Source organism: Orbicella faveolata, unplaced genomic scaffold (assembly GCF_042242905.1).
Source record: "Orbicella faveolata isolate gen_17 unplaced genomic scaffold, um_ofav_v1 contig_27, whole genome shotgun sequence".
Taxonomy (NCBI): Eukaryota; Metazoa; Cnidaria; class Anthozoa; order Scleractinia; family Merulinidae; genus Orbicella; species Orbicella faveolata.
In genome coordinates this window covers 7,344,709-7,414,239 of record NW_028301555.1, presented here as the reverse complement: position 1 = coordinate 7,414,239, position 69,531 = coordinate 7,344,709, and the positions used below count along the sequence as shown (strand labels likewise).

General features: G+C 39.1%; 6 protein-coding genes and 3 long non-coding RNA genes across 15 annotated transcripts; 3 read left to right on the top strand and 6 right to left on the bottom strand.

The window, feature by feature from the left end:
* Nucleotides 1-1,072: 1,072 nt before the first annotated feature.
* On the bottom strand, nucleotides 1,073-3,903 carry LOC149107423 (uncharacterized). The gene is made up of 3 exons (XR_016209444.1): nucleotides 3,257-3,903; nucleotides 1,785-1,882; nucleotides 1,073-1,175 (listed from the first exon to the last, which is right to left on the bottom strand). It is a non-coding gene; the product is annotated as an uncharacterized LOC149107423 (long non-coding RNA).
* Nucleotides 3,904-5,771: 1,868 nt separating this feature from the next.
* On the bottom strand, nucleotides 5,772-19,014 carry LOC110049482 (uncharacterized). Of its 4 annotated transcripts, XR_016209446.1 has the most exons (7): nucleotides 18,523-19,014; nucleotides 18,366-18,426; nucleotides 17,988-18,058; nucleotides 17,618-17,696; nucleotides 16,218-16,315; nucleotides 11,441-11,512; nucleotides 5,772-8,926 (listed from the first exon to the last, which is right to left on the bottom strand). It is a non-coding gene; the product is annotated as an uncharacterized LOC110049482 (long non-coding RNA). The 4 variants fall into 4 exon arrangements; XR_016209445.1 differs by lacking the exon at nucleotides 5,772-8,926 and having other exon boundaries at nucleotides 10,215-11,512; XR_016209448.1 differs by lacking the exon at nucleotides 5,772-8,926 and having other exon boundaries at nucleotides 10,215-11,512; nucleotides 17,988-18,024.
* Nucleotides 19,015-22,243: 3,229 nt separating this feature from the next.
* On the bottom strand, nucleotides 22,244-33,643 carry LOC110049526 (ubiquitin-like modifier-activating enzyme 5). Of its 2 annotated transcripts, none has more exons than XM_089296696.1 (13): nucleotides 33,383-33,643; nucleotides 30,584-30,629; nucleotides 29,285-29,374; nucleotides 28,864-28,910; nucleotides 27,788-27,850; nucleotides 27,070-27,156; nucleotides 26,611-26,692; nucleotides 26,310-26,414; nucleotides 25,843-25,970; nucleotides 24,978-25,113; nucleotides 24,340-24,427; nucleotides 23,953-24,062; nucleotides 22,244-23,526 (listed from the first exon to the last, which is right to left on the bottom strand). In XM_089296696.1, exons 1-13 carry the CDS (start codon nucleotides 33,520-33,522, stop codon nucleotides 23,434-23,436), a joined length of 1,215 nt encoding a protein of 404 aa, XP_089152822.1. In that variant the 5' UTR covers nucleotides 33,523-33,643; the 3' UTR covers nucleotides 22,244-23,433. The 2 variants fall into 2 exon arrangements, with proteins under 2 accessions (XP_089152822.1, XP_089152823.1); XM_089296697.1 differs by having other exon boundaries at nucleotides 22,244-23,523; nucleotides 33,383-33,642.
* A 77-nt stretch (nucleotides 33,644-33,720) lies between these two features.
* On the top strand, nucleotides 33,721-42,161 carry LOC110049516 (DNA replication factor CDC6-like). 2 transcript variants are annotated; one of them, XM_089296694.1, is made up of 13 exons: nucleotides 33,721-34,007; nucleotides 34,815-34,949; nucleotides 35,866-35,982; nucleotides 36,196-36,395; nucleotides 36,775-36,941; nucleotides 37,818-37,924; nucleotides 38,022-38,084; nucleotides 38,289-38,365; nucleotides 38,711-38,814; nucleotides 39,387-39,451; nucleotides 39,732-39,946; nucleotides 40,543-40,683; nucleotides 40,864-42,161. In XM_089296694.1, the coding sequence occupies exons 1-13, from the start codon at nucleotides 33,848-33,850 to the stop codon at nucleotides 40,966-40,968; spliced, it is 1,656 nt and encodes a 551-aa protein (XP_089152820.1). In that variant the 5' UTR covers nucleotides 33,721-33,847; the 3' UTR covers nucleotides 40,969-42,161. The 2 variants fall into 2 exon arrangements, with proteins under 2 accessions (XP_089152820.1, XP_089152819.1); XM_089296693.1 differs by having other exon boundaries at nucleotides 36,775-36,953.
* On the bottom strand, nucleotides 38,917-40,649 carry LOC149107422 (uncharacterized). The gene is made up of 3 exons (XR_016209356.1): nucleotides 40,558-40,649; nucleotides 39,709-39,898; nucleotides 38,917-39,409 (listed from the first exon to the last, which is right to left on the bottom strand). It is a non-coding gene; the product is annotated as an uncharacterized LOC149107422 (long non-coding RNA).
* A 1,116-nt stretch (nucleotides 42,162-43,277) lies between the features above and the next one.
* Nucleotides 43,278-47,475, top strand: LOC110049475 (haloacid dehalogenase-like hydrolase domain-containing protein 2). The gene is made up of 5 exons (XM_020755268.2): nucleotides 43,278-43,549; nucleotides 43,675-43,968; nucleotides 45,394-45,610; nucleotides 46,043-46,106; nucleotides 46,292-47,475. Exons 1-5 carry the CDS (start codon nucleotides 43,455-43,457, stop codon nucleotides 46,390-46,392), a joined length of 771 nt encoding a protein of 256 aa, XP_020610927.1. The 5' UTR covers nucleotides 43,278-43,454; the 3' UTR covers nucleotides 46,393-47,475.
* Nucleotides 47,356-52,389, bottom strand: LOC110049479 (uncharacterized). The gene is made up of 2 exons (XM_089296695.1): nucleotides 52,059-52,389; nucleotides 47,356-49,879 (listed from the first exon to the last, which is right to left on the bottom strand). The coding sequence occupies exons 1-2, from the start codon at nucleotides 52,087-52,089 to the stop codon at nucleotides 48,621-48,623; spliced, it is 1,290 nt and encodes a 429-aa protein (XP_089152821.1). The 5' UTR covers nucleotides 52,090-52,389; the 3' UTR covers nucleotides 47,356-48,620.
* A 2,253-nt stretch (nucleotides 52,390-54,642) lies between these two features.
* Nucleotides 54,643-56,587, top strand: LOC110049491 (melatonin receptor type 1A-like). The gene has a single exon (XM_020755284.2). It carries the CDS (start codon nucleotides 54,719-54,721, stop codon nucleotides 55,913-55,915), a length of 1,197 nt encoding a protein of 398 aa, XP_020610943.1. The 5' UTR covers nucleotides 54,643-54,718; the 3' UTR covers nucleotides 55,916-56,587.
* Nucleotides 56,413-65,804, bottom strand: LOC110049490 (neuropeptide Y receptor type 6-like). Of its 2 annotated transcripts, none has more exons than XM_089296873.1 (4): nucleotides 65,674-65,804; nucleotides 60,472-60,873; nucleotides 59,819-60,070; nucleotides 56,413-59,290 (listed from the first exon to the last, which is right to left on the bottom strand). In XM_089296873.1, the coding sequence occupies exons 2-4, from the start codon at nucleotides 60,855-60,857 to the stop codon at nucleotides 58,651-58,653; spliced, it is 1,278 nt and encodes a 425-aa protein (XP_089152999.1). In that variant the 5' UTR covers nucleotides 60,858-60,873; nucleotides 65,674-65,804; the 3' UTR covers nucleotides 56,413-58,650. The 2 variants fall into 2 exon arrangements, with proteins under 2 accessions (XP_089152999.1, XP_020610942.2); XM_020755283.2 differs by lacking the exon at nucleotides 65,674-65,804 and adding an exon at nucleotides 61,292-61,887.
* Between the last annotated feature and the right edge of the window lie 3,727 nt (nucleotides 65,805-69,531).

The window sequence follows — 69,531 nt, the reverse complement described above, 5'->3', positions numbered from 1 at the left end:
GTACAAGACAAGAAAATTTTCAATCTTGGAAGGAAGGCAAAAATTGATGTGGAACACCGCCACCTTCCCGACACCACCACTAACTAGCATTTCTTTTATACTTATAGCAAGAGTTTGGTCCACTCATCCTTGTGGTACAGTAGCCTCTAATACGCATGCGTACTAGGTGAGTGTCCCAGTTACAAGAAACCTAATGTATGTACGTCGTGATTGTAAGTAACTTATAAGTTCGTGTCGGTTTGAAACGAAGTTAAAACTTCGGGTTTCCCGACACGGAGGTATCAGTTACTTGTAAGTTGTGACTGTAGGTAACTAATAACTTCGTGTCGGTTAACCCGAAAAAACTTCGGATTCCCCAACACGAAGTTATCGGTTACTTATAGTCACGACTTACAAGTAACTGATACCTCCGTGTCGGGAAACCCGAAGTTTGAACTTCGGCTTAAACCGACACGAAGTTATCAGTTACTTACAGTCACGACGTACAGTACATTAGGTTTCTTGTAACTGGGACACTCCCCTAGTACGCATGCGTATTGGAGGCTACTGTACCACAAGGATGGGTGGACCAAAGTCTTGCTATAAGTATAAAAGAAATGCTAGTTAGTGGTGGTGGCGGGGAGGTGGCGGTGTTCCACATCAATTTTTCCCTTCCTTCCAAGGTTGACAATTTTTCTTTGGCGACTTCTTAAAACTTCTCATTTTCAAAGCATCTGAGAGAAAGAGGTCGCAAGTGAACTTTACATATACAAACGTTTCCCGCCAAAAGACTTAGAAAAAATTTTATTATAAAATATGATATCAAACGCGCATGCGTGCATGCAAAGTTGTACCACAAGGACGAGCTCAAAACTCTCGCTATAAGTATAAAAAAAATGCTTGTTAGTGGTGGTGGTGGCAGGGTGGTGGCAGGGTGGTGGCAGGGTGGTGGCAGGGTGGTGGCAGGGTGGTGGCAGGGTGGTGGCAGGGTGGTGGCAGGGTGGTGGCAGGGTGGTGGCAGGGTGGTGGCAGGGTGGTGGCAGGGTGGTGGCAGGGTGGTGGCAGGGTGGTGGCAGGGTGGTGGCAGGGTGGTGGCAGGGAGGTGGCGTTGTTCCACATCAATTTTTTGCTTTCCGTTGCGGGGCATTTGCAAGATTGTCTTTCGCCTTTCCCCACATTGGTCATTTCAAAGGCATCTGAAATAGAAGAGAATGTGATTTAAAACATACAAGTATTTCCCACCAATTAAGAGACTTCGAATATTATTCCAAAAGAACATACAAATATTTCCCACCAATTAAGAGACTTAGAATATTATTCCAAAAGAACATGATCGTAACAACTTAGTTAGAAGCTACTTAGACTTATACAATACTTTCGATGACTTAACTTAAACAATATCTCCGAATTTTACATGAACTTGTACTTGATGTACCAAAACCGGCACAATCAAAACCAGCTATAGTGAGACACGTTTTCTTCACTTGAATTTCCATACTGTCGTTGCGCGATTTCTCAGAAAGAATATTTTCTTACAAATGTAAATCTGCATGTGGCTGCCCCTGAACCGGCACGATTCAAAATCGATCGTAGCGAAATTTGCTTTTATCTTCACCTTTGAAAAAGTACTGTTGACGTCTAATCAAGTTAACGGCCAAATATGCAACAAAAGGTTTCAACCGTTTAAAATCTGTCTAGTTCTGTACCTAAAATTCCTTACACACTCGTAAACTTGGGTTTGTTGAATGCCTTGATATGAACGAAATAAGATTACGTATAGCAAATATATAAACAATACGACTTACCCGAGTTTGCCCATCGCATTCAGAGGATTCATTCGATAGCGTGCATGATGTCCTTGAAAGCCATCTTCTTAAACTTTGAAGCTGCTCGGTGTTGAAGCCTAAGGGAAACAAAAAGTAATAAAAAGAAGTTAATCTTATCCGACTGTCACTATTAACTTTCCGTATAAATTAAAATATAAGGCAAGAATAAACGCAAATAAGATGCAAATTGTGCCGTTCTTCCGTTCTGCGATAAACACATCACGCTTTTTTTTTCACAACAAGGCAATAAGCTATTTTTTAAAATATATATATACATATATTTTCCAATTCGCAAATAATCAGCTCCCCTCTAACCTTTTTTACGACCAATAGTGATTATTAAAATTAGATTTTATCATCTCAGAATGCTGCGATAACTGTAAACATGACAAATTTATAATTATTTGCTTGTTCAACGTTTTAATACTTGAAAGCTGAAGATCATAAATTTTACGTTTGTATCTTTAGCGAGATAAAATTTCCACCCAAAACAAAAAAAAAAACAATTAAGCACCAAAGTATTACATTATGTGCGCCGTTTAGGTACGTCACGCTGACCATTAGTGCGCGCAACTCGTGTGGTTATGTACTCAAGTTTTCCATGCGAAATTGTATGAAGTCGAGTTGGCGCAGTGGTTTGGTGCGCGCCTCTCGCTCCGGGACTAGATAGAGTGGCAAGTTCGAATCCCGGTCCTGGCGTTCAGCAATACATTTTTTCCTTTTTAAAGCCAGAAATTAATTGACAAAACCATCCTCGTGTACCAATTTTTAAAAAATCAATTTTACAGTGCAAAATCCGATCGCTTACATTGAAGGAAAAACAGCAAAGAATTTATCGTAAAATGTAATTTGCGTTCAACTATTTATAAAACCTATACTTTTTACACGGATGGAAAAGGACGCCAATATGAATTCTCCTGGCCAAACGAACCTGCTTCATGGTTCCAAAACTTTTATAGCTCGATGTATTCGATATTCTTATACTAAATACGCAGCAAAGTTCAGCCAATGTCGCAATGTTGGTCTAATGACCGGTTTCGTTATTCTCAGTAATGAAATTTCTCTGCCGTTTTGCAACTTGAATTATGTAGCGGTAAAGCTAAACAAAAAATCTCAAAAAAGCTCTTAAGGTTGGTTCACGCTTCCTACAAAATCAATAAAATTGGCGGTTCCGCCGCCAAAAATCACTTGCGCGCGAGTCCCGCCAGCCACACGTTACATATGGTTCTGAGATTGTAAAACAGAACATGGCACTCCGGTCCACACGGTAGCACTGATATGTTATTTTGAAAATTCTCAAACTAAATTGCAATTTCAACTAACACTGACCAAATCGGATCCCGATCGCTGTTACAACCAAACCAAACGCCGTTGAAGTATAATGAACGTAGTACCACATGTACGCATATTGGACCTATTCGTAGCCATTTAAGATATCTAAGGGGGCTCACCTGTATTGTAGCGAAACCAATTATTATCACGTTTAACATCTTTGTTAAGTTGAACAACTTTGGTTTTTAAAGCTGTGGAGGGTAAGAACATTATTTGAACAGTGTTTCCTTTTCATTTAGCGGGTTGATACTAACGCTAGCTCAGTTTCAATCAATTTGTACCATGCTGATGCAGACAGTCTAACTTCAAAACCAGGCAAGTTTCTATTTTGAACTGTTTTGATGTGAAAACCACGCTATGTTAAGGACACAGAAACACAGGGGCCGGAGAAAAAATATACTTGGAGAACCCAACTCCGTTGCAGGTCAGTTCGTACACCCATATCTCTGCATTTCTCTCTAACAAAATTTCTCGCCAACAAAAATATCATTCTAACAGCACAAGATTTGTAACAAGACAACGCAAAGACGCCAACCAACCAAACAATTTTCTTACAATCATTGTGCAAGTACTTTAAAGTAATATCTTCTCTCAGATGTGCGTGCAGTTTTGATCATGAAACCTACAGGTAACAACCCGTTTCTGGCATAGGGTTAGGCTTATAAGGGAGAGACCCCTGGGTTTGCCAGCCAGCGCAACTTTGGCTGAGTGACCCATCTTTCAAGGAGCAGGTCTCTTGCTACCCAGATGTGACATCATATCTCGAAATCTGACTCAAAACCTCTATAATATATTGTCTTTGCCATGATTTGCATACATGTACTTCAAAGCTGGGTTCATAAATTTATCATCCCAAGATAGACTTGCGCAAAAAGAAAAAATATATAACATTTGAAATACACAGTATGATGTGTGCTGTGATGGAATAGCTGCATTTTTTAGTTATCTGACTCGATGATTGGCTGTCAGGTATACAATGCATTCTGATTGAATACTGTAGCCAATCGCTTTGCAGATACCACAACTGATTTTATGTTTTTTGTAATGCCTTTTACGAGCATAGTAAAATTTCTTTCAGAGGTGCATCCAAAACAGAACATTGTGTGCAGATCCACAGGACAGATTACACTTTCAATGAATGGTAACCTCAAATTTGGATCTCTAATTACCCCTTATTTTATTCACTTTTTCGTAGCTTTCTATTTTCCTATTTAATAATAATAATAATAATAATAGTAATAATAATAATAATAATAATAATAATAAAACATTTGTAACTATTAATAAACTGGCCCGCCTAGACTAGCGTTAGCTATCCATGGGCCAGTCCAACTGTAAAATGTACATTGCCATGAATATAGTTTATTCACTTGCAGTATTTTCCGGTTTGCAATTAAATAAAAAGGAAACAAAAGCCTTGTGGATTGGTGCTTGGAGCAAAAATAAGATAGAGCCTTTAAAATTCCAGTGTCCAAAAGATCCCATAAAATTCCTTGGAACGTACCTTTCCCACGATGCAGCTGCCAACAACAACAATTTTTATGTCAAAATAAGGAAAATGGAAACGAAGCTTAATATATGGCGGTCGCGGGACTTGACGCTCTTTGGAAGAACTATGCTAGCAAAATCTCTAGGTTTGTCTCAGCTAATCTATACTGCCTCCATGCTTTCTGTCCCAGAAACAGTGATACAACAAACCCAAAGTAAACTGTTTGCTTTTCTATGGAAGAATAAGAGAGATAAGATCAAGCGACAGGTTCTGTTCCGCCCCTTATCTAAGGGTAGGCTAAGCTTTCCCTGCTTCAGGACTGTTATAAAAGCGCTACGTCTCAGTTGGATAAGTGGACTCTCAAATAACACTCATGACACCTGGACGGCAATCCCTAATTACTACTTCGATAAACATGGCGGGCTCCTTTTTCTTTTAAACCGTAATTACAGTGCCGAGAAATTAGACAGAAAAATCCCTCTATTATCCCTCAAGAACTGCGTAGCAATTACGAAGATCCCTTGAAACGCGAATTCATTTTGTGGAACAACAGAGATATAACTATAGAAAACAAATCGGTCTTTTGGAAGGCGTGGCGGGATAGTAATGTTCCTTTTGTGCAAGACTTGCTGAGCAATCAAGGTAATTATCTTTCACCACAAGAATTCAGCGATGAATGTAACATCAAAGTTAACTTTCTGCAATACTACCAAATCACCTCAGCTATTCCCGCTCATCTCAAAAGTTACGTATCAGTTCATATGGACCTTGGGGATCTAAATTCAATTTGCGAAAACTTCAATTTCCAACTATCTAAAGATATCACTCTCAATTTAAAGAAAACTTTCAGCAAGCACTTTTATAAACGTTTTGTAGAAGAAATCAAAACAGAACCTACTGCTATTAAATCATGGCGGAAAAACTGTCCTGAAGTTGCTGACAATTGGGTGAATTGTATCCAAAACAATTATAAAATCACTCGGGATAATAAGTTAAGACAATTCTATTTCAAGTTGTAGCACAGAATACTAGTAACTAATAAAGAACTTAATCGATTTGGAATAACTGACTGTGTCAAATGTGTTCTGTGCGGTGAAAATGACTCTATTGAACATGCATTCTTTGATTGTCAATCTCTCTTGAAATTGTGTGACGAGTCTCTTCAATGGTTCAATAGTTTACACCAAATCAATGTCAGCCTAACCTCGCTACAATGCTTTCTCAATTTACCAACACCAAACACCAATCTTTCTGATAACCAAACAAAGGATTTGTGTCTTCTTCTGTTATATGCAAAGCAATACCACTATGCTTGCAAAACAATGCAAAAGAAACAAGATACTTCTGAATTCACATCCAAATTTATTATCCAGTTTGAAATAGACAAATGACTTGACGTGACTATGTTGCCCTTTCCCCCAGCTATATACATTTGTACAAAGCTAGAGAGACATATTGTTTGTAATATTTACTATCGTATACATTATCGACTATTTTTATCGACTATTTTGTAACAACCCTCTTTTTTGCACTACTTTTGTAATTTGTTGCAATATTGTGATATGTTTGTATCAATAAAACAAACTATAAAAAAGAAAAAAAAAAAATGTACATTAAGGAATACAAAATGATTGACTGAGTTATAACCAAACCGAACGTGGGTAAAGGGTAAGTAATTATGGCTAGTTCCATATGTACACCTAGCAGACCTATTTCAAGACAATCTGAAGTTTCCAAATGAGACTACCTGTATTGTGGTGAAATGGATGAAAGATTGTCATGTTCAACATCCTTGGTCGTAAGGTTGAATACCTTTGGTCTTAAAATCCTGTGGAGGTTAAACATTTTATTTGAAGAATATTAATTAATCAATAAATTGTTAATATTAATGATAATAAATTATCATAAATTCTAATCATTATTTAATTAGTAATTTTCTCCTCAGTTTGCAGGTCAGTACCAGCCATTTATTTGCCAGAAAATAAATAATAAGTAATCAAAACAGTGAATAAAATTGATTTAACACTTGGCAAAATCCTACTCAAGATAGTACATATACTAAGTGAGCTGAGTCATCACATAAATTTTCAAATTTTATCTGGGTTGTAAAACTGAAGTCAGAAAAAAATAAATAGGTAAGTTAATTGAATTTTAAGAAAAGAGAAAACTAAAACTTTCTCAAGATCAGTTTCAATAATGCAAAAAGTTGAAATTCAAATCAGAGCAACAATCTATTAGACATTTTTGAACTGTTCTTTTGTAGTATCAGTTTCTTTTACACACAGGGAAACAAAGGCACCAGACAAAGGCAATATGAAATCAACTCCTGTACAGGTCAGTCCTTACACCAATCTCATGTGGAGTTCAAGATCAATTTTGTCTTGTAATCGCAATTTGAATATAAGACCAGTCTATGCTTCACAGATCAAGAAACTCAGAAAGAGATTTTTTGGTGGAACCAGCTCCCTTGTGGGCCAGTTCTTACACCCAACTCCTGTACAGAGCTCAAGATCCATTCAGTGCATGCAAAAAGTTCAATTGTTCCTAAACATGTTTTTTTTATCTTGCGCTGGCAATCTGGATATGGGACCAGTCTATGCTTCACAGATCAAGAAACTCAGAAAGAGATTTTTGGTGGAACCAGCTCCCTTGTGGACCAGTTCTTACACCCATCTCCTGTACAAAGCTCAAGATCCATTCAGCGCATCCAGACAGTCTAATTGTTCCTAAACAAGTTTTTTTTTTTTATCTTGTGCTGGCAATTTGGAAGCGGGACCAGTCTATGCTTCACAGATCAAGAAACTCAGGAAGAGATTTTTGGTGGAACCAGCTCCCTTGTGGGCCAGTTCTTACACCCATTTCCTGTACAAAGCTCAAGATCCATTCAGCGCACCCAGACAGTCCAATTGTTCCTAAACAAGTTTTTTTTTTTTTTAATCTTGTGCTGGCAATTTGGAAGCGGGACCAGTCTATGCTTCACAGATCAAGAAACTCAGGAAGAGATTTTTGGTGGAACAAATTCCCTTGTTGGCCAGTTCTTACACCCATCTCCTGTACAAAGCTCAAGATCCATTCAGTCATGAAGACAGTGCTGGTTCTGAAACAAGTTCTTATTTTTCACCTTTTTTGTGGGACCAAGTCTATGCTTCACAGATCAAGAAAATCAGGGAGAGATTTTTGGTGGAACCAGCTCCCTTGTGGGCCAGTTCTTACACCCATCTCCTGTACAAAGCTCAAGATCCATTCAGTGCATACAGACAGTCCAATTGTTCCTAAACAACTTTTTTTGTCTTGTGCTGGCAATTTGGATGAGGGACCAGTTTATGCTTCACAGATCAAAAAACTCAGGAAAAGATTTTTGGTGGAACCAGCTCCCTTGTGGTTCAGTTCTTACACCCATCTCCTGTACAAAGCTCACGATCCATTCAGTGCATGAACACAGTCCAATTGTTCCGTAAACAAGGTTTTTTTTTATCTTGTGCTGGGAATTTGGATGAGAGACCCATTGATGCTTCACAGATCAAGAAACTCAGGAAGAGATTTTTGGTGGAACCAGCTCCCTTGTGGGCCAGTTCTTACACCCATCTCCTGTACAAAGTTCAAGATCCATTCAGCCCATGAACACAGTCCAATTGTTCCTAAACAAGTTTCTTTTTTTTTTATCTTCTACCAGCAATTTGGATGTGGGACCAGTCTATGCTTCACAGATCAAGAAACTCAGGAAGAGATTTTTGGTGGAACCAGCTCCCTTGACCTTGTGGACCAGCTGTTCTTACACCCATCTCCTGTACAAAGCTCAAGATCAATTCAGCACTTGCAGACAGTCTAATTGTTCCTGAACAGGTTTTCTTAAAATCTTGCACTGGCAATTTGGATGAGGGACCAGTCTATGCTTCACATATCAAGAAACTGTGGTAGAGTTTTCGGTGGAACTGACCATAACCATATTTGTGTGACCTTACACTCTTTTATAAAATTGTCTTGGATTGATGGATAAATCAAATTTTCCTTGCCCCCTAATTTATTAACTAACTTGAAATAGTAAACAATAATTTATTGAAATAGTCTCTGTCAGAAAAATTGGAAAGAAATTTTCTCAGTCAGTTAAAACAAATTGCAACAGGACCAGGCCATATTTATATTATTCTGGGTTTGACAACTTCACAATAATTTACACATAAAGGCTGCAGCAGTGTAGTGTTTTGTGATATACAGGATGAAGTTGGGCAAATACTTAACTGAACGCAATTGTTTCTTGGTATCTAGTCACAGAGAACATTATCACTTGAGCTCTTTTCTCCTGATGGAGGAAAACAAATGAAAGATATTTATAAACTACACGTAAATAATATTTAATTAACCCAAAGGAATACATGTAATATTGTATACTACACATGCCTTACAGGCTTGGGAAAGGTGCCTTGGGAAAGGTGGAGCCAAGCAAGATATGAGCCTCAAGCAGCCCATACAGGTCTCCATGGCAACACTGCTAGCAGCAACCACCAGGCACTGTAATACTGACAGAATCAGCGGAGATACTTATTACCCACACATGTATATTTACTGTCAGCTGTGAAAGGAAAGGAGGCAGGGTGAAAAAGCATGCTACAAACATGAATGGCACTCAAAGCAAACTGCAAGTTCTTCCACAGCTGAAAAATCCTGTATGAGAGCCCACAGAGCATGCCCCCCCTGAAAGGCTGCTGACCAGCACAAGCTCAAGTCAAACGTTGCCTAAATTACATTTAGCCACATAGTGTATCACTTGACCAATACATTTACAATAAATTATGAAAATATCCTCAAGTGAACTGTGTTTAGTTTAAAAACATTACATGTAACTGCTCAAGTGAAGTCTTAATTCAGAAACAAGTGGCGACGTAGACCTTCTACATGCAAAGTGAGAGCCTTTAACAATGTGTATGAATGCAAAAGAAGTGATTTCACCTAAATTGAAACATTTTAAGACATCACGATTTCTACTGGCTACAAGAGCTTTGTGAGTCTAGGGGAAGAAGTGGTCAATATCCTAAATACATGTGGCCAGTAAATCCATGTGATCTAACTCAACAGTCTGGGCACAGGAAAAAGAACAAATTGAATTCCAGGACGGGTAAATCAAAGTTTTTTCATTCAATTTGTCCTGTGTTACAAACGTGAATCGGTTGAAAAAAGGTTTTTATCCGAGACATCATCTTGTGCAAAAGAGTTTGAAAAACTAAAAGTATTCGGGAAGAGATTTGCTCAGTTCAAAACTTGATTTACACAAGCAACTATGTTAAAATATCTTTTTCGGATTTTTTACGCGTAAGAAATGAATTGGCGTTTTTACTTTCAAGTTTTTTGCACGAGATGATGTTCAAAAAAATTTTGGCGGGAAATTACAAGGGAAGCCATTTTGAATTTTTTGTCCAGAAAGTTGTCAGGGGAAACGCTGTGCAAATTCTTCCAAATTTTCCCGCCAAAAGTCTATATAGGGCACATTTTTTAGTGACACCTTTTTAATAATTTAATTGATTTCTATTAACTAATTAACTTGTAATTAGACAATACTTGAGGCGAATAAAAGTGATTTTCACACTTAACAATTGTGTGTGTTTATTGAAATATTTTATTAAAGATAATAAAGATTACAAAGAAAATTGTTTATTGACTAGTTATTACACTAATAAACAGCATCAAGTAGAGCAAACACAAAGCAAAAATATATTTTATTGTTTATTATTTCTTTAAGTTTAAAATTACTTACTAATAAAGAAAATTTAAAAAAAAAATGGCGCATGCGTATTTTAATGCCCATATTTTTTCTAAGTTTTTTGGCAGGAAAAATAAAAATTTTTAAACAGAACTTACTTACAGCAACTATAGAAATTTAAAAAAAAAAAAAAAACGGCGCATGCATATTTTGGCGGGAAAAATAAAAATTTTTCAACAGAAGTTACTTAAAGCAACAATTGAATTTAAAAAAAAAAAATGGCGCATGTGTATTTTGGCACCCGTATTTTTTCTAAGTTTTTTGGCGGGAAAAATAAACATTTTTCAACAGAAGTTACTTAAAGCAACTATTAAATTTAAAAAAAAAAACGGCACCTGCGTATTTTGGTGCTCGTGTTTTTTCTAAGTCTTTTGGCGGGAAAATTGAACACGGTCAAACCAATGTTATCAAGGAAACAACTTTTACGAAAAAAAAAATGACATAACACTGGCTTAGAAATTGTTTTTTACTCTTACAATAAATTTCTGGCAAAGTTTTTATTTCACAAACTATTTGAGAAACTGATCAACAAAGTTTTGATTTCACAGCATTTTACTTGCATAAGGGATTTGAAAACAAAGATCTCTAAAATTTTTTAATTCCCAGACAATTCAAAAGAGTAAAAAAGATTCTCCATCCTTAAACAGAAGAAAGATCCGTACAGCAGTAAAAAAGAGACAAAAAAGATGAAAGCAAGAAATTGAACTGGTACATGGTAGAAACCATAATTTTGTAACAAACACTTAGTCAAGTTGATAGGAACTTGGTGAGCCTTTGTTACAAAATTATAGCTTCTACTTTGTACGAGCCCAACTTCTTGCCTTAAACCTTTGGGCCTCCTTCTCACTACCGTACGAATCAGTTTTGCCGTCTGCATTTTGTGATACTGATAACAAACTGTTCCTATATTTTTGGCTTCCAAGACAATTCAAAATCATGGTAGTAACGATGGTGCTTGCCTTATGAAACTATTTGAATTTTTAAATGGAAATGAAATTTCGAGCTTCAATTCTTCTCAAATAATCTTGAAGCAAAATCTCATTAAGTTCTCTATTCTACCTCTAACTATATCCTTCTTGGTTGATCCTGACTTGAGGAAGATACATGTTAAGCATCACAGCATCCAGCAACCTGCATGAAAATAAAGCAAAACGACAATCAACAAATGCTTCCTTACAAAAAGAATATCAACTTTTTTCTAAAGGGAAAATGAAACATTTTGATTAACAGGATTGCGTTACGAGATGACCAAAGTAATGTAATGTGACGACCAACGTAACGCAGCGTGACAGTTAAAAGTAAACAAAGTTCCACCTGACAGCCAGCAAACTTAAAGCATGTTTATATAACATTAAGGTTAATTTTCAATCAGCCTGGTGTAACAAACAAGGAAAAGGCTTCGTTACTTAAAACAGTTTAAATCTATTAAATCTAATGGAGCCCTGTAGTACAATACAACACAAAAAGAGATCAACCCATTCAGCATGATTGAATTTAAAAAATGGATTAGATTTTATGTAAAAATCGGATTTTACGTAAAAATCAGTTTTCATGTGGAGAAAAACTGAAAATGTGGGCACTTTTGGTCAATTGAAAACCTAGCGAGCAAATTTTATGCCTGTTTATACCTAACTTTCATAAATTTCCTTCCGGGCTAAAAAGCAACTCGTTTTATGTTTTCTGCTGATTTTACTTCCAGTCCCATGTTCAAAACGTGAAATCTCCTTGCTGATAGCCCTACAGTGTCCTGGAGATGGTACTGTCACTGTTATGACAATGAGGTTGCACTGGTCTCATAGTAATATCCATGCAATCATCTTACGAACAAAAGGAAAGGGATCTTCCGTTTATTGTGATCAGCAGTCCAGGGAGGACTCCCCATATAAATAGGACAGGGGTGCTTGTCATACCTTTTAGGCATTAAAAATTTAAATCAGTCTTGGTACCTCTCGGGGTGAACAGCAGGAGCTTTTGTGGTACCTCTTAGGGTATTGAGCCAAAACAATATGACAGGAGATAATGCGTTGTTTTAGAATTGGTACATGTACCTCCTAGGACTGAAAAATATTTCAAAACACACCCACAAAGCAGGATCTTGGTACATGTACCTCTTAAAGGTTCTTTTCAAAATTTCCGACGAGCACCCCCGTCCTTTTGATACAGGAGTCCCCCCCTGGGGGGAGACGAGACAGGAACATCTGCAGTCAAAAATCTTTACCCTTCTATGTCTACAAATTGCAAATGACTTAGTACCAAATGAAAAATGTTGCAGAGTAATATTGAATTAAAACATATCATGGGCTAAAATTAGCATCCAAAAAATAAAAACCTCTGAATTTGAATAAGTTATCCTCTCAGTACAATGCAATGCCATTTGGTTGGAATTATCATATTTCTGGAAATCACAACTTTCATACTTACTGTACATGTGGTGTTCAGTGAAGTAAAATTCTGGCTGATATGCTGCTTTTGACAGCACACAAAAAATGTTTTATTAACGCATCTTATAGAAACTGCAATCACAATAATTGTCCCTATTTCTGAATACTCAGTGTTGTTTATTACTGACAATTTGTTCTCCATCTGCCTCAAATGTTCAGGATAACCCTAAAATCCACCACAACTTGGCCGCAATTCAATTAGAACAGGGCGCAGTAGGGCCATGGAACTCCCATCTATATGAATTAGCAACTATTTCGCGCATTTTTTTGGTTTGAGCGAATGGGAAAAGGTGAGTTTTTCAAGTTTGAAAATTTGACTTCCATTTTGCACTTTGAATGAGTAAGATCTGCTTACAAGTACTTATTGTTGTGCTATATATCTGTTGGAAAACTCTCTACTCTGGTATCCAGTTTCTAATTCTGAGTTTCTCAGAACATAGTTAGTGGCTACACTGTATGCTCAGAACATTATATACTCAGTCCTAACCAAATCTGTTTTCGATGTTTCCTTTTGTTTCTGCTTGTTTGGTGAATTTTTTGTAGAAGTTTTTGAAAGGAAAATCTGATGGAAAAAAGTAGCTTAATATTTGCATCGTGCAGCCTGTGCACTTTCAGGTTCAATTAATTCAAGTCAGTGTTTTCAATTTTCAACAAATCTTGAAAAAGATTTCTTTCACTATCTTTTGTGCTGATATGCTACAACTTCTTTTCAGACAGACTGCAAAAATGAAACAGTCACGAGGAGTTTTGAGAACTCACACAACAAATTAAAATGAAATTGTTCTATACTCGCGTTGATTAAAAATAGCCCTACCATAACTTTGCTGCTGTCTTCAGATATTTCCGGCTAACATATTAAATATGTTCTCACTCACTTAGGGTAAACGTAAAAAAAAAACTAGAGATATTGTATGGGTTCAATTTACTTTTTTTACATGAAATTGGAGAAGTCCAGTTGGTCATGTTTAGCTACAAAACATGTATCAGTGGGCACTCTTTATATTCATTGACAACAACAATTGGATGCTTAAGCAAACAAAACTCAGCAGTATTTACAGAATGATGTAAACTTATTGTGCCTTGATGAAACATCGAGTGTTGATTCCAATTCAGGTGAAACTCGAACTTGCAAAATTTAACTACTTTTCCATTGTAATAGACTCTAAAGAGAAATCCTCGCAAGCATGTGGCAAGAGGAGGGAAACTTTGATGTTCTGTCAAATGCTAAGCACTATATCCAGATATATTCAGCTATTTTTTGCTATGTTATGGAAAAGCTCTTGATCCTCAACATAATTATTTAAAATCTAAGAGTAGAGTAATGTGAAGCTTTCATTGGTAAAAGCAGCAGCAGATTAAAACTTGGTCATGATAAGCAGGACATAGAGTTGTACACCTGCATTCAACACTATCTTACTTCACTCATTAAAAATACTTAGCAAGATTTCAACAGACACAGATGTATGAATTGTGGGTGAAAAGTATCAAAAAAGCTTTTAAAAATATGCCACTACTGGCCCAAAATAAAGAAAGCCTGATTTCTAGTTCATCAAGAGGAGATTTTTGGCAGCCATTTAAATCGGCTGTGACTAAAAGTGGGACGAGGACTTGGGGACTGGGACGTGAGACGTGGGACACGGGGACACAGGGACGCGGGGACGTGGGGACTTGAGGACGTGGGGACGCGGAGACGTGGGACGCAAGCATGCACGGGGACTTGAGGAAGTGGGGCGTAGGGACTGGAGGACGTGCTAAACAAACAGCAGCTGATTTTTGCGCTGAATTTGTAAAATACAATTTCCGGCGGTCAAGTGAAAAGTAATAGGGACCTTAAGCACTGATGATGAATGAGATGACGATGAGTAAAACTGCTGTAGGACTGGGTCGAGGACATCATTCACGGTGTGAAAACCAAGTGCAAGTACATGTAAATAGAGCCGAGTCCTTGCAAACATTGACCTAAAACTATCGAAAAAATTTTGTCATGTCTTCCTTTCACAAGCTCCACGACCAGTTTCGTTTGAGCTTCGAAAACGGTACTATCGATGACAACGAACTTTCAGTCTTACATGAGGAATGTATGTCGAAAAATCTCGATTTCTCATAGGATGAACATAACAGGTTTTTACATGGAGAGATAAATGATGCCGAAGTTTTGGGCTGATACAATCTAAAACGACCTTCACGGTATAAAATTCTATCCTAAAAACATAAGCAAAAGCCTACATGTAGATAGGAACCAGAAGAAAATAAGAAAGAGTCATTTCTCAATTTCTGAATTCATTTAATTTTCTACTTTCACTGACAAGCAAATTTCACAACGGACAAATCGACAAACCCAAAATAATGTTATTACCAACGATTTCTACATCAAACCTGCCGTAAAATCCAATTAATACAAAGTTAAGAGGTTAAATAAATAACCAAATTTCATTTCAATAGTTTGATATAAATTTTCTGGCTGAAACACTGCGTAAATAGATTAATACATACTCATGTTCGCTCAGGACGGCAAACCTGACGTTTTGACGTCCTGAACTTCACATGGATGACGAGTCGAGCATGCGTAGTAGCACAGTAAGGGGAAATTTTAAATTCCGGTCGTTGTCCTCTGGGCTCGTCGTCGTTGGTGCTGGTCCCTAATATATGCTGGAGATCATCAACTACTGGTCTGCTGACAAACTCTCCAGCATATTAGATTACCTTTCACTTGACCGCTGAAAATTGTATTTTACAAATTCAGCGCAAAAATCAGGTGTTGTTTGTTTATCACATCCTCAAGTCCCTACGTCCCACGTTTTGAGTCCCCGCGAATGCTCGCATCCCACATCCCCGCGTCCCCGATTCCCCACGTCCCCGCATCCCCACATCCCCAAGTCCCCACATCCTCAAGTCCCAAGTCCTCAAGTCCCAAGTCCCCAAGTCCCTGTCCCACATTTAGCCACAGCCATTTAAATCACACCGAAGCACGGAATGAGCACCCGTGCCAGTCCTACTCTGCATCACACATTGCACCTTTTTCTGTTCTGATTAGACTATTTATATTGTGTCATTGCTATAATCAGTTAGCCATGACAAGCAAGAAGTTTCTTTGCAATTTATTTTTGGAAGAGTCATAAACATTGTACAAAAATGGTTATTGTCGTCTATAACAAGAAATAAAGATGTGCTTTTGTAACATATTCTTCCTAAAATTTGATCTACAATTTGAAAAATTGCTGGGTTATTTTCCAAGTAAAAAATGATCTTGAGCCGTACATTAAAAATGTACTCTTGTACCTCTAAAGGATGTTTTTAAAATTTCCAGCAAGCATTAATTTTATAAGGAGGTCCCCCACTCGGTCTTAAAGGCTAGAATGCAGAAACTACAGTACATGTACAAGTAATCAGCTAACCTCATCAATGAACGCCTTCTGAAGCTGCACAGCCTTCTCCCCCCAAAAATGGTCAGTTGACTCTTACTAGCTTTTTTCATTCCATGCTTGACATTTTTCTGAAAGAAAGTAAAATAATAAATATATGCTGGGTAATATCTTAGATAGTATTTGTCCTTCACTACTTCTGACCTCCATGTATAATGATTATACACAGTCTCATAGGGTATAACCCTTACTGCACCTTTCAATAGCATGCGCACTCTAAAATTCAAAGCTCAACCAACAAATGTGTTTTTTGTTACTGTCAATCAAATGTTCAGCGGCTCCTCCCAGCTCCCAACTACTGCCGAGCGCACAGTGATCAAATCGTTGAGCACAGTTCAGACAACGAAACAGTGCTCGGCAGTAGTCAATAGCTTGAAGGAGCTGCTGAACATTTGATTGATGGTAGCAAAAAATGCATCTGTTGGTTGAGCTTTCAATTTTAGAGTCTGCATGTTATTGAAAGGTGCAGTAAACACAATTGTTAACCCTTGGACATGTAAGGGATTGGGGTGAATGTAGCCTCCTAAATTGAGACACTCTTTTGGGCTATCACACACTCCTCCTCAGCAATGGTCTGCTGAAATGAATGGGCTAGTCATATAGACCAATCTCAGTACACATCCAAATCCTGGAAGTGTACTGAAGGTCTGCTTTTTGCAACTTTTAAAACACACCACAAACAAAACATAACTGTGCCTTGCCCTAAGTGTTTGACAGATTTAAAATTATCATTTGAAATCCTTGGACTTGACCTGAAGGACACTGTACACTAGCTACATTGTTAACCTACTTAAAACAAGCAGAAATAACTTTTATTACCTTATTAATATATTTTCTTTTATTTGAATTGTTACAATAATAAGCCACTTGTAACACTTGGTACATACAACACATTTGTAGGCCTTTACTTTGAAACCTCATGATGTATTCAATCAGGTCAGCCAAACACCTACTAAACACTGGAATTCTCATTCATGAGTAAACACTGGAAAATTGTTCCCTCCAAGGACAGGCTGCTCCAGTTATGACTGGAACCAGACTATGACACTGTGAGATACATGTAGCACTGATCTCTCTAGAAATATCCATGCAATCTTCAGCTATCTTTATGTTCAAAAGGCAAGGGATCTTCCATTCATTTCAGCGAACTTTTGTTGGGGAGGAGTGATAAAACAAAAGAAGGTCAACAATGGAGGCTAGGGTAGATGTCATTCCCCTGATGTTTTTCCAAATGTTGAAAAGTGTTTTAAGTCTGGAAGCTAGAGCTTTCTTGAGCTGTGCATTCATCCACTGGGGATATATGACCATAAATGGGTGTGACAACTGTTCGTCAACTGTCAACAAGGAATCTCTTTTAGTAAAATTGAACATACCAGACAACTGCGGCTGAATTGTTTCCATGGGGGAGTAGCCTGCACCAAGTTACAATGACGCACACATCAGTGAAGACATCTGTGGAAAAGCATGACATATACATATTTTAGTAATTAAAAGTAACATTTTTTTGGTTGTCGGGGTGTCTGGAAAACCCAAATAGGGAATAGTTAATAGTCGTGAATAGTGAATAGCGAATAGTCCCAAATAGTGCGAATAGTCTCACATAGTGTGAATAGTAGCGAACAGTCACGAAAAGTGGCGAATAGTGACAAATACAGGTAGTCATCAATAGTCACCGCTTTAGATCTAATATCCTGCATTAATTAATTATCCAAATAAGCAACAGAATTTCAGTGAATTCATTACCTTTTCTTCTCCGGACTCAGGCTAGGGCTGTCCATCACTGACATTAAGAAAACAGAAAACACAAGGATAACCTAATAAAGACGTATTTACGCTTTTTTAGTGGTTAAAACAGAAGAAATTACGTTTAGAAACACCTTTTGTCCTGATAAGCGTCTGTGCTTTTTGGCGGGAAAATCCCATCCTATGTTGGTGCGAGCTAGGTTGACTGCGAGATACTGGGTACCCTATTTGCTACGATTTGCCACTATTCAAGACTGTTGACTACTATTTGCACTATTCGCCTATGACAGCGTGCTTATTAGAAACATAACCAAACGTTGGTTTATAAAATATACCCGAGCTAAAACTAAATCTGCTTGAATCAATGAGACAACCTACCTTATGCATAAACAATATAGCGGCTTCTCAATTCCTATACTCTATTCTCTTTCTGTGATTACTAGAATCGAGAAAAGGTAACCAGATTACAATATGACTTCCATATGTTAATACAGTCTTCATAAAATGAGATAAGAAAGCTCATTTTAAAACTTACCAAGAAGTTAACAACCATTTTCACATAACCTTTTGAATCGAAGCCACCACATGCGAAAATTCTCTCAAGTTGGACGATCGATAGGTATTGTGGGATATTTTTTCTTTGGCTTCCCCTCCCCAGCACTTGTATGAGGTGTATTTGACGGATTGACTTTCGAATTCGCATCAACTTGCGATCCCTTGCTTTTCCCGTTAGTTCTGCTTTGTGATTCCCTTCGTTATAACCTTCAGGAAGTTCTCTTATGCGTTTCAGTGCCGTCTTCCGTTGTTTCGTCTTTATTCCATTGCCCCCCGGGGGGGGGGGGCACTGCCATATATGGGCTATATAGGTATGTGCCGATGTGAAGGGTATGGTTTTCAAGCAGTTTACTCAAGGATGGGGTATATAAATCAGTGCGTTTGGGTCTAGAATAGGGTATCATTTTTCACAAAACTGACTGGTTGGTTGAAGATTTTATCTAGAGTAAGGAAACCAGGAATTGCCACTCAAAAATATTAAAAAATCAACTCGGCAAGTTTAAATTTACGCAAATCAGTCTCGTGTCGATAGATAAGGGGATTTGGGGAGTTTACTCTAGTATAGGTTTGCAAAATTCAGCTGAACTAGCTCTGGTATAGGCTAAGGGTTCCAGAGTCCTCAGCGGCGCATCCCCACCCAGAAATTCCCAAAGTACCTCCCCCCCGGGACCATTGCACAATACTTGTTCGTCTCCGGACCTTCTCAGTGCATTGTCTCCGCGTTCCCTCCCCGGGAGTCTGCCCTTTTTAAAAGGTTGGGGGTGCTCATGATCTCGCTTAGCTTTAGGGGAGTAAATCAAGGATTTTGGTATAGTTTTCACTAGCGATGCAAGCACAAGCGCAAGCACAAGCGCAAGCACAAGCGCAAGCAATAGGGACTCAAGTGAAAACGGAACTCGACGCAAACACGAAAGCATCCGAACATTCCGAACTGTTTAGGCGCGAGGTAATCTGCATCCAGTGTTTTCACTGGCCAAACATAACCACGTGTGGTAATTACCCTTGTGCTTGTGTTATGCCTGAGCGGTATTTCGTATTCACGTGTTGCAGCCCAAACGCAAGCATAAGCGTAAGCACAAGAAAAAGGAAAAATTTTGATCTTTGTGCTTGTGCTTGCGCTTGTGCTTATGCCTGCGTCACGGCCGTTTGTGCTTGCGCTTGTGCTTGCGTCGCTAGTGAAAACCGGGTTTTAGGGTGTTCAAGACGAAACACCACTTTTCAGCAGCCATCTGAATAAAAGAAATAATAGAAAACCCTGTCATTTCTGTTTTCTGCGTTTGCTTGTTTGTTGCATTTCTCGCACGTTGCACTATACCCCTCCCCCTCCCCCCCGTGTGATGCTCGCGCGTTTTATCGTTTTACCTCAGTTCGGGTTTACTTTTCGCCTCGCGTTCTCCCCCGTACTTTCCTCCGTGCATTTGGCTCTACGCTCCCTTTGGTTCCAGTGCGTTATTTCAACGTTCCTTGATCTACCTTAGGCTTTCCCCCTTTCTTTACCTGTTCTGTCCGTGCATTTTGTCGTTCCTCTTAACCCTATGACTCTACCTTTAACAAGAACCTCCGGGTTTTAACCTACAATACAATTAAACTTGGGACGACATCTAACCTTGTCCGACAGCCAGCTTTGGCCAACTTTAGCTTACATGTTCCAGCGACATTTTTCTTTATGTGACATGCCCGTTTTTGCGGAAAAAAAAGACTTGTTGCGGGGACACAATTTTGTCCCTGCAACATGATGCATGAGATTCAGCTGGTTTGAATTTGTGCATCACGAAGCAGGGACAAAATGACCTCAGTTTTCAATATCGCATCGTGTGCGCTGCTCTTGCAAACTGTCCCCGCTACAACATTGAAATGAACCTGCTTCGTGTGCACCAGCTTGCATACTCTCCCTGCAACATGCGTTCTATGCGTACACACAAAGGGACTTGTTCCCGCCTCACGTCACCACCACATGTTCCCTAGTGTGTGAAGACCTTTATCACCCTCAGGGGCGTAGCTAGGGGGTAGGGTCCTGGGGTGTCCGTGCCCCCCCCCCCCATTTATAAGCCTTTTCCAAGCAAACAACCTACAACAGGTGGCGAAAACGATATGACAATCTGGCGAGTACCCACAGTGTGACCTCCCCCCCCCCCTCTCCCCTTTGAAAAATCCTGGCTACGCCCCTGACCCTTTGTAACGTAGAGCCTCTCATCTTTAGATCTGTTTCCTGGTTTGGCCAAAGGTGCAGCATAGAGCTTGGAGTGAGCACTGGCATCTCCACAACTTCCTCTAGGTAAGTTAGGGGGCGACCATTTATGGCAATTTCTACATTAAGTACGACGTCACAGGATGGGCGTCGTCTCGCTCAGGGCCAGTGTAAATCAAGGATTTTAGTCTGACTAAGGGTGTTCAGGAGGCCACGCCCCTATTTTTTGCCGTCAAAGTATCTTTTTTCTTTCAGAGGATGCACTCGAAGAAATAATAAGAACAACGCTGTCATCTCCGTTTTCTACGTATGCTTGTTTGTCACATTCCTCGCGCGTTGCACTATATTCCTCTCTGTACCTCTCCGTTGTAGCCCTCGCGCGTTTTTTCCCAGTTCCTTTATGTTTCGCTTCGCGTTCTCCCCTGTACTTTCCTCCCTGCATTTGGCTATGTTCCCTTTGGTTCCCATGCGTTATTTCAATGTTCCTTGATCTCTACCTTAGGCTGCTTGACTTGTGCAGACCGTGTGCTTTTTCGTTCCTCCGAGTTCCTAACCTTGTAACTCAGAGCTTAAACGTGGAACTGATCTTAAGACATCTAACCTTGTCCGACAGCAACCTTGTTCTGGCAGGCAGTCCGGCCGTGCACATTTATTTATTTATTTATTAAGCTTCGGCCTACTATTACACATAAAGAAAAAAAAAACAAAAAACAAAAAAACAAAAAACAAAATGGCCAGGGGAGCCGCTACAGCTTAGCCAATTACAGCGGCCCCCTGTGCCCCCCCCCCCCCCTGGGCTTCAGACGTGACCCCCACCTCACCCCTACCCTCTTCGTAATCTTTGGGTTCTTTATGTGTTTACCCGTCCGTTAGAACGTCCGACTCTCAATATTGTACCATCCAAATTTGTCCGACATCCATCCGAACACCAAATGTTCTTAGTGGCTTTCATACGCTCTCTCTGCATTTGCCGAGTCCCCAAGAGGTTTTTCTTTTTTAACTCTTTACACCTTGCGTCTTATTTGCGCATTGCGTCCGATCCGTCCGTTCCGTTCTACGTTTCCGTGGGATCCTCGTTTTCCGTGGCACATTTGAGGTGCCTTTCCCGGGTGTTTCTGCTGCGGTTTCGCGAGTATATGGGGCTTTCCATACTTCCTCCTTCACCCTGAACCTAACCCTTGCCTTAAAATTAAACCTGGGCCGACACTTAAATGGGTAACACCCAACTTTGGCTGACACCAAACTCTGGGCTACACCCAACGCTGGCACGAGTTTTCACCCAGGATACCCACGCTTCGCCGTAAGTTCCCGTATGCGTTTTCTTGCCTGTTACCCCGGCGTGTGCTCCCTCGGATATTCCCCACCCGTCAATACTCCCAAAAGAAAGAAACACGAAACTAATTCACGGTAATAAATGAACTTCTTCAGTGCCACGGCTGTGTGGAAAACTTAGTATATAAAAGCAAAAGAAAGATCCAAAACTTGGGTTTGTAATCAAAAAGAGATGGCTCGAGCCGTTGCAAAGACTTCTCTTTATTTGCCATGCCAACTTCTTTACATCTCTTTTAGCCACATGATGCATGGTTAAAAGACATAAAATAATTTATCTAGTTAATAAATAATTATATACTCGGTAAAAAGGAAAATATTCAGCATTTCCAAGACCTAAATGGTTGTTTAATTTCTCCATACTAAGCTCCGTACACTTACTACTAGTATCAGTGGGGAGAACTTGTTGCAGTATCAAGACAACTGGCGATCAGTTTGTTATTCTGCAAAGTTGATTAGATGCTGCATGTAGTTTTCGCTTAAAAGATCACTCGTGTGGCCAAATAAAACATTTGATATATTTTTTAAAATTCTTTTTTGGGAAAAAATAAAACAAATACTAGTATATGAAAGTACCACAGAATAACTTTCATTTGAATGGTCACAGACTCAAAAGTTAGAACCACCCTGTACAGCATAACAAACAGTACCACATGTAAGTACTCTCAGTAGCTTTCATTTGATTGGTCACACACTAGGGTTCATCAACTGACTTAAAAGTTAGAACCACCTTGTACAGCATAATAAACAGTACCACATGAAAGTACTGCTCAATAGCTTTCATTTGAATGGTCACACACTAGGGTTTCATCCACAGACTTGAAACTTAGAACCACCTTGTACAGCATAATAAACAGTACCACATGAAAGTACTGCTCAATAGCTTTCATTTGAATGGTCACACACGAGGGTTTTATCCACAGACTTAAAAAGTTAGAACCACCTTGTACAGCATAATAAACAGTACCACATGAATGTGCTCTTCAGTAGCTTTCATATGAATGGTCACACACTATGGTTTCATCCATAATCGAAAGAGTTAGAATGTTCCCGTTAATAAAGATGAAAGTACACCATGTTTTCAATGAAATGTAGTAGAGAGTGCATGAAATGCTCAGCTTGCAAGCTAAGTATGTTTGCCTCACTGACGCAGAATTCAAAACTGATGCAACTAACATTTCCAGTATGACACTTCTTACTACTGGAAGTCACGCAATACATGTCACGCAATGTCTATCACACAATGTATGTCACGTGATGTCTGTTACATTATGAACATCATGTATATTCTATTGATGTGAATCTTACATCAGTCATGAAATAACATTTTGGATGCTGCTAGTTTTAACTTTATAACTGTTTCACTCTGATAGTCTATATGCTTTTGAGCTTTTTCATCAGATCTTCTACACTTAGTTCATCATCTGCTGATATTTGTCCTTCGCTGCTGATCTCTTGTGAAATCTGCTGACAAATTTGAGCAAAAGAGGTCAAGTCAAACCTTACGGTTCAGACGGAATGGATGATAAAGTGGCTAGTAAGGTCTTCCCGAAAAATCTGTTGAGTACTAAATAAAATTAGTTGTAATGAATTCTTCCAGAAAAGTACACCGATGCAAATGCTGCAGTCTAATTGGTTGTAAGTACAGGTAATTGAAAAACTTGTACGTCTGTAAATTACTGAAAATCTGATGATCACACCAAAAAGACTAGATAGTAATGTATGAATACCCCCAAAAAGTCTGGTCATTGTCTGTCTAAAAATCTGGGGCTGTCCCTTAAACACCTGGCAACACCCCTTAAAAATCTTCAGCGCACACGCCCTCTGATAAAAAAAAATTTTGCGTGTATCTTCTGGTCATTACAGACTACTTTTTACTGTACCAGTATGTACCTTTCTTTGTGGTTTTCTTTTAGAATATGCCAGTTGCACTCCTGCAACGAGCTCTGGTGAAGCTTCATCCTCTTCATCGTCATCTTTGGCTTCATCAACCAGTGTAATTCCTGCAATTGACATAAACAAAGTTGTACTTCATGATTATTGACCCCTTAATTCTCCCTGAGACAGCAGTACAAAGTCAAGCATACATATTACAAGTGAGGAAGTAATCACTACTGGATATTGTTGTGATATCATCGCATAGGCCTGCCAGCCACACTGCTGAAAATAAACCCTTGCCATATACATGTATTTGTTTTAAAACAGAATTTCTCTGACAGGGCTTATTTTTTTAGATCTCTTTATCAAGTACACACAGTTAAACTTATAAATAATATTCACCCCAGTCGTTGTCCTCATGTTTCACTTCTTCTTCTTCTGTTATCACTGCAGCTTTTTCTTCATCTTCCCTTTTAGCCTCATCTGATTCCTAACAATAGAAAAAGCCAGCTGCACTGAGCGTGACTACTAATATTTACTGAGCAGGTAGATCTGGAACTTGTCCAGTTGGCACTCACAGTTTTGCTGGCTGAAAGGGTGGCGAGTGTGCGCAGGGTGGCAAGTGTAGCAAGGGTGGTGAAGGTGTGAAAGGTGGCCAGGGTGACCTGCATGGTCAAAACTCTAAATCTCCACAGAGTACTCTCTCAACTGCAGATCCTAGCAGTACACAGTATGCAGAATGCAGCATGCAGTATGTAGTGTGCAGTATGCTGGGCACTGCGTGTCAGGTTCAGGGTGCAGAATGCAAGGGGCAGGGTGCAGGATACAGTAGGTAGAATGCACGTGGCTGGGTGCAGTAGGCAGTATGCAGTCAGCACTGGGCAGGGGGCAGGATGCATGAACACATGTCGGTGAACCTAGTAAATCACCTAGCTTGCCACAAGTCTATCAGTAGCTCAGTTACTAGTCAAGCATCTAACTGCTTGTCAAAACAGAATTTACTTCTTTCTCAGGAATACAAGCCGTTACAACAACGGTACCTGGTATTCTTTTTGTCTCTGCTGACAAACCATCTCTTCACAAGCAGGATTTGGTTTAAGCATCATGCTGGGAAAGAAGTCTTGCATTGCATTGTACCCAAGGTAGTAAGAAACAGAACCAAACTTAAGCAGATACCTGTCATGAAAAAAAAGTAATTCACAAGTTAGTAAATATGAACACAGGGCAAGCCTTTGAAAAAAAAGGAGACAATAATTTGTTGGCTTGAGTGAACCAGAATAGATGAAATTTTAGGAATGTTTTTTTCTTCTTCTCTCTATTCACAAGAACTCATGAGTAAAACAACAGGAAGTCTTCATTATTTACAAGAAAGCTTCAGAGGTAGGTGTTAACTGATCACAATGAGAGCTATCAGAGAACAGCACTATTGAATGACCTGAAGTAAAATTTTGCAGTCAATCAAAATCAACAAAATATGCTGGAAAAGCATAATTCCAAAGACAAAATCAAAGAGGCTATGCTGAAAAAGTATAATTTTTAAATGGGGCAAAAAATGAATCTTGCAATTTCATGGATCTCATCTCATACATGTAGGACACATGTACAGAAACTCTGACACTGAGACACAAACCAACTGATCTTGTTAACAAGCTTGTGTTCACTTTTTTAATCCACATTGTCTTCAGCATCAGGCCCCTTGATGTTTGTTTGTAGTAATTATATATTAACACTTAACAGCAGCATCCCAATTGAATCTCCCCTGACTTGTTGAACTACCCAATTTTTTAAACCAATTTCTGTTTCCCATGGAGGTTTGAAAAATTGGAATTCCACTGTATAAGGCTTCAGCATTACCAACACATTTAAGGATAAAGTACAGTAACAAGAAACCCTTTATCAACTCACTTCAGAGTATTTTGAACAAGAAATCCTGCCACAATTCCCATTGTTGTGGGAAGAGATGCTGCACACACACCTTCTCTCTTGAGTGTTCTCTCGTCAATATTGGAAGCCACAACCAAAGGTGGGGCACACTACAAACAGGAAAAAGGACATGTTTAAATGCAATTGTTTTGACTGGTCAGAGCAATAAATTTAAATTAGTTCGGGTTTCTGTCATACCCAAGGGTTTCATTATGAACTGGGCACTGGACATATTGACCAGTGAGGAATCCTATTTGTAAACTTCAAGGGTATTTTATTTCTGTCATTGATCAGAGCTCCTTTCAGCCCTTAGAAGAATCTGTTGCTAATATAACAGTTGACCAACTCTCTTTAGTTGGTTAGGTACATTACAAAAAAGACTTATAATGGGTAATGAACTCAGCTTACAAAATTTACTCGTGAATGCTTCAGAGAGGTGACAGACTTACCGCAAAACAGGCTGTTTTTCCTGGAATGACAAACTGAATATGACCAGACACTGCATTCTCACTTACACCAGATTCTATCCAAGGTTGATTCAACTCATTACATGCCTGACAAAAAGCAGAAAATTAAATGAATTTTGTATGTTTTATCAGAAGAGAATTCCTCAGCCCTTGTTGGTTGAGAGTTATGAATGCTCAATAAGAATATAGAGCATATTTAACATGACGAAACGTGCAATATGCAATGCATAATTTCAACTTTCAGGAAACGGAAAAGACAGTCAGTGCAGCATTATTTACTTACTGTATTTATTGCCATTCTTGCTTCAAAGTTATCCACACAACTTAATACCAGGTCAACTGTTTTTTCATCTTTTCCACCATGGCTAAAAGATGGCAAAAAAGTCATTAAGTTATAAATAAATAAATGAATAAATTTTATTCTTTGAAAGGTGAAGCCTCATAGAATCTGTCCCTTATAACTACTGTGTGCACTTTGGTAAAGAAGATCACACTTATACAATCAACTCCAGTTTGTAACAATATTCCATTACAAACATCATCATCGTCATTTTTTTATTTCTAACAATAACAGTTAAGAAGTATATACAAGTACAACAGTTTAGATAGGGTGAAGACACCTCCACAAAACACCAGGGTTAAAGCGAAGGCCACAAAAAATGGCCATACTAATGAGCAGGTTGTTTCAACAGAGTGGTCTTAAGGCAGGGTTCAACTGGATATTATTAATTGCTTTGCTTACCTTATTCTACATAAGAAGTGCTTAAAATTTTCCAGTAATGTAATGTCGTAGTTATAAGCTTCAAATTCTACATCAGGATTAATATCTCTAAAGGAACAATTCCAAAAAAAAAGATATCAACACAACAAACTACCAAGTGACCATCACAACCAAAGCCACATAACAAGACTTGACTATCAAAAAGCACAACAGGTGAAACTCGTTTTGACAATGAAGTTCCAGAAAATATCCATTGATCACTACTCCATGGAAGGTTTATTGGTAATCCCAAGGGGGTGGGGGTCTCAAATGCCAAAATGTTAAAATGAAAGTATGATGCTACATGAGTAACAGGAAATTCTGGAAGGGAGTTGGAAGGGATTCAAGAAAACTTCTATGGGAGGGAGGGGTAAAGCATGGGAGAATTTCCTACACCCCTTACTTGTAAGTGCTGTCAAATAACTGAGTGAGGAGTGTTTTTTAAATAGTTTTACACATAGCAAAGTCAGTAAATGAACTTGCAGTCAGACATGTGATTTACTAGAAGGTACATGCCCATATAGAAGTCAAATGTACGATATAGGCATCTACCAATCCAAGTGATGCAGCAACAGCATTCTCAGTCAATCAGTATATCATTTCTGCGGATTTTTAATTATCTCAAAACAACAAAGCATGAATAATGGTTTAAAGACAATTTTTATGCTATTCTGGGGAGTAAACAATCTCAAGTTCTCACCGTAATGTGTTTACTGCAGCTTCTACTTTACTCATACCAGATTGATCAGGACGAAAGAACAACCTACATGTACATAAAAAGTATCACACAACAGCACTTCAAATTCTTCTTTTAAGGGTTGAGTAATTAAAAAAAAAATGTCATCTATTAGTGGCTAGAACCAACATTGTAAAGTACAAATACAGTGAAACCTGCATTAAGCAGACACTCTCGGGATCCCCAAGTACTTGTGTCCGTTTAATACAGGGTGTCCTCTTTAAACAGGTTCAGATATATTGTGCAACAATAGTTAATTATTGACCCTTTTGAAATCATCACATTTACTGAATGATAACTACATTTCATTGCATACCAATACATAATTTAACCTGCAATCTTTCCCTCTATGCTCTCTTCTTTTATCTTTGGCAGTTAAAATAAAGAAAAAAATGATGTCTGATTGCAGGATATTGATAATCAAATGTCCAATCAGTATTTTTTAACTGTAACAAGTTTATAAAAACAAGGTGCAGAGAAATTCGTAAAAACTGGGGTCATAGAAAGGACACAGAGTAAGATCAAAGACTGCTCATAGTGCAATGTCCAGTCAGTCAATGCATCAATCTAGAATATTCTACTTAGCTTTAAAATGACATTGCTGAACAATGTTTATTTTAAGAATGTCTGAGACTGCTCTTAGAAGTAAAAAGCCCTTGAAGTGTCGGCTTAAAAAATAATGCACTGCAGGTTTTGTGCAACAAAATGGCTTAATATTGGTGTTGCATCCACTTAATAGAGGTGTCTGCTGAACGCAGGTCAGTTTTAAAGTAAATGTGGGAAGAAAATTGAGGGAACGACACTGGTGTCCTCTTAACAGAGGGTCTACTTGATACAGGTTCCACTGTAGCCCGGGCTCAATAGCCTGGGCAGCTACACCACTCATAAATCACTCAAAAATCAGTCTATATGGATTTTACATACAATTATCAAATGAAACCTAATGGTATACATGTATTATTTGTTAGTGCCCTTGCTGTCAGAAATGATCTACATATTATAAGATAAATTTCAATAGATTCAAATGTGCAGCTGTTTACCTGTTCATGTTTGCAAGTTCCACTTTATCATAATCAAAAAGTAACAGCTGTGAAAGAGAAAAAAATTATTAGCCAGGAGCAAAATATATACATATTGCCCTACATGTATGACAGAATATTGCCCTACATATATAACACCAGTAAACAATTTTGTACACCCTAGAAATAAAGAGAGGTAACCAGATGCAATCAAGAGGTGTTATTATTATTTATAGCACATACATGTGAACATTACACATCAAAAACATTTTCAACAGGTTTTGATGTACTATATCATTTGACTGAAACATAATTTGTTGCACTCCAATGACACCACAGGCATATGCTGAGCATCCCTTTATGTTTTTAGTACATGTATATATATGTAAGATTTGAATGGTTCACTACAAATACTTTTTAAAAAATGTTAACGGTGTGTTACCTTTCCTATGCCGCATCTTGTCAACATTTCTGCTGTAACACTACCAACTCCACCTACACCCACAATCACCACTGTGTAGTCACGAATTCTCTAGTATGTAAATTCAAATTTGAGAAAACTATTAAATACTGTATTGCAAACAAAAAGCACCTTGTGGCTACTCAGGCTGGTGCACTTTTAGTGTTGTGAAGAGGCTAACAGTATGTCTACTCCCCACCGGATGGGTTACTGTGCCATCCCAGGATTACCCCCCCCCTGCCCCCCCCCCCAACCCCCTCCCAAGCCCTCTAACATTAAATTCACTGGTACCCATTTCATCTCTACAACTGGGTGGAGAGGGGTACTGAGAGAGTAAAGGGTCTTGCCCAAGAACACAATGCAGTGATCCTGGCCAGGACTCAAACCTGGACCACTTAATCCAGAGTCTGAGCACTAACCATTTTTGGTCAGCAAGCTTGTTCAGCATAACAAATAGAGATATCACATGAAAGCATTGCTGAAGAGCTATGAATCTTTGAATGCATGGTTGCCACAGACATTTTCACAATTCCCTGAATTTTCCCACACAAAAATGAAATTTCCTCAACCAAATAAATACTGTCAACATGTCAGATATATACTTGTGGCTTCTTGCCTCCCTTTACGGTCACCCTTTGATAAGTTTTCGACAAATTTTCCTTCTCCACTAAGGAAAAACATCGTTGAGATCACATTGACCCAACATGTTTCTTCAAGCCTTCAATGGTATTAGACGAGCCATGTTAAATAATTTCAATTTTCTCTGATTTTCATTAAAAAATTATGTCCGTCCTTTTATTCAAAATCAAGTTCCCTGACTTTTCCCAGACCTTGAGGAATTTTTCCCCCTGATAACTACCTGCCCTGTGAATGGCTTCCTCCACAGACTAATGCTTAGTTCCTTGCCCCCGAGTGGGGGATAGGGCCGGATTTTTTTTTTTTTAAAGAAAGAGTGGCCTTGACATCAATTTCTGGTTTCCCTAATCACCTTGCTTTTACGGGATGGGGTGATTGGCCCCATGCTCAACCCCCAACCTGGAGGACCAGGGATTTTCTGTCGGGGTGTCCTTCCCCTAACCACAGGTACCAGATATTTAAAGGCCCTGGAAGCTCGCCTTTCGCCATCGTCACTCAGCTACATCGTATTACCAGGGTCACCAAACGTGAGGGTGTGACATATGACTTGCTGGCAGAGCCTTTTTGAAACGGTAGGCATTTCTCGGCACTTACGAGAGCTACCTAGAAATTAGTCAAAACTAATCACATTGAATAGCACTTCACCTGATAGTTGTCGACTATTCCCATTCTCTTCAGTGCCATCAAACGACTGACAGAAAAAGCAAACAAACAATGATTATTTGGTTCATACCAATGGCTCGTCATATCATTGTTTTTAATTAATATTACTTATCACAGGTTACTGTACATGTCCTATGAAGCACATGGATGGATGCTAACATCACGGACCTACCCACAAAAAGGAGCTACATCATGGTATTGCATCTTAAAAAGTTTAGCCTAAATTTTTAAAGTTTGTCATTTGTAATCTGTGTTACTCTTCTCCATCCTCGACCATCCTTGTTCCTTTATGGTTTACTATCATCTCTTTGGGTTTTTTCTATCTTAATTAACTACTATTTCCAAGTTGCCATAACTGAGCTCCTTTAAATTGGCTGGTACTCATTTATCACCTCCAGGGTGGAGAGAGGCTGGCTGCATAGGAGATTAAGATTTTGAGAAAAACTTCTGCATAGAAATTAATCTAATTGCTCAAAATTCATAACTCACTTTAATGCAACTAGACAACTCTTAGATAATCTACGTCCATAAAATCAAAAAAATTTAAATCTTTGCCAATTCTTAAGTATATTAACCAATTGACTCCCAGAGCTATTTGGCAAAAATTAAAAAAATTAAAAATTAAAACTTTTCAGCCTGGATATGAGTTAAATTAGCAGCAATCTACTCAAAAAGGCATTTACAACATGACAACGTGCCTTCCTTCCAATTAACATCGTGTTTTATGACATCTTTGCTCAGGCAAGCGCAGAAATCAAAATTTTTTTCTTGGATGTGAGAAAGTGACCTACGTCTTAAAGCTTTTGTTTTTTTAATTTTCTTTTTGCCTTTCTTTTGTCTCCTTTTCTTATCTTTTTGCTGCAGTGATTGGCCTTCTACTGGGTTTGCTTCCAGTTCAAAAAGTCCCAAGAAAGCATCATCGAGAAGGGCAATTCTTACCACGGAGTACCTGTAGCCAAGTGTAGTCAAAGGAAATTATGCTCCAAGTTTTTCACTTAAATTTCTGAGCAATTCCAAACATATTTCAAGTCCCATTGACCCAATCACTTTGATCTGGGCATAATTGGAAAGATCTTTTCCTCCTACAGAACTTGAGTATAGATGATGCCAATTTTGGTCAAACCTGATGACATCAGAAGTGGAACAAAGGGCAATGCTCGTCACAGCCAGTTACAGCCGGCACGGGCATCAATGGGTTAAGGTCTGTGTTCAAACACTTCAGAAATCAATCCTCACAGGAACATCTAGATTCAGATTCTAATGCAGATGCTGTATGCTCCGTTTGTACCATTTTCCAGAAAGCAGGAAAACGTTTGAACTAGTATATTCAAAAAATTATAGGATGCTGCCCTCGAGAAATGCTGCAGGCAAGTGCAAGAAGTGGAAAATTTGAAAAGAACACTCAAGCCAAAGTAAACTCATGTTATGACCCCATTACTCAATAGAGAAGATGAAATCAATACATATCTTATTGCATGAAATTTTCACGGCAACTTAATCTCACAATTTTGGAAGTGTAACACTTTGCAGAACTCAATCATCTTCATGAATTAGGAGAACTTGAAAACATTTTTTCAAGCACAGTATAGACTTTCATTTTTGGTAACATACATTTTTTGCAGAAGACACGTTTTGCAAAAATTTTGAAATTCATTTTAGGTATCCCTGACTTTGCATGCAGCTGGTTCATGTTGACAACACGAATAAATATGAAAAGGATGTAATTCTAACAGTGTTTCAGGCAAAATGAAATCATTAAAAAAATATATCAGGCATGTCTACCCTTTTACTTGCCACAAATATGATCGCTGTAGACTGTAAGATTAACAAACATTCGTAAACTGGTATACAGTTTTATATTATGTCAATTAGATGACAAAACACAACATGACTGCTATGAATTCTGAAGTTGTATTGTTTGCCTTAGGAAGGAAAACCATCAACATAAAATTACTAAATCATTGACAAATGAACATAATTTTGAAACTTTGTATAGGTAACATGTTTTATACATAACTTGTAAGCAATTTTAAGAAAATTGTATCAATGGCTTTACATAGAGATAAATTTCTGTGTTCCTTATAAAAATCAGTCAGTGACTGAGTAAGATTCAAAAGATCAGAGAATATTAAGTTATAGGCAATAACAACAACCGTTCAATTTGATCGCAACTACGACTATTTTAAAAACTTTATGAATCGCTAATAATATTTTTATCTCAGGAAAAAACAAATTTACAAGTAACTTCAATATGAAAAATTTTCTGCTTTGAGGATGCCCTGAAGCAAGAAGACAAAGCATTAACAAGAACGCGCTGAAAGCTCGACCAGCCGGCCAAACCCGATCGAGAAAAAAACATATTGATCCTGCGTTACGCCTTCACTTTTAAGCGTTTACTCAAAATCATCAAAATTATTTAAGTTTACTGTCTTGAACACATTGCCAAAAAGGTTACACCGTGTGTTACGCTCTTTATTTAACAATAAATTCACGCTAGCGGTGGGAAGGGCTTTTCTTGACTGATTTGTTTTTAAATACGTGTTCAAGAAGGTAATTCATTACCAAAATGCTGCAACGAATGCATTGTTTTTTTCAAGCTCTCTGAGCTTTACATGATCAAACACAGGGGTCCCGCATATTAAATTCTAAACAACAACATAACGCCATGGATTGAAAGCATTATGACCGCAGTGGTTGCTCCTTTATCACATTTCAATTGCCTTCGAATAGTCTACCCCTACTCCATCGAGAAACCTTTCAACTATCATTTAACTGCCTTACCTATATGGATTGCTATCTACAACCTCCGAACTCATCTCCTGAATTTTTTCCCTCATCGGCCCCTTTCGTTTTCGTTCTGTTTCTAGCGCTGTCTCGAGGTCTTTAATCTTAGCCTTCAGTCCTTCGATCTCGTCCGCCATTGTTTATATCCACCGGTGCAAACTGTGAGTTCACAGATGTTTGATTTCAATTAAAAGCCTTCTTCCTTTCTTCACCTTATGAAGGTTTTTTTCGGAACAAAATGGCGCCCGTCAGCTGCTTTCTAAGAGTACATCGCTGACCAGAGAATATTTTCCCGCGGCGCGTCATCCTATATTGCTCCTTGATTGGCTGAGTGATTTTCGCGCGAATATTCAGGTCCATGATGCTTTCATTCATTTCTTATGCAAAGTTCCCGACCTCATTCATCGTTTGATCGTTCGGATATTATAATCAAGAGTTTTAGCTTCTTATTCCTCTTCCAAGATGCCTCGAGTTACTCGCAGTAGCCAGAAGCAAATCGAATTTCGTTGTCGCAAGACTCGATTGCAGCAAAAGGACACCGAAGGAGCGATCGAGACCAGTCAAAGCAAGCCGACTCGAGCTTGTTCGATCTCGCCTCGAAAGCGACAAGATCCTGTGAAAGGTAAGCTGAAGACATTTTCCTTTCTCTATTCCACTTCAGTTCACCCTCAAATGTAGAAAAAGTTTTGTACGAATGCGGCAATTTTCCACAACTTTACCTTTCAAGAATTTTTTATCATGAAATCTATACATACAGCAGCCTTTTAATCTCACAGGCTACTATAAAGAATAAGTATATTTCCCGCGCAACAATATAGTACATGTTGAACTCGCCAGGAAAAATTGCGAGATCGTTGAAACTGTAGTACTGTAGCAGCTTTTTCTACAATTCACAGTCAAAAAAATCGATTTGGCGGCGAAATTTCTCCATCGACTAGTGTAACTGTGTAATTCGATTAGGTTAATTTGTCGGCTCATTCGTATGCAAACATCGGGTTTGTCGACACAAAAGCTATGACCACTCATAATAACAAAATCTGACATGCATTCCCTTAGCTCTTGTGGCTTCTCATAACTACACGAAGCCTTCTTTGTCGGTATTTTATTCCTTCTATTACTTCCATCGATATCTGGCGTAATTAATCCACAAAGATTGCGTTATACTCGGCTCCTACGAGACTTTGAGTTTGATTGTTAACTTTCACAACCTTTGCTTTATAGCTCTTTATTTGGGACTTCAATTACTCGCGAAGCATAATTTCACTTACTATAGGACACGTATTAAACTGAATTCTGACCACGTTTATGGCAATGTCTTGTCCCGGAGATTGTAGGTCTAGCTAGATCTTTACAGTGATTCAATTGTCCAATTCCAACGGTCGTCCAAATGCCCTGGCGCGCTGAAAACTACTGATCTTTTTGGTTTCAGCTTGTCAAACGCCAGCTACTGTATCTCCAAAGAAGAGAAAGAACAACAGGGGAAAAGCCGAAGATGTGGCCTCCAGTGACACAGAGAACTCCGATCCTAAACAGAGGCTATCATTTGCGGAACAGGATGGTACATGTATGTTACTCCAGACCAATATTGAACTTCTCTTTAATGTTTACCACACAGTTATTGTAATTTTTTTTCGGAGAATTTGGTTTTCAATGATGATGTCTTCTCTGAGGTACCGGATCCTTAAGCTGTCATAATCTACTTAATTGAATCATTGTAAAGCAGTTTATGAAGTTGGTTGTTATAGTTTACAAGCATGGGCACTATGCTAATTGAACACTCAAACTTTTGACTGGTTCTCTACAACAGCTTTCTGATTGCTTCTGTTTAATTGACCAATTGAAATCTTAAGAGGGCGAAGAGGAGTTCATGCACGCAGGTTCTCTCTTCATTTTCAATTTAACAAATAGATTTCATGTTGCCACAGATGACAGATCACAGATGACATTAAAATGTAGTAGGGAACATCAGTGACGCATTCACCTACATCTTGTGTGCCATTTTTTGATCTCACCACATTGTTGTGTCATCTGTGAGCTACTACTGAACAGACGCACAGTAACATGGAAAATTATTTAGAAAACCCTGGGAGAACCAATCAGATTCACAGATTTCCAACAGAACACAGCTGAGTGCCTACTAAAGAATGACAATTGTGTAAGTTCCAGAAAATATCCATACCTCCCACGAGGAAGGCCTCCCCCCAACCCACCCATCTGGAAATTCCAACTAGGCTTGATACATGTCTTTAAGTGTTTTTGTCTTAAACCTTACCCTTCAGCAAAGTCCAATCCCTTCTGTGCAGGAGTATGGATATTTTCTGGAACTTCACATTAGAAAGTTGTCGGAAAGACACCAGAGACAACATCCTAATGAGAATTCCTAATGAGTGGTAATGCAATGACTTGCATTGCAGTTAGCATTTATTGACAATTATTAATATTAATTTCAATTCACACTTTTGATTTCTTTCAAATTCAAGATCGTGAAACACCAAAGGGAAAGACAAGAGAAAAACAAGGAAGATGTAAGGATGTGCCTGCCAGTGATACAAAGACTTCAGAAGCAAAGCAAATGCTTGCACTTGCTCGTCAAGATGGTAAACAACACAGTTTTTATTTCTAGCACAGCCACAAGCCTACTGGTATAATAGTAAATGATAAAATGTCAGAAACACCTTTATTTGACTATGGCATTGAATGATAATTAGATTGCTCAGCAATGAAGCAAACCTATCCTTGATTAATTTACCTAGTAAATAATAATCACTTTTAGCCATTCAGAGTGAATATTACTGTTGTTGTCCTTTCAGGCCATCAATACTCCACGGTGAGAAGAGTTCTTCATTCTTCACACCCTGACAACTTGCTGTGTCGTGAGAAAGAGATCACAGAAATCAGAAGTTTTCTGCAGAATCATTTGCCAAAGGGAAAGCCAGGAAGTCTCTACATATCAGGAGCTCCGGGCACAGGAAAAACAGCTTGTTTGACCAAGATAATGCTTGAGATGAAGGTAAAGAGACCTTTGCTTTGCGGTAAAGTTTGCAAAACTTATATTACGTAAATATAATTTTATCATTGCAGATCAGTTCACTCCCTATAACATGGGTTCTTTCTTTTCCAGCTATGCATAAATCCCCCTCCATTTACTCTTCTCAAAACCTCCCTGCAAAGGCCACTGTTCCCTAGTCTAGAGAAGAAGTTTCATTGTAATATTCTGAAAGTTTGAAGGAACACTACATCAACCAATATCCCCTACATGTAGTTGATGATTTCCTATCTTCTCATCGCCTGTCTGCATTACAATGCATTAAAATTGTAAGGAGAAACTAGATGTTCATAACCTCATCAAGGACTGGATTTTATATTATGTTACGTCTAATTTTCTTTAGACTGAGATCAGGAAGAGCCAAGTTATCTTCGTAAACTGTATGGCACTGAAACAACCGCAAGATATTTTCAAAAAAATAGCTGTTGAGTTAGTGGGTGAAGACAAGTGTCCAGCAAAGGCCACTCAGAAGTTTTTGGAAGAGGAATTTTCTTCATCAAATCTCACAAGGTACTTTAAATGGTAATTAATGTGCACAAAAGGCATCTGCAGTTGAGACATCTCAATCAATACTCGGTTGATACTAAATTGACACTCGATTGACATCTCGATTGACACTTGATCAACACTTAATTGTCAGTTGGTCGATTGGCAGAGTGTCGACTGACTCATACAGACATAGGTATGGATCGACACTCGATGGCGTGTCTGTGAAAATTAGGTGACTGTCAACCGATTGTTGACCGAGATGTAGAGCAACTGTTGACCAAGTATTGATGGGGATGTTGATTGAGATGTCGATGGTGTGTCAATAAGGGTATCAATCGGCACTCGACTGCCAATGCCTTTAGTACACATGATCCTGTTAACAAATCCTAAATCTGTAACCATTCTCAAGTAATAAAAAATACCAGTGTACTATGGAATAGATTATTGTTGCTTTAATATCTTGAGTGCCTATCATGATTTTTGCCCCACAGGTGCCTAGCAAGTATGCGACATACTGGGTACGTCAAAGTTTTAACTGGAAACAGCTTTAATTGGCACCTGAGATTTGTAGGAGGTTTATTGAGAGACTGCTAACTTTCCTCATATGGGTATCAAATTATGTCAGCCTCAGTGAAAATTAACCACACTGAAAATTTTTACATTTCTCAACAGTTAAGTGAAAAAGCCTATCGCATTTGAAGTTTTTTACCAGACACCTAGTTTCAGTGAAAATGGTTTGGCACATATAATGTAGCATACACAATGGTGTGGCATGCAATTAAGTTGATCTCTGAAATGTAAAAGAAATGTCATAAATTAAATCAGCTGTACCAAGCGACATTAAAGTAGATTAAATGTTATGCCTGACAATTAATCTCGCAATTTATTTCATTATAGGATCCTTATATTGGATGAAATGGATCAACTTGAATCAAAACACCAGGAAATTCTCTACACCATGTTTGAATGGCCATCTTTGCCAAAATCCAAACTTATTCTCATTGGTAAGTAGGAGTCATCATTACCATTCGTCTAATAATTTTCTTCATACTTTTATTCAAATTGAGCCACAAAAATTCTTAATTCTGAACTTTTTTCAAGGGATTGCAAATGCCTTGGATTTAACAGATAGAATTCTTCCCCGACTACAAGCCAGACCTAAATGTAAGTAATTCAAGTATTTTTATTTAGTCATGTAAATCAATTTTAACTGGTTTTTGTTTTGATTTCAATTAGGTTTCGACCTCATTTGATGGTGTAGCATTTAATGACAGAACTAATTAATAAAATAAGAAATTATGGGTATAAATATCTTTAGTTAACAACAATTGCCTTGACTATAACAACATTTCATATTTGAATCACAAGGTAAACCAGAACTGCTTCACTTTGCGCCTTACACAAGAGAGCAGATTGTGAAAATTATACAGGACAGACTTTCCTTGGTAAGTTAAAAGCCATCTACATGTAAAGCTCTTAGCTGTAGGGTGGGATTCTGTCACCCATAGCCATGATTGAATGGTCATTACCAGATAGCTGCAAGTTGTATTATAATTGTATTTATTTATAAGATGGGGGGGGGGGGTAAAAATATCACTGGGTAGATGAGCACTGGGCCATCCTTTTCATATGGGGGACCCCCACCCCCAGGAGAAATACTACAGACTATTCCAAGCTTTCACCCAACCCATTCTCTTGGTGAACGTCTTAGAAACCAACAGCTCTATGATTTGTAAATTGTAGGCTTCGTGCAAAAAGGTAAACAGAATATTCTTAAATTTCGTTTCAAGGTTGAAGCAGGAAGTAGCGTTCTTGACGCAGCAGCTGTCCAGTTCTGTGCAAGAAAGGTGTCTGCCATGGCTGGCGACATGAGGAAAGCTTTAGACATCTGCAGGTAACCAAATGAAAACAACTGTGCCCAACATTCTTGCATTTCTTAATCTGATAGTTCTGACTAGTTTTATGATCTAAGTCTTTCAGACAAAATGTTCTGTTGAGATTAGGTGAATGAGAGAAACACAGATAAGAAATTATCTAACAGAGTTTCAAATTTTACCACCTAACTACATTAATGTAGACACAGATTCTGACAGATATACATGTAATAGAGACCTACTACTGTAAGTGGTGGTTTGCGTATTTGAGTCAAGATCGTGTGGTCTACGTTCAAGCACTGGTTGGTGCATTTATTGGGTTCTTAGGCAAGACACTTTTCTCTCAGTGTCTCTCTCCACTCAGGTGCATAAATGGGTTCTGGCAAACTGTTAACACCACAATAGCAGGGGTTAACTAAATGATTACAAATTTAGGATTCCTAGAATTGAGTAATTACATCAGCACTGTTTTAGACCCATGATATATATTGAAATTAATTATTAAGGTTTTCATTATTTGGGTTAAAAAGTTTTCCTGAGATTATATTTCTGATGATGATGATGATGACAAATCTTTAAAATTTGCTTTCAGGAGAGCAGTAGAGGTATTAGAATCTGGAGAAAGAAAACAACAGGTTTTGCAACCAGTCAAAAAAGGTAATTTCATTGATCCAAATGATTTGGATACTTAACGCTAGAGTTTGGCTTACAATAGTTTGTATAGTGTGATTGTCTGGGTGAGGGCAGTTCTGAAAAGAACTGTTGTTGGTGACTGATGTTTTGACAACCTGAGCAGCAGTCATCTTCAGAGTCAAGTGAACAGTGTTTGTCAGGCGATGGTGTTATTGGTCTGGTCTGTTGAAAGTGATTGGTCAGTTTAAAAAATGAACTGTCAACATTACTTTTTTACTTACCGTTAATATTTTTTCCCAATCAGCTGAATCTCCATGCAAAAGAATGGAAACTCCACAAAAGCCTAAAAAGGTTGGAATCTCCCAAATTGCCAGTGTCGTAGCAGAGGTTTATGGATCTCGTCTGGTGGCAGGTCCTGGCGTGGAACAGCCAACGATCCCATTACAACAGAAGCTTCTTATTTGCACCTTCCTGTTGATGACAAAAGAACGGAACACTAAAGAGGTTGTGTTAGGAAAGGTAAACAAATTGAGGAAAAACACTTTTACTTTGGGGTTGGCAGACAATAATTTATTATCTCTCTGTTTTTATGCATTATGGAGCTATGCTAGTTACTCTGTGTTCATTGTAGACTGGCATATAATCCTTGACTAGAAAATTATATAATAATAATAATAATAATAATAATAATAATAAAAAGGTTCTGATTGTGCATTTAGAATTCTCAATGCGCTTACAATTGCATAAGATTAAAAAGAATAAAAACCTAACTAAAAGATGCAATTATTAAAATCTATGACTAGGTTAAAATTCTGCAAGCATTGCAGAACTATGATGCTGACTACAATATTTAATGATTCCAGAAAATCTCCATACCCACCCCTGGGAGGGTTCTTGGAAATTCCAATGGGGAGGGGGAGGGGGGTCTCAAAAGCCAAAAAAAAAATAACAAAATAAAGAAAAGTATTGAACAAAAAACTGGAATTTCCAGAGAGATGAAAAGGGGGGGGGGGGGGGGTTGCAAGCCATAAAGCCCTGAGAAGTATGGATGTTTTCTGTCACAACATATAATCGTGTAGATGTTAACCTCGTGTAAATGATTTCTTTCTTTACAGTTTCATGACACCTACTGTAAAATATGTATCAGACGAAAGGTTTCACAGCTTGGCCAGGAAGATTTTCTTGGACTCTGTAACATCCTGGAAACCAGAGGACTTCTCGGCATAAAGAGAGCTAAGGATACAAGATCAATGAAGGTAAGTTAGCAACTCAATGATTTGCTTTCAGTCAACTGTCATATTTTGATCTATTAAATAAGTTTTTAAGCTGATGGAGTTATTAAGAGTTTGAAGACAAAAGTGACTACTGGGCAAGGACCTACCTCAAGGTAATCAGGAAAATAACTAATATTTAAAAATTTGTCTTTTTGCATCCAGGTGACACTTAAAATAGATGAAAGAGAGGTGGACTATGCCCTACAAGACAAAACTTTGTTGTCCAGTATTCTTCAAGAAGGAATGCCAACTGCTTCAAAGAACTAAATATTAAATAAGTGTTGTAGAACGTTTGTCAAAAAGAAATTTTCTGTGTGTGCAAAAGTGGTCTGATCACAGAACTTAAACACGAAGAGACCAATCAACTTTACAGAACTTTAAACCAAGGTTAAATGTGACAATTTGATCATTCTCATTAGCAGTTTGCTGAAACAACTTCTAACAGACAGAAATTTTATCTTTAATATTTAGGCTTTTCTTGTCTCAGTAGTCATGCACATTAAACTGTAAAGTTGATGTGCATGTGAACTTATCCTCTTATATATACTAAGTTAAGACATAAACATGTTAAAAGCTAAAGACAAGAAAACTGCAGAAGCGTTAAAGTATTATCAATAACATAAGCACGCAATGCGTGCAAAATGCTGCTACTACAAAGCCTTTGCATGCATTGCATGCCTGTAATTCAACATCAGTTGTAAGATCTAGCATGATAGGCCCGCAATGCATGCGTGGAGAGAGCTAAAGATACATATCTACCAGTGGCCCTTTGCACACACTGTCAAGTGTATATGTGCCCATGATTCTAGCTACATAATATATTATCATAGTAAATGGTCATAATATATTATGAAGTATCCCTTAAGACATAACTTAGAAAACTGTTGTCTAACCTAGCTTGGATGCTGGTATATGATAATTTAAACACCACTTTTTTTGGTGTACTTCTGAGCTTTTTGATCTGAATGACTGCCAGTTAAGTTTCTTTAAAATAATTATGGCTCAATTATTTTTGTAGATTTGTACATATTTTATACCACACACTAAATACTTACTTACTATTTTTAGTAACAACTTAATTTGGGAAGTTTGGTAGTACCATTAAAATTTACTAATTTTAAACATCGCTAGAAGGAAAACTGCTAAGTAGTTTTAGCTGGGGTCAGCAAAATCAGTCTAAAAATCAAACAAGCTGTAAAAGTAAACAACAAAATTTGGTTGTCACCACAAATAGTAACTTTATGGTATGTGAAAGCTAAGCTTTCTTAACATTGTTTGATAAAATGCTTCAGTTATCAGTCTTAATGATATGTACATGAGCCTTGCAGAACATTTAGGATTCAAATTTTGAAAGCTGCTTTATTACAACATTGTATTTTGTAAAATATTATTTTTATTGAGGATTTAATTTATTGATGTAGATAAGTTTGCAACGTTCACAATAAAGGTTTTTAAAGCCATTTGATTTTATCATCAACTATTGTTTCCTGGGAAGGGATTCCAAGGGGCAGACTATCATGTTAAGGATAGTTGGATGTTTGTTGGAGAATTGAAAACTCCTAAGGCAGGCCAATCTCTGTACATTGCCACAAAATTTATTCGAACTTTAAAAGATGCCATTCTATTAAGCTACAGACAATTACCAGATCAGTCAGTGTAAAACACAGACTGTGGACTGCATACTACAGACTGCAGACCAGGTACAATGTAGACTGAGGGTAACATGCAGGCTGCATGCCAGGGGGGTAAAATGCAGACTGCAGACTAGACTGTACAACTGAATTGTGTTACTCAGTAGCAGGTCCAGGTCTTGAGCTAAGGGGGGGGGGGGGGGTTGTTTTGCTTGCACTGCCAGCTTTTCTTCCCCCAGCAATTTTCTTTTTTTTCCAAAGTAAGGAAGGGGGTGACAGGCCCCTCAGGCCCCTCCCCTAGATCCGCACTGTTACCATTTCTATCATTGAGAGCTAACTGTAAACAGGCGAACAGGAACGTGTTTAAGTGAGTGAAATTCAGGCTAACCAAAGAGATTAATTCAGCCTAGCCGCAGTGATATTCAGGCTGAACAACCCTCTATGGTTAGCCCTTGATAATTATAATGGAAATAACTTGATAAATACTTCAAACTCTGTAGTCTGCAGTCTGCAGTCTGCATTTTATCCCTGGTCTACAGTCTACCTTTTACCTTCAGTCTGCATTTTACCCTCAGTCTGCAGGCTACAGTCTGCAGTTCCACAGTCTATATTTTCCACTGACCAATTACCAGATTTACTCTGGTTTGAATAGAAAAAGCTTTCACCTATGAAGAACTGTTTAAAGATAACATTTACATACCTGACTACTGAGGCCATATTAGGGGTTTTTGGGATTCAGGATTTTAGGTAAAAGTAATGAGATACAGGATAATTGTGGGAATATTAAATGGAATATTTAGAACAGATTTTCCAGGACATCTTGTTTTTGAAGTTGAAATTTACAGAGTACGGGATATTTACCGCAAAAATGAATTGAATGTTGGACATTACTTTACTTCTCCAAGTGGCCCTAAATGACACCTTTTTTAACACTGCACTAAATTCGATAACTGCTGAGTTCGGCCTGACAGGCATATCTAGAAATGAGAAGGTTGAAAAGACTTCCACTTTCACGGCAAATAGAATGGAGGGAAACAGTACTCTGGGACCGACTCAGAGACTGGGCACAAGAGTTCTTCAATCAGCGCCCACGAATGGTCAGCGATCACGTCCAAATACAAAATGGCGGCTAAAATTCGCGGAGTTCTTGTTGATCTTAGCGGCACAATTCACGTTGAAAATACGGTAATTCCTGGTTCTATCGAAGCTCTTAAAAGGTATATAGGGTCCATTCGTTTATTTTATCATTTCTAAATTTTAATATTGAAATCTAACGAGAGATTACAATGACGATATTCTTTGAATTTTACGCGATTTTGTCAGTGTTTTGTGTTTTTCGCAGACTTCGTGAAACAGGAGTTTCTGTGCGATTTGTGACTAACACCACAAAAGAGTCAAAAGAGACGTTACTGAGGCGTTTAACTGGCATAGGATTCGATATAAAAGCAGAAGAAGTATTCACCTCGCTTACTGCGGCTCGTCGATTAGTTGATCAGAGAAAGTTACGTCCAATGTTGTTGTTGCAGCAAGATGCGCTCGAGGACTTCAAAGGTGTTGATGTCAACGATCCTAACGCGGTTGTTGTAGGACTTGCTCCCGATTGCTTTAATTATGAATTACTCAACAAAGCCTTCAGGTATAGGACCTTTCTACCCATGGCCTCCTATATCCTGTTACTGTATCGTTGATATAAGATTATATGAATCATGTGTACTAAGGGCATTTGCAGTTGAGTATCGATCGATCCCTCCATCGACCCTTGATCTACCCTTGATTGACACTCAATCAACATCTTGATTGATACTCGGTTGACACTCGACTGATAATCGATTAACATCTTGATCAACACAGTTGGCCAAATATTGACTGACTCATATGTATCGATCAATGCTCCATGACATGTCTGCGAAAATTAGTTGACTGTCAACCAACTGTTAACTGAGATGTCAATCAGGTGTTGACTGGATGTTGATCAAGATGTCAGTCAAGTGTTAATTGAGATGCTGATCAAGTTTTGATCAACAGTCAATCAAGGGTATCGATCAAGACTCAACTGCAGATGCCTAAGTACACATGATCCGATCATATATGCTTAATTATAGTATCATATTATATGCTTATTATAGTAGATACAAGCTGTAATTTCAGTTATTATCGAAGTTATTAATACACTGCCACAATGATTTGACATTTCCCAAAGTACCCACAGGGTACCCCTGTAACATTAATATTTGCTGGGTTATGAATGTTGTAGATAAAGACAGAGTAAGATGAATACTAACACACCCAGACGGAGGGGGTACTCAAGAACGGTTAATATAAAGAGGCTCCACCCCAAGGTGCAAACCCTTAACCTTTTAAATGCCATTTTTGACAGAAAAGGTAGCCCTGTACCATCTATAGAAAATGTTATCCCTTTCAGATACCTACAGTACGTTTTCACCGACCCTGCAAAGAGACCTGCAGAAATCTTTCTACCCAAAAAGGGACCACCAGAAAATTTGTACTCTAAAGAGTCCCCAAAGCATTATTTTGAGTTCTAATAGGCCCCAGAAAGGTCTTTGCACCTCCTCATCACAGAGTGAACGATATATCTTGAAAGGCCCTTTTTAAAACCTAACCGACAGTTTTAGACCTCGGAGGGGACTCCCTTATAAAAGGACAGGTGTGCTTGTCGTACCTTTTAGGGGTTAAAAAAGCAGGTAACTCTTAAAGTATTAAGCCTGAAAAGGTCCACAACAGGAGCTTCTGTGGTACCTTTTAAGGGTATTGAGGCAAAATAAATACGACAGGACATAATGTAACACTTGTTGTTTTAGAATTGGTGCCTCTTAATGGTGAAAAACATTTCAAGCCACGCCCACAAAACAGCATCTTGGTACCTCTTGGGAGTGCGTTTCAAAATTTCCAACGAGCACTCCGTTCCTTTTTATAGGGGAATTCCACTCCCTGGGTTTTTGATACCCTATTTCTACACATATCTCGTGAATAAACCTACCCCTCTTTCTACACTATCTGGAATGGTGCCAGTGAAAATGATAATTTTTCATGTGCTTTCCAGACTTTTGCTTGAAGGTTGTCCTCTAATTGCAATTCACAAAGTACGTTACTACAAAAGAGGAGATGGACTGGCACTAGGCCCAGGTCCCTTTGTAACTGCTCTTGAATTTGCATCAGATGTCAAAGCTGAAGTTGTTGGCAAGCCACAGCCCTCATTTTTCCAGCAGGCACTGAAAGAGATAGGATGTGATCCACAATCTGCAGTTATGATCGGGGATGTAAGTCAAGCCTGAAAGCTGGTGTTGTGAGATATGTTTCTTTAGCTGTCTTGATCCAAGTGTTTGAATATCGATTTTCCTTTTGTCACTTTTATTATAGATGGACAGGGAGACGTAATGAAGAAGAAGGGTAATTGTACTTATGAGCGTATAAGTTGTTACCCCTACGAGAGAGGGGCATGCCCCTTCAGGAAAATACCAAAAACCCCCCAAAAAAAAAATGTTAGAAGGGGATACAACCCCCTTAACACCACCCCTCACTTCCAGATCTAGCCACAGACATTCTCTTTAAATGTCTTGATGTTTATGCTTTGAATGCTTTTTTCACTGCATGTGACGTTAAGTAAATTTTAAAAACCATTTAATGATGGTACAGTATTGTCACACCTTTCAATATCAGTATAGAGTAATAAACCATTTTCTTATCAACAGGATGCAAGGGATGACATTGGAGGAGCAGAGGCCACAGGGATCAAAGGATTTCTTGTCCAAACAGGCAAGTTGAAATTTCTAAATTACATGTATTTGCTGGTACCATTGGCCCACAAGGTTTGCAAAACAAAGTACAGATACATATCCTGCACACATTGCATGCCTATAATGTGTGCCTATGATGTTAGAAACAGAATATGCATGTATTATGTGAGCTTGGATTACTGAATTGAAATATTAACCTTGTAGGTAAATACCGCGATGGGGATGAACATCGCCTTGAGAGAGCCCCATTTGCTGTCTGTAAAGATTTCTCAGCTGCTGTTGATCAGATACTCACAATGCTATGACGACACCACAGGAGAGTGTGGTCACTGTCATTCATCTCGAGTTCATTTCCACCTAAGATCGATCAGGGTTCCAGATAAGTTTTCAAGGTATGGTGCCAATCAAGAATTCCAACGGGTCAATTTCCAATGCTCCAACCAAATCATCATAAATTTTCTATTAATTTGCTGGATCATGTCGCTGACCTTGTCGGGTTTTTGACCTGAGACCCCTTGCTTATCTGGAACACTGATCGATACTCAAGAGATACAAGTGTTGTTCAATGCAAGATCTGGTAGAGATGGCTAGTTTTCCAAAGATGCTTGTTTACAGACCTCAACAATTGACTTCAAAACGTATAATGTAGCTGTCTTGGTGATGACAATAATAAGTTTAGATATCTGCCAGTTGTTTCATACGCAGGAAGCATAAGCATAAGCAGCAATTAACTAGAGCAGAAACTAATTAACTAGAGCATCAAACTACTATTTTAATAAATTACAATACAGTATTTACTGGATTGTGGGAGGTGCGGTGGCCTCATGATTAGTGTGTTTGACTGCGGATCAAGTGCTCTGGGTTCAAACCCTGGCCAGGGACATTGTGTTGTGTTCTTAGGCAAGACACTTTACCCTCACAGTGCCTCTCTCCATCCAGGTGTATAAATGGGTACAGGCGAATTTAATGCTGGGGGTAACCCTGCAATAAACTTGCATCCCATCCAGGGGGGAGTAGAAATACTCCTAGTCGCTTCATGCGACAGAAACCGGCATAAGCTCTGGCCTGTTCGGCCACTTGGCTTGTATGCAGACTTTCATTTCTTGGATTGTGTCATTCTCTTAAAAAGATAAATAGATAGATAACCTTTATCTATCCTCATGGTTTTAGATGAGACGTGTTAGGCCTCTTAGCATGTATTGCTAATGGACTGAGAAATAAATAAATAATTTATTGAGAAGTAAGGAAACAACTTTATTATCACACTGTGGATTGACATGGTCTTTGCACATGAAAAGTTGTTATTTATTTATTATTATTTTTTTAGATTTAATATAATATGTACAAGATATTATATATCTTACAATAAAAATGACAAATAAAATAAATTCTGTCCCGTTAAATGTAGAAAACCAATTTAGATTTTCCATGTTAAATTAGATGTGGATTTCTTTGGGAGTGTGTGGTAACGTTTTAACAAGTTAACCATTATCTTGTTCTGAGGAATTTTTATTAGAGTTTGACTCGTTTTACAAAAAATCTTCAAAAGAAGTTTGGACTCAAAAGCACTACAACCGAGAGAAAGGTTTTTGCCCAAGACTTGCAGCCCTTCTATCGTCATTTCGTTTCTTATATATCAGTCAGGCCCCGGTTGTTCACAAGGTGGATAATGCTATCCACCAGATAAATCACTATCTAGTGGATAGCGTAATTTGTTTTGTTACCACTTATCCAATGGATAGCGATTTATCCCGTGGATTGCGTTATCCAGCATTCGAACGACCAGGGCCAGGAGATTTGGTGTTGCAACTTTAATCTCGTGAAATACAAAACATATGATATGTCAAGGTGAAACAATGTGGAATTGATACATAACCTATTTAACACGCAATGCTGGTGTCAAAAGTCTCAGAAACATAGACTTTGGCACGTAAAAAAATTGGTACTTGTTATCATGTACTCCAGACAGTTCATTGAGTTGCTGACTGGTCAGGTTTTTTCAGATGTTTTGAAGCCTTACGGAGCACTCATCCGTAATTTTTAGAAGCTCTTCTCCGAATGCTCTCGTTTTAAACTGTATCCTTGTCATTACTAAATATATGTCACTCAGATTGCTATTCAAATTTTAGGAGCCGTTCGGGACTCTGGTCGAAATATTGGTCTTCCTGTTTTCTTCATAATTTTCTTCGCACCTTGAGTGGTGTGTCTGTTCAGTATTCTCTACAAGAACAGTTTTCTGCCAGAAGAAACTTTCTTCAGTTTTCTTTTAGCCTGCGTTATGTGGTCCTCTGCATTCAGGAATTCGTTTGAAATTATTATTCACACAAATTCCGTTGTTAAACCTTTTTCTAATGACTTTCGTTAGGTCAAGTAACATTCTTCACTTAGTGAACACTTTGGGTAAATATTCTACGATAGCGGGTGGAGATGAGGGAAACATACAATACCGTAGGGGTGTGGTCAACACCCTGTAATTTGCACAAGGGGAGGAGAGGGGGAGCTTCAACTCAGTAAAAGTACCCCTTCTTGCCCATCACCTTGAAAACGTTTCCTCCAAGTAGTTCAAGAGGATTTGTACTTTCATGGTGTTAACACCAACTCCGAAGTGCGTACCGTCAAAACTGTGAACTCCCATTGTCATGTTGAAGGTATCAAACAACGCCACGTTGTGCTGGTTGCAGTATTCTGATAACTGGTTATTGAATGACAATATTGCCGGGTTTCCCTGGTCCCTGTGATAATTGATTGGCTTCAAAGGACCCATCGAATGGGTTGATAGCCAAATAAGGTGCGGCCAGCCATTATTGGACGTTGAAACCAGTCGCACTGCGGGCTCAAGGTAAAATTGGATAACCGCTGACGCATTGAAGTTGTTGTGAATTCCAATTCCCATGAGAACAACTGAGCCAACTTTGTTCAAGAGTTTTTTGATCGCGAGAAGGGCCAGCCCTGCCGTCTCCACTTTGTACGCTTTCACGTAGGAAATTTGAAACCTTGCCCAGCCGTCGCAAAAATTTGGATTGTCCATAATGTCACGCCACGTCATGGCAGTATGCACGTGACAGATGCTATCCACAAACTGACTGTCACCTCTACAGATGTCACGCATCTTGGTCGGAGTTGTGAACTTCAGTGCACCATAGAGTGGATCGTTCGTCAAGAGAATAACCATTGCCGAGAAGAAATGTCGCACTAGGGAATCGCCAACAAACGTCACGCTACTTATCCCGCGTGACATCGACTCGCACGCAGAAGATTGCGTGAAGTTCTTGACATGGCAACCTTTGAGTGGCTGCCATTGCGCAAGCTCAGCGGAGATGAACGACTTGTAATTTATGCAGCTGGGGCAGTCGCAGAATTTGTCACCATGCCCACACCAGCCCGTGTTTCCTTGGCAACAGTAATTATTACTTTCAGTATCGCACTGCGATTGTACATCTAACACATAAGGTCTGCTTGGATTTCTAACTTTACGAGGAAGGGGAAATAAAGGTCCGCAACGGAGATCTCCGTGAAACAACCGCTCGGGCCAACCTTTACGCTCCCGCAACATAATATCCAGTCTCTTTCTGTTCCGCACAACGTCATCACTGACGTTTCTCCGCATCCAGTTCCCATTGGTCAGCGTTTTAAGCGCGCCACGACAGAGTAAGTGAGTGGACAGGGGTTGAGGAGGGTGGTAAGGGGTTCGCAGTTCATTTTTCATGAAACACGAGAAGTAATAGACGTATAACAAGGTAACGATGAAGAGGAATGCTGAACAACTTTGTCGAAACAGACAACAGGTTTCTCCTATAAACAGGAAAAGAAACATTCGCTGAAGGAAACATCAAAAACAAATAAGAATAAAGAGGCAAAGGAGTAATTGTCTTGATAAACAACGACATTCTCAAAATTGACGATAACATAAATATGTGGAATTAACGAGGAGAATAAACTCATCGAGCTTAGGACTTAAAGCACTAGCTTTTATCCTGTCAGTAATAGATCAAGGCACGGATACATGTTTGAATATTGCACTCAACATAAGCAAGTTCTAATGCTTTAAAATACAACCAAAATGGCGACGATACCCGCATCAGACCACGGTTTAGCGCTCAGAAAAAGAAAGTCTAAAAAGAAGACCACTTGTCGAGTTTTTTTAGAGATTCGATAAGCAGAATGCAGTGAATGGCCGATGGTTGTGCTTCGGCATTACCTATTTAACTTTTAAATTGTTGCATGTAATGTTGAAGATTTTAAAGTGAGGGTATCCCAGAGGTTTTGAGGAACAAGGGAACATGGTCATTTATTTCAAGAGAACCAGAGATATTTTTGGGATTAATTTTAGGGAACAGGGGATATCTGTACTATTAAAGGGAACTTTGACAAAAAAATTAGAGAAAAATGGAATTTATCATGATGGGAAACAAGGGTGTGAAAAAGTGAAATTTCCAAGCTAAGGGATCAAGGGAACATTCCATCCCCCCTGGGAGGCACGTCTCAAAAGCGATTTCTACTTCTGCTTATAAAGAGATGTGCGCACAAAGTGTAATCTATTCCCACCTTTAGTTTATTCAGTCTGTTTATTTTAAATCAAAACCAACCGAAATGGCTCTTTGTACCTATTCAACAGAACTAAAATGTGGAGAACTACAAGCAACGAGAAGCATTTTACTGCGCAAATTAATGCTTTAAAATACAAGGGTTCGGTCTTGTACTTCTGCTTATAAAGAGATGTGCGCACAAAGTGTAATCTATTCCCACCTTTAGTTTATTCAGTCTGTTTATTTTAAATCAAAACCAACCGAAATGGCTCTTTGTACCTATTCAACAGAACTAAAATGTGGAGAACTACAAGCAACGAGAAGCATTTTACTGCGCAAATTAAGAATGTCGAGGTGATCTAGATAAAAACAAACGAAAACAATACCCTCAATCGACGATATGTTTTTTTTTTCTTTTTTTTTTTTTTTCATTTTGTATTGACGATAAATGTTCAATGCCTGGAAATCCGTGTTGATGCTTTTTCAACTAGTGAAATCTTGAGCGTGGAAAAACGGTGTAAAAGGTACGCTGACCAATCTGAACGGAGGCGATAGAGCGCTTTTCACTTGATTGTCGAAAGTCATAAATTTTTGTATCATTACGCTAAGTGATTGGCTTAAATAGTTCGCGCCATCTGTCATCCAGTCAGTCGTCAAATTAAACCAATCGTGACTCACTCGTACAGTACACGTTTTCCCGCGCTTCGCAACGGTTACATGGTGATTTGCTTCGAGTCTTGATTGGTTCAGCGTATTGTGTCTGTTCTTTGTAATTGGCCAAAGTTATTACTTTGGTTATGGTTTTACGCCATTCAGTTGAAAACCGCTCCATTCAACCAACCAATCATGCGTTAAACCCAGTATTACCACACGCGACTTTCCCGCGCTTTCCGGTCGCTTGCCGCTGGTTACGCTAATCTTGCCTCAAGCTCTAATTGGTTCGTTTGTTTGTTTGTCATAAAATTCGAAAACTGTTCTTAAATTCCCTTTGTGATGATTTTGTCATTGTTTGCAAACCGGCCATTTGTTAAAAGATAATTATAATAGTACTAATTCTCATCTTCTGGTTCCAGAGTGCTGCTGCTGTAAAATTTCATTAGCAAAATTTGTTAACTGGTGCTCAATTTATTCAAGGAAGCAAGAAAATGTGTTGGTTTATGAAAAACAACCTGTTACTGAATATCTATGGGAGGCCATCGCTATTAACCAACAGATTAGTCCACTCGAATACGAAGCCTCGAAATAAGCTAATGAAGGTTAATAATTTGAAAGGTTATTTCTACAAGTCCAAACTTATTTACCTCAAACTAAATGAAGTTAGTTTCGAAAATAGCCTTTCTTACCTAGTTTGTTTCAACTGATTAAAAATTAACGCTCGGATTTAATTTAGAGAATTTCATAATTCGAATCAAATGACTGCAGCTATATATTACAGTTTAACATACCTTCGAAGTCCACGGTTTTCGGAGTCGGCATTAAGTCGGTTGAAGTTGTTCAGTGAGAAGAGACGAGGCAGTTAAATAAGTTCGAAGGGACACGAACCTCAATTGACTGCAGTGAATCTTTTAGTCAGGTTACTAATGACTTGGAAATTTGTTATGAACGAGAACTGAACTGTGCATGATTCCGAGATAGTTGGGTTAGCTAGTGCAATGAAAATTCTCGAATTTCCTAAGTATTGACAAGCGTTCTATTTGGTGAGAAGTTCTTTAACGCCTTTGAATGCACCCTGTTCAATGGTGAATAAAAACTACTCACCCCGTTTCACTTACCTGTTCTAAGTCTTTTGTCAGTCATGGCAAATCGACCCTGTTACTGGTTAAAGGTCTCTACCGTTGAAGTCCACTTAGATTAAACTTGTGCATGAAACGCCGAAGCCTCTTCAACGAGCCAAACGCTGGGCTCATTTCCAAATCCAGAACACGTTCTCGTGGGTAGAATGAGATAATATGTTTTAAAACCTTGCCCGTTGCCTGGTTTTAACCAACTGTTCCGTAAAGGTCACCACGTCTGTGCACGCTCCCTTTCATTCAAACAAGGCAATCCCTGAATATTTTATCACTGCCCTGTGAACGACACCGCGGGGTTCTTACTGACCGAAGCTCGGCTTTGGAAACGTTCCGTGGTTTGGTTATTACCCATTTTAAAACCTGACGTAACGACAACAGAGCGCTAACTTAAAACAAATGTTCCTGTCGCTGGTGCCCCACTAGCCATGCCTTTATAAATAAATATCAACAGACCAGCGACATAAACACGGCACGTCAACCTAAAAGCCTATTGCGGGTGACTCTATCGTTTTCCTCAAGACAAGCGAGGCACCGCCGGCTGTGGGTACCGGCAATGTTCTTAACGCTATTGTAAACAATGGAGTTTGTATTCCAAACAGAAACATTTTGTAAAGGGTTCACTAGTTAAGCAAAATTAAAAGCTGTCCGTCTTGTTTCATTAATGTTTTCAACCATAGACTCGAGTACCCTAATGAAGTGGTGCACTCGACCGGCGCTCGTTTTCAGTTCGTGAGCTACGAGTACCCGACCAGTGCTCGTCTTGTTTTCGTACATATAGGTCGGAAAGGCACGAGCTCTAGTCTTCGACCTCTTTATACGAGTACATCTTTGAGCTGCGACGGTTTCCGAATATAAATTGATCTAACCCAACCAGTCCTCGTCTTGTATTCGTACATAGTTGAGAAGGTACGAACCCAAGTCGTCGTCTTTTTACGCGAGTACAGTTGAACTTCGAGTGGCCGAGTATAACTGGACTCGACTTATCCTTGTCTTGCTTTATGTCGAGAGATCGAAAAGCGACGCGATTTCAACCGATCAGTTCGCGAGTTAAGGCGAGGGTAAACATGAATTTAAGTGAAATTTTAGGAAGTTTAAAGAGGGTGTAAAAGGGGAAAAAAGGGGTTTGGAACACCACCAGACAGTTGATTGCCCCCAAAAGGGCACTCCGGGTTGGTGGGCAACTGGTGTACGTCTACCAATTTCTAACTTCAAATTCTAATTTTAAAACAACATCAAATCTTCAAAATTTCTTAATTCCATAAATTTTATTAATCCTTTGAGAAAAACTATTTATCCTGAAATATACCCAAAAATCACCAAAAAATTTACAAAACAGCCTAAAACGTAGCTACCTGAAATGAGCAGAGAGATTTTTCACCGCTTGAAACCTGAACGATATATTTACATTCAAACCATAATACCCAGCAAAAATACGGCCTTCATGTTCACCCTCGCCTTAATTTTATGTATTCTCGCCACTTCAGAAAGCTAAGCAGAACGCAGTCTCCGGCCAATTCTTGCAATCTAGTTCCCAGGGCTTCTTTATTTACCCTCTTGAGGGAAAGACCGGGATTAAGTAAGTTACGAGCTGTGGAATGAAAAACTTTCATTGGTTACGACATTTATATTTCCACGACTCAATATTCTTTTGTTAAGTTAAGTTTGTTTGTTGAAGCATTCTTAACTCACTAAGCTCGAAGAGTCACGTTCGAATTAAACAAAGCGGCAAAGGTCAAACGAAAACTGTCTATTAATCCGGAATGAAAGTGATGCTCATAAAAAAATGTGAAAAAAATTCAATGTTTCTTTATGCTCGGATACACGACATGTAAACAATGTAATCAGTTTGTGTCACTCAAAAGAGGGAAAAGTATTTAAGGGTGGAAACAGCCAAAGAACTCAACAAATTTCTGCTTTTCAATACTAGAATTACTCGACAGTGTTGTCAACAAAGTTGTGACTAAAAGCTGACAGAAACTATGCTATACAGCCGGAAAAAAGTTGAACGTTTTTTTTGTGTTTTAGTTCCAGCGGAAAACCGCCATTTAACAAGAAATTAAACGAATTAAACTCAACTAGAAGACACCAATCCGTATCTACTTTCATAAAGGGCTTTTATTTACAAAACAAACGGATCGATGGTAAGATCGTAACGCAAATTGAATTCGCGAGACCGTGCGGCGATTGGGCGCAAACATTTACCTTGGCATTAAAATAAGTCAAAACTTTTAACCCCGCTTTTATTACTACACAACGAAAGTTAAACCCTTGTTAGCGACAATGCGCTCTACTCGAATTACTAGGCATAACAGGCAATGAATTCAACAGCCATGCCGAGTGATTCTATGTCGCAGGGCTCTCATCGTAGTATTGGTATTATTATCATCGAGGTTGCGGTGTGCATTTTGATTGACATGATGGCGCTTTTTGGCAATGTGTTGGTTTCCTTGGCGGTGATTCGCAGTCCCAAACTGCGCACTTCAGCAAGTATGTTTATTCTCGCTTTAGCTATCGCGGATGTTCTTATGGCGCTAATCTGTATCCCTATTACTTGCGGGATACTTGTGTCCGAAGATTGGATAAACATTAGCGCGCTCTGTGACATTCAGGGGTTTGCTATTTTGACTTTGGCCTTGATGTCCATAGCCACTTTGGCTCTGACGGCTTTAAACCGCTTTTTTCGTGTGGTGAAACCTGCAATTTACAAACGCTTCTTCACCAAAAAAAACTCTCTGCTTCTCATAGGAGTGGTGTGGCTTATGATCGTTGCATTCTACGCGGGGTTACTTGTGAGCAAGGCGACTCACGTGCGTTATGAGCCTAGTTACGCGGTTTGTGCTGTGGCGCACACTCTCGTGCAAACGTTAGCAGAGTTCGTGTTTGTTATTCTCGCCTTTATAACAATTGTTGTAAGCTACTCGCTTGTGTTCGTTCGCATAAGAAGGGACCAGCTTTCTATGGTCTCCTCGCTCTTGGGACAAAATAGAGATTTGAATATCTCCGTGGAAGAGATTAAGATCTCCAATCTTCTTTTCATGACTGTTCTCGGATTCGCGATCTGTTGGATTCCAAGTTTAGTTGTTATCACAATGGATCGCGTATCCCCTGACACGACACCGCCTCGCTCCAGGACTTTACTATGCACGTATCTCAGCTACCTCAACGCAGCCTTAAACCCCTTTATATACGGTGTCATGAATCGTTCCTTTAGAGCGGAGTACAAGAGGATCCTTCTCTGCCGCAGGACGCAGATTGATGTCCACCAAGCTGGGAGCAAAGCTATGAGGACATTTAGAAACACCGCGCGCGCTGCAGTGATATGGAAAGCAAGAATTGCTTTAGATGACAAACTAGATATATCAAACGTCGCGTCGCATAAGGAACATATTTCCGATACAGTACCAACGGAGAATGGAGATATACTTCTTGGAAATTCTCGCAGTTCATCGCCTTGTTCTGGTGTGGTTACGTTCTCGCATATTTCCCGCACTTCGTCGCCAACTCTAGATTGAAAAGGGAATTATAAAGCCAAAAACGAAAAACACTGTCACCCAAGACTTGGGTAAAAACGTTGCATGAAGGCCTCAATCCATGTTCAAGTTTTGTGTCATTTTTCTGATATGAAAAATCACTTTTAAATTCAACGAAACCTCAAAATTCTTGTCTTCTAGGGTAGAAGAACACAAAATTAGTAGTAGTACACTGAAAATAAGCAAGGATAATCGGGATTGAGGCAGATTAAGACGGATTGCGAACGACCAACTTTTTCAAGCTGAGTCGTCGTGACGTATTGACTTTCAGCAACTGGGCTGCCTCGTCCCCGGGCGCCGTTGCGTTTCGTCGGGGAAGAGTGGGAAACAGAGCGCGCAGTTCTTCATGGTTCATCACTCCATGCGCACCGAGCTCAAAATAACAAGAGGAGTCGGGACATGAGGCAGCCAACTAGGAGTATCGGAGTATTGTTCAAATCAACGACCAATCATAAATTAGTTACAGGAAAACTAGAAGCGGAGAAAAACACAAAAACGTTTATTATTTTTCTGTTATTAAAGCTCTCACAGTGGTTATCTAAAACCAGTGACTCAGTAAATAATTATAGATAAAGTAATTGTAGATCTTCAAATACCAAACTGTTTACTCCTCACTACAGTCAAATTATTAAACAAACCACTCATTGTACAAAAGGCTCATAAAATCATACAATTAAATATTGCATGGACAGAAAAAAGTGTACAAGAACCCATTACTTTGAATATCATAAAACAGGAATTCCCATCAATATTAGAAACAGGCCCGAGTAGTAGGTAGGTAACAATAATATTTCCTTTTATATAATAATTAAATGAATGCGCGCGCTCTGATTAGTCAATCAGCTATGGATTATTGTGCCAGTAAACTCATGGAAATTTCGCATGTTTGGAGGCATGATAAACCACTTGGGATGTTGGAAAGACACGAGAAGAATTCGTATATCACCAGCCTGCGGCTCGTGATTTACGAATTCTTCTAGTGTTCTTCCAACATTCCAAGTGGTTTATCAGCCTATAAACCATAACAACTTGCGGTCTATTGCTTAGGTAACAGAGAAATACGTTTGGAAACTATACATAAGTGTTCTTGCTAACATTGAATACGTAAATCAACTCAACTTTTACCAAGTTGAGCGCCCAAAAACCAAATTTAATCAAAAGAAACTGAATTAAATCCCTGGATTTTACAAAGGGAAAGTCGTTTATGTATTTCTCGGTAGCATTGCTTATTTGTCTAAGTTCATTTTGCTTGCGATTATTGTAATCAGTATTTAAAATATTTCTTGTCTAACGACAATAGTCGATCTGCCGCGTTTTCGCCATCTTGAAACACACAACTATTTGGTATTAATACATTATAAATGCTTATTTCGTGTCATTTTGGCAAGTAAATATTCTAGCAACACTATATAAATACCTTATTAAATGATATTCTGTTAAATGAAGCGATCTCATTCACGTATTTTGCAAAATATAGCCTGATTCTGAAAAATGAATCATTACATTTCAACGGAAAATCATTTAATAAGATTTCAAATCATAAAATAAGAAACATGCTACGCTCGATTTGATTGGTTTAAAGCCACTAAGAAACATTACTGATGGAAAAATACTGTTTTGAAGAGACGAGGTTCCTTTATACATAAGAAGAAGAAAACACTCAGTTTTGCTAATGTTGTCGATGTGTGAAATACTTGTCTGTGTCTGGCAGCGGGAGGACTGGAAATAGCCCTGAGAGCCCGCGTTAGGAAGCGACGACCGCCTCCTTTCCAGCGGGCCGCTAGCCTTCCCAGACTCGTTACGTTTTTTCTTTTAGCTTTGATGTGCTAAGCTGGTAAAATATAGCATTCTACAGAACTTTCGTCGTAGATAAACTATGTGTGACACAACCGAAATGCAATTTTTGGCGTCATAGTCAAACTGCTCCCAAATTCCAAGAAACTAAGCCAACATATTTCATATCACTCAAGGTCAAGTTCACAACAGGCCTTCCCGAGCTAAACTGAGACTGCCAACCCTCTGTAATCACAAAACGTTTGCCCGTGTGCTGCTCTGCATATACTAAATGTGTGAGCAACACTCTCGCTGCATTGAAATCGCGCTTTACTGAAGTTAGTGTTGCTTTCTAAAGTATCCTTATTTTAAATTCACCGCTATAAAATGGTTGCGGCCCTGTGTTCCTCAGGGAATCAAAAGGCTTAAGCAAGCTATAAAATGGTTAACACTGTTTGGAGTTTCTTCACAAATCAATGACATGAAATATTGCTTACCTCTTTCTCCAAAGAGTACTTTGGTTTTTAGTTTAGTTTACGAGGGGTTCTTTAAATAAGAAAATGACTGACTGAGCTTTTGTTCGGGCCGGAATACAATGGCCGTAATTCAAGGTGACCGTATTAACGGAGATGTCGAGTATAGAGAAACTCATTCACTAAGGGATATCGTCTAGATATAATACCAAATTCTCTCAACTAACATTACAAGCAATCTGTGAAAATCACTTAGGAGAATTTATGTTTCGAAATACGGCCTAGAGTAGTAAGTTCAGGTGAAGATAAACGAGCATAACGACTTGGAAGGCGAGATGTAAAACGTCCCAATGTTTCATTGCTCGTGTATAACGTTTAGGCCGGTATCTTCTCCAGGTGTCCGAAATCGACACGGTCCTTTATATATAGTCTCTACTAAACCCCAAAGCTCTGTTTGCACGCATAACTAACTTATAACATTTCACTACCTTGGTCCACTGAATCTCTCGCATCCGTGTAACTAACCACATCCGAACCCGGCGGGGACGCTGAAGGCGTGGACTCGCGGTACTTCCCCGCTGTGCGCATTCGATCCACCGCCGAAGGAAACAGGCCAGCTTCAACCAATCCAAGGCCTGAATCATGACGCGGCAGACTGCTCGTTTCGGAGTGCTGAATGGTTGGCGTGGAGACGTAGTTGTTTTCCTTCTTTTCATGCATCTCGTACTTGGGCGGAGGCTGGAACTGAGGTTTTCGAGGTCCGATGGATTCTTCCGAGAAGGACTCGGACAAGTTTTCGATGCTGAACCTCTCCCTCTTCGTGATGCAATGGCATTTGAAGAAATGCCAAAAATGGCGTCTGAATTCCGGGTTGTAGACAAAGAACAGAATGGGGTTTGCGATAGTGAGGCCATATGTGAAGATGTTCAAGACATACGTGGCGTCTTTGAAGTGAAGTTTCTTGTCGCCGTTGCCGAAATCCTGAATTAACGACATGATTTGATGAGGCAGAAGGAAGAAGGCGAACACAATGACGTATGATGCCATCATTCGCACGATACGGCTATGGCGGTCTCTTCTGCTGGCGCGTTCAGGATCCAGGATTTTATAACTGAAGTAAAACAGATAAAATAAGTAATTACAAGATTTTGTTGGTGCAAGGCAGCGTCCGCACTACGCCGGATAAATTAGAAAACGCAGCTTTATTTCTACGGTTAGGCCTACCGTCCACACTAATCCGTCAGGGAAACGGAGCTTTTCGAAAACGCTCTTCAAACTGGAGAAATTTGAAAACGCCGGCTTTTCGTTTTCGTGTGGACGGAACATTTTCAAAAGGGAGCTCTTTGAAAACGAAGGCGTCACGAGAATCATGTGATTTCCCTGACCGAGGTTTCCTCAAACACAAATCCAAAATGAGCGGTGATTGTAGCGTTTTTAAATTCCTCCGGCGTAGTGTGGACGGAGAACATTTGGTGCGTTTTCAGAGTGAAACCTCCGTTTTCAGATTCCTCCGGCGTAGTGTGGACGGAACTTATTCGAGGTGATTTTCACGTGCCCTCGTGTATTCGCCCTCTCAACCAACCCTGAAAAGTGCGAGGCTACTTGTATTTTACTGATAATCCAGCTATAAGAAGATTACCTTTGGAGTCGTCCCCAGACCATCACGTACAAAATGAGCAGAGCGATAAGCGGCAGTAGGTAATCCAGCAGCAACAGAGAGATGGTGTACCCCTGACGGCTTGATTGCGAGTTCCAATTCCTGTCACAGGTATGGTTGGCGTAGTTGTAATCCAAGTTTAGCACCAATGGAATAACTGTTATGATACCCGCAATCCATATAAAGAACGTGGTCACGACAGCGTAGATGAATTTCATTTGACCAAGGAGATTTCTGTAATGGAGAAATAAAGACTGAGGTCAACATCGCTCCTCTGTCACCGCAGAGGTTCCCGAGGGGATCACAGAAGAGAAGGGCGAAAGAAAGGAAAACGTTTTTCAAATTGCCTTCTTGCAACCCAACCCCACCTCCCCTCCACTTCCCGCCCAATAATGTCGGACTCTGTCCTCAGTTGAGGCCTCTTTTGTGCTGCCTTGACCGTGTGGGCTCTGGCAGTTTGGAGGCTGGCGAACGGGAATAACGGAAGCGCGGGGGGAACTCCGGGAAGGTGGAATTTCCCATCGTCCTCCAAGCGTCTTCCCACTCCCAATTCCCTTCCCCCTCCCCTAGGAAGCCTCAGTGGAGGAGAGAGAATGCCGGACCAGATACATGAGTATAGAAAGTCACGCACTTACTTTGACACGCCATAGAATCTATGATACGCCAGAGCCACGTAAGTGTACACCATAGCCTGCAACGAAGCAGTCTGTAATGGCCACAGAATCTTGCACCCCCCGGGACCGAACGGCCACGTGTCCGACTCCTGCCAGACAGCGTCGAATGGAATGGAGGCTAGCACGAGAACGAGGCTAGATAAGGCGAGGTTCTGCATCAACACGATAAAACTCTTGGCTGTTTTTCTGTGTCGGCGAAATTTCCTCCAGAGTACTAAGAGCATGAATGTGTTGGCCAGGACACTGATTACTAGGATCAGAATGTACATGACGAGTTTAAAGCGTCGTAAGTGTTCCTTCACGACTGCTGACTCCGTCGGTGGAGGTTCCGTTGTGGAATGAGCCATTTCGAATTTCAATCGGCTGTGAAGTAAAAGAACATACAACCATGATTGTGAATTTTAGTTCCACTTGGAAAACAAAACCTTTCTTGAAGTACTTTGCTTTACACATTTTTTTTCTTTCCCTATTATAGTGTATTCCTCTCGCTTTTCAGTCGTTACAGTGTGACTACCAAGGGCACTTAACAAAATTCTTTGCAAATTGACCAATGGCATTTTAAAAGGTTTAAAATAGTTACTAATCAAAGTGACCTCAAATTTGTTGCCTTTGTAATCTACAGCTTAGTTACATGGATAATTTGTTGAAAACTATTGTTAACATCCACAATTTTATTCGTTCAATTTGAAGAACATTTTGTCGGACGGCCTTGTTTAGAGAAGTCGCACTGTAATACTGTGCAAATATTGTTTTTAAGCAACCATGAAAACTACGCACTTACCATCGTATGAATTTGTCAGTCTTCGTTCGCAACTTATCAGCGATGAAGTTACGGTGGAATTCCAACTTTTTGAACACTCGAGTTTTCGAACCTCTCGATAACTCGAACCAAAAGTCGTTTCCCCGTACTCAGTCGAGCATTAATTTCGCCACGACCGATTTCTCCAACCAATTTTCGTTTCCTTTAGAGGTTCGAAAAATCGGAATTCCCGGTACTGTGTACACACAGTGCTTTACAAAGAATTAGTGATATCTTTAGCCAGTGACCTCCTGTGAACTCATGCATGTAAGATAAAACTCGGTGCACGTGTCTGGTTAGACGTCTGGAAAATGCTTGACCCCATAATCCAATAAATTATTTTTACTACCGGAAAATGTATTAAATTCGTCGTCGTTATTTAAACAGGAGAACTTCCATGTGCTCCTGTCAGCGTACTGTTTATTATGCTGTACAAGGTGGTTCTAACTTTTAAGTCTGTGGATGAAATTCTAGTGTGATGATTCAAATGGAAGCTATTGAGGATTACTTTCATGTGGTACTGTTTATTATGATGTACAAGGTGGTTCTGACTTAATTTAAGTCCCCGGCCGACGTATGACCATTCGGATAAAGACTATTCAGAGGAAATCTAATGTTCTGCTCTCTTTGAAACTTAAACTGCTCTAAGGTTATCGATCTCAGCGCTTTTGGAGAGAGATGATTCAAAATGAAGTATAGTCACACAAATGCACAAACGAAGCAAGAAATAAGAAAGATTCGTGAACACGAAAGTCTTACCTTGCTTCCACAGCGCGCTAATTGCTTTCTGTCTGACCAGTTGGCTTATTTAAACGATTTTAGCCAATATACACTTCCTGTTTTTCTTTCCCGCATAAACGGGGCTTTGTTGCCATACACTGATCGGGGCGCAAGCATACCATAGATCATTCAATTATTGTAATGTGCAAAATCGCCTTCAATTCGAAGCCAAAATAATTCTTTTTTTCCCCCAAAAAAATAATAGTTTATTGCGGTAGAAAAACACTCACGGGATGAAAATAAAACAAACCGGCAGAAGGATGATGAAGATTGGAGAAGACTGAGTGGAATTCGAACGAAAAATTCGATCAGACAATTTTTTTTCCTAATATGCTTTTCGTGACACAGTTCTTTGAAAGATAACATAAAGAGGATTCCCAGGAAACCGGAAATTTAACTGAAATCGCTTTTCATTAATCCTTAAATTCTCAATTAATATCATGGTTTGATGTAATTCTAGATTCCCAATAGTAAAATCGAAGCAGTTTACGGCAATCGGTAATGAGAATTAATATTTCGAGATTCACATTATCTCCCTTGAGTGGTTTATTTGACGTCACAAAGCCGGTCTTTTATTGCGTTGTTTATAAAGAAATGGTAACGGACGTGCAAATTTGCATGCTTGGAGACCGCTTTGATTTGGAGATAAACGTTTGAAATTTTGGAATTCTCTGCTGAATACTTAAAGAGCTAAAAACAACATTAATATATTGTGGGTGTCATTTCAAACACACACTAAAGCGGAAAGTCTCCGCGCTGTTGCGCAGTCTTTTGTTTTTTTCAACTAATCTTTTGATTAGTAACGGGCGGCCAATATGTTCACAAAAATTTCATTCGGTAATTATATCATAAATGCTTGTTTTTAAAATGTTTCGGCCAGTGTGAATCTGGCTGAGCACAAACAGTTTTGTGCCTATCTCTTTAATTAAACAAATCAACCCCGTTCTAGCGTCCTACAAAGACATTCTTTTAGAATGTGTGACGATCAATGAATGAATTTGCTTACAATTAATTTCTCGTATCGCTTTTCTCCTCGGCTTCTCATAGAGAATTTTCTTCTGGCTGATATAACTTTCTTTGTGCAAACGTCAGAGAGGACTCTTTTGTACTTGGGATCTTAGATCTGCGTTTAGGTCGTAGGTCTTACTTTTCGTAACGTAACACGTTCTCAAAAAATTATCTTCTAGCCTACTTGTTAAATATGTCAAAATGGGATGCTTCGACAAGTGTTTTCCTTCGAAGATCGGGTCTTGTAAAGTCTTGTTCAAATTATCTCCTATCAAGATATATTAAAAAACAGACTGGGATTTTCTGCTTCATAATCTTGCTCAGCAAGTTCGCTTACTGTTACAAGTACAAACCACTGAAGTTTCGACTGAATTTACAACTATTTACTACGGAAAGGCTAAATAGCTCCAAGCGTCGGTGTGAAAAATTGTTTAAAGTTTATTTTTGCAATTTTTTCGGAAATTTTGAATCAGTCTCAAATTTGATTTTAAAAAAATCATTTCTCTTGTTTTTCTTGAAAAAGAAACAACGAATTACGGAATGAAACCTGAAATCCCAAATTTAGAACAGTGCTGAACTATGCAGAAAAGTTTGTAGGAAGTTAGAAAAATGTTCAAGTTAGATGTTACACAGTTTTAAAAAATATATACCCTGAACACTAATATTACAAAAGCTACAAAATTATGTTCATATTCTATAACATTTCAATCAACATTGATAGTTACAAACAATCAGCTCTCATGAAATATTTAACACTATTGGCTTAGCAATCTTTACTGAAGTGAGGTTGGTAATTACATATAAAGACATTTTAACAACAGTTTTTTGAAGTCAGATTAAACCCCTGTCATGAGGTCCTAATATTTTGATCTTTCACAAGGTATTCATGTCCCTCCCATAGAGGGTTTTTTGGTTTGAATCCACTATCCCTCTCGAAATACCAGTTTCTATTCCTACTATCCTTTAAAAAGTTTGGCTTCTGAGTCCCCTATCCCCCTTGAAATTTGGGGTGGGTATGGACATTTTCTGGAACCACACAATGGTTGAAAATGTCTTTATTCACTCTGCTGGGACAGTGGAAGATGCTGAAAAGATATCCAACAGATGTATGTGGACGAAAACTTGATTTGAATCCAACTCAGTTTTGCTCATCTTTCAACATGCATTACAACATGTGTTGTGGTCGTGTAGGCAACAACATGCAGTAACAAGACCCTACAATGTTATATTTTACTCACATTCAAGGATGTTGAGTCGACGAAAGCATGAAATCAGAAGTTGAAAAATTATTTTGATAGCTGCTGAAAACACGAGCATACTGGTAAACCGTTTGATAACCAGTACAAATATTGTTATACTCATAGTGAGTCTAAACAAATGTTAAATCTCGCCATGACTTCTACGATAACATTTACAGCTCGCGCGGTCATCTACCAACGATTATTAACCTCCGCCACGGGAGCAGCGCAGATGACTAATAAGCGCACATTTGAACTGCAGGGCATAATTCCTTGACCAGAAAATCCAAACGTCGAACATGTCTTAACAAATCATTATTTTGACGTACTTTGATCAGAAAAACGTTACAGTAGAAGGGAACTACAGCGCCAGAGGACGTATCAAAACTGACTTAGCTTCGTGTAACCGACACGCAATTGAATCAGTCGACAAAACCAGATTTAGACGCGTTCAAAAATATATTTTTCCTCCCTCGAGGATGCGAGATCTTTTAGATGTGAGTTATGATGCGTTTTCAATATCCATTTGTCAAAAGTCTGCGTGATGGGAAGACGTTTGAAACTGGATAGCACTGAATAACACGACAAATATGCCACACATTACAAGAATGGAGAACATATGACTAAAGTCGAGACTGACCGGATGGAAGGACCAGAATTATATTTTTTACACCATTTTTTTCCAACCACAACGCGGTAGTGTTCTTAACGTGTGAAAAAATAACGCCTTAACGCTCTGTGACCAAGATTACAGCAGTAAAAGCTTTATTGTCAAATCTAAACTTTGCGACTGCCAACCTGTCATAAACATTGCTTGCTAAGTGTCTTGAGTGCATGCTTTTCACAGAAAATTTGCCGCCAGTGGCCCAGTAATATGGTAAACTTGGGTTCGCTTTTCGAGCCATGTTCAAAGCAGGCTTAATAATGTCGCTAGTGTTAAAAGTGCTGACAAAAATAAAACATTTGCAAGTAACATCGGGCAAAAACTAGTCGCGATCTTTTGCATAAAGTAGTTACTATTCAACAGCTACCTACGTTCGTAGTTGAAAAGATTGTATGCCAAAACGACTTTTTATTGTCCGATCTGTGACAAACGAGACCTACGGTTGTCCAAGAAACAACGCTGCTAATTTCTGATAAATGTACGAAGAGATTTCGAATGTGCGAGCAAACGAACTTCCCGATTTAGTCGACCTCGGTTGGGCAGTGAAGAGTGCGCGCGAGGTAGATTCAAAGAGCAACACACTTGTCGCCGAGGGTAATTTCAAGCTAATTTCACACAGAACGCCATTTAAACAAGAACTATACCGAATACAGAACATTAAATTAGACACTTACGCTTTTCTTGCGTCCAAGTGCTTGTAGCGTTTACGATACAACAGACAGGAACTAGAACAGAGCAATTTTATCCGGATTGCAGTCACTACGTCAAGACATGAAGCAACTGATAATTCCACGCATACACAATACAAATTAGAGTAGCATTTTGGGGGATCAAATAACACGCTAATACATCATTGACGATGCACTTTATCTGACAGTCTTCATCTGACGTTTTCAAGTTGCACTACTTCTTCATCGTCTGTGCATGAATTTATTAACTAATTATTGAATCCGTGCAACAGCAAGACACAGTTTAAAATACCATAGATTTCAACACTTTGATAATTTTTTTTTTTAAGATAGCCACATGTATCCCTAGCGAAACATAAATACTGGTTTTGCACCTAATACAAACAAAAGCTCCACAGAGAAACATGTTCAATATTTATCGCACAATGACAACATGACCCCAAACACTAAAAGAGAGTATTCACTGTAGAAAGAAAACAGTCAGCTCACTAGAAAGCAAAATATTTGCGGGGTTAACACAACTTGATTCGTACATGACCTGCCCTCAAAAACCGGGGAATGTCTTCTTGCTGTATAATGGCTCAATGGGTTGGGTGATTCGGTAAAGGATAAATAACTAGTACAAGGCATTCCTCTTCAAGCGTAAAAAGAGAGAAAGAGACGAAGCAAAGAAAATTACAACTTAGATCTGACAAAATGCGAAATTTGATCCCATGTTGTCAAGTCCAGTGGCTTAATGCGTATAATACTAGATCAATTCATAATGCAAAAAGTAACCTACACATGTACTTTCGCCAATTTTTGTGTTGAAAATATTCCCTCAAGCCTTTATACTTATTCGATCTTTAAAACTGAAGATAGGATTGAAATGCTAGAAAATCTCGCAGGGACCAGCTCTGAAATGTAGTGTTTTTATTTATTTATTTATTTTTATTTCGAAAAACTGTTATGAGCCCGAGCGGCATACACGCACCAAAACTTCTGAGAAGTAACCCTCTTCCATGATCCAATACCCCCACCCGTACCCGTGTGCTTTACAGCCGTAAAAGCTTGTACAGTTAGCTCGTTAATTGTAGTGGAAAACCATACATCCCTCCCCTAATAAGCCGCCTCCTCCGCTCTCTCTCCCACCCAACCATCTGCATGTGTCCAAGCTGAATTTGTCCGGCGTCACGTCGAGAACAAACAGTTACTCCTTTGAACATATTCGTCGCCAAAATTCACATAATTTCCTCGTGAACGTGATAACATGTTCTGCAGGGATACAGGAAATAACGCTGAGAAGTGATGACAAATGGCTGTATTAGCGGGTTTCGGAACCGCCGTCAAATATAGCTGCCAGAATTAGCGAGTGCCCGCGGAAGAGATTTGTAAGCGGTGCTATTTCCAGCGCTTCCTTTGTGAACAGAAAATCGTCACGTATTCCCATGACGTGCTTGTTTAACAATGTTTTTTAAGGAAGTATTTGCTACGACAGCTTTCTGTCAACTGAACTGACACTAAGAAGGAAGTACTGACAGTCGAGAGCCCGGATGGAGGAAGAAAAGAGGACATCCTCGTTCCCAGGGTTCTTCGCCTCGAGGGCTCCAACGACAGAAAAAGCCCTGGGAATGAGGTGAAGTGGAATGAAGAGGAGTGTCTGTGTAGAGGATTTAGGTAAAGTTTTGAACGACTAATAGAGTTATACTAAAACAATTAGATCATTCACTCTTGATTTCTATGCGTGATAGAAATCTCGAGCTCATCATCTAATTGTTTATTAGTATAAATCTACTAGCGTTCTATCACGAATGACGTTCTCTGGTTGGCTAAGCTACCCACATCTATTCTGTGATAAATAGTGAGTAGCGTAGTAGTGTAACCTCGTTAACAAAATGACTGCCGCTTCTTGGCATTTTCGAAGTGTCTGTGAAGTGGACTTAGATAAAGTTTTGAACGACTAGTAAATTTATACTAAAACAATTAGATTATTCGCCCTCGATTTCTGTGCGTGATAGTTGACTCGGGCTGCCCCATGGTCAACTATCAAGGGACAGAAATCTCGAGCTCATAATCTGATTGTTTAATAGAAACACTTGTGAAAGCTTGGGAGAACTCGAAAAAACTTTTCTCGTTCTCCCAAGCTTTCACGAGTGTTTCTATTGAACAATTAGCTTATTAGCTCGAGATTTTTATCGCGCGATAGTTGACGAGAGACTAATGTTCTTTGTTTATTCGAATCGGCAATTATTTGATGAGGCTTACGCCCCCTACAAAGATATGAGTCAAAGGTGCTCCGTCACGGTTTGTACAATTTTTCAAGTTGGTCGTTTGTAATTTGTTTCAATCTTCTACATCCTAGTTCCTTTATGGTTTATTATTATCTCTTTAATGTTTGTCTATCTTAGTAAAGTAGTATTTTCAGGTTTTCTTCAATTTAAAGGTTATTTTGTACGTGGCAAAAATGAGTCAAAATACCGTGACTGAGCTCCTTTACTCCCTCGTGTCGTCCTTATGCCCAAGGTAATTCCGGTTTAACTTTCGGTTTCAAAAATCCCAGAGGGGGGTCTAGAACTAGCCAATAGGCTGATTTAGCAAGAGAACGGGATCGTCACTTGACGACGGCGCGAGCAGTACAAATACCCAAATATGATCAAATTAGAACAGAATCCGGGTTATTCCACGCGCCCTGCAGTCGTCATCTGACGTTCTCGTCCTGTTGCTAAATCAGCCTATTCCTGTGACGAGGATTTTGCTCACGTGGACAGCGCGAGCGGCTTTGCGCGCATTTTATCCACGAAAACATCCATACAATGCGTGTGGTAAGAACTGGGCAAGTAGCTTGAGAAGGATTACATGGGGAATTTAATGTTTTAACATTTATCCTCTCCCAGCGACGGTGACACCTGATACTTTAGTTTTAGTTAGTTTCTTTTAGCGGAGCTCTGGCGGCCCCAAGGGCAGCCCAGCGGAACACAACAATAACAGAGGAAAAAAAAAAAGGAAACCCATGAATTGATTTTCTCATGGTTATCATGGCTAGCGGTATTGTTCGTGGGCGCGTACGCACGACGACGACGGAGGAGTCGTGCAACATGGCGGCCGTGCTCTTGCTAATTTGTTAACAGAGACATGCACCTTTGGACATCCATGTTATGGTCAATTGACACTTGTCAAAACAAGGTGGTTGCTGACCAGTATCACCTGACAATAACGCAGGCTCAAGTTTAGACAAACAATAAATAGACTGCAAGGATGATAATACGTGAAAAGACGTTTCGAGACACCAACATGACAAGAACCGATAAAGCAGGATCGCCAACAGTGGACAGCTGTTTCGTCCTTCTTGGGACTCGTCAGCACTGTGTAGCGAAGATATGTAACGCCAGCCCAAGAGCCAACGCACATAAATTGCAAAATGACCCATTCACTATATCAAGTTCCATACTTTTAACTCACTTGCGCCCCGAAACACGCGTTGCCACATCACGTGTTTCGGGGCGCAAGGAGACAAAGTGTCACGACTGGTGTCTCTAGAAGCAAAAAAACAAATGCGGCTGGACAAGGCCAGCCTAAACATTTAACCGCATGGCAGCACCATGCTTTAAAAACGATCCGATACGTTGCGTTTTTAAAGCGTGGTGCTGGCCATGCGGTTAAATGTTACAGGAGAGATCCTGTGTTAGCTTATGTACAAGATAAAATAGTAAAAACTAAAATAATTCTATTGGCTACAAAAGATTATAGCAATTGTTGTTGTTAGTTAAAATGTCGGCAAGGTTCAGTTTTCTTATTAAGTGATATTCCCCGAGTTTCAAAACTTCAAGGCTTCAATTCTACAATTAAAATTAATGTCAAAACGCT

Coding starts and splice junctions, on each gene's coding strand:
- LOC110049479 (XM_089296695.1), bottom strand. CDS start 52,089: ATGCCGACTCCGAAAACCGTGGACTTCGAAG. Junction 49,880..52,058: donor GAAAACCGTGGACTTCGAAG/GTATGTTAAACT, acceptor TCCTGTTTATAG/GAGAAACCTGTTGTCTGTTT.
- LOC110049490 (XM_089296873.1), bottom strand. CDS start 60,857: ATGGCTCATTCCACAACGGAACCTCCACCGACGGAGTCAGCAGTCGTG. Junction 60,071..60,471: donor AGATTCTATGGCGTGTCAAA/GTAAGTGCGTGA, acceptor TCTCCATTACAG/AAATCTCCTTGGTCAAATGA. Junction 59,291..59,818: donor GTCTGGGGACGACTCCAAAG/GTAATCTTCTTA, acceptor GTTTTACTTCAG/TTATAAAATCCTGGATCCTG.
- LOC110049526 (XM_089296696.1), bottom strand. CDS start 33,522: ATGGCGGACGAGATCGAAGGACTGAAGGCTAAGATTAAAGACCTCGAG. Junction 25,971..26,309: donor GAAAAACAGCCTGTTTTGCG/GTAAGTCTGTCA, acceptor TCCTGTTTGTAG/TGTGCCCCACCTTTGGTTGT. Junction 23,527..23,952: donor AAAGAAAACCACAAAGAAAG/GTACATACTGGT, acceptor CAAATTTGTCAG/CAGATTTCACAAGAGATCAG.
- LOC110049491 (XM_020755284.2), top strand. CDS start 54,719: ATGAATTCAACAGCCATGCCGAGTGATTCTATGTCGCAGGGCTCTCAT.
- LOC110049475 (XM_020755268.2), top strand. CDS start 43,455: ATGGCGGCTAAAATTCGCGGAGTTCTTGTTGATCTTAGCGGCACAATT. Junction 43,969..45,393: donor TTACTCAACAAAGCCTTCAG/GTATAGGACCTT, acceptor TGTGCTTTCCAG/ACTTTTGCTTGAAGGTTGTC. Junction 45,611..46,042: donor CTGCAGTTATGATCGGGGAT/GTAAGTCAAGCC, acceptor TCTTATCAACAG/GATGCAAGGGATGACATTGG.
- LOC110049516 (XM_089296693.1), top strand. CDS start 33,848: ATGCCTCGAGTTACTCGCAGTAGCCAGAAGCAAATCGAATTTCGTTGT. Junction 37,925..38,021: donor ATCCAAACTTATTCTCATTG/GTAAGTAGGAGT, acceptor ACTTTTTTCAAG/GGATTGCAAATGCCTTGGAT. Junction 39,947..40,542: donor AAGAGGTTGTGTTAGGAAAG/GTAAACAAATTG, acceptor CTTTCTTTACAG/TTTCATGACACCTACTGTAA.